Genomic DNA, 72,089 nt, shown 5'->3' with positions numbered 1-72,089 from the left:
GATCACGAGGTCAGGAGATTGAGACCATACTGACTAACACGGTGAAAACCGTCTCTACTAAAAAATACAAAAAACTCGCCAGGCGAGGTGGCGGGCGCCTGTAGTCCTAGCTACTCCGGAGGCTGAGGCAGGAGAATATTGAGTAAACCCAGGAGGCGGAGCTTGCAGTGAGCTGAGATCCGGCCACTGCACTCCAGCCTGGGCAACAGAGCGAGACTCCACCTCAAAAAAAAAAAAAAAGACTAAGGAAAAAGAACAAATTTGGTGGCATCACACTACCTGATTTCAAACTATACCATAAGGCCATAGTCACCAAAACAGCGTGGTACTGGTATAAAAATATGCACATAGATCAATGGAACAGAATAGAGAACCCAGAAATAAACCTAAATACTTACAGCCAACTGATCTTTGACAAAGCAAACAAAAACATAAAGTGAGGGAAAGGATGCAAGTTTCAACAAATGGTGCTGGGATAATTGGTTAGCCACATGTAGGAGAATGAAACTGTATCCTCACCTGTCACTGTATACAAAAATCAACTCAGGATTCATTAAGGACTTAAATCCAAGACCTGAAACTATAAAAATTCTAGAAGATAATATGGCAAAAACCCATCTGGACATTGACTTAGGCAAAGATTTCATGACCAAGAACCCAAAAGCACATGCAATAAAAACAGAGATAAATATCTAGGACTTAAACTAAAGAGCTTTTGCATGCAAAAGGAATAGTCAGCAGAGTAAATAGATAAACCACAGAGATGGAGAAAATCTTCACAATCTATATGCTGACAAAGGACTAATATACACAATCAAGCAAATCAGTAAGAAAAATACAAACTATCCCATCAAAAAGTGGGCTAAGAACGTGAATAGACAATTCTCAAAAGAAGATATACAAATGGCCAACAAACATATGAAAAAATGTTCAACATCACTGATGATCAGGGAAATGCAAGTTAAAACCACTATGTGATACCACCTTACTCCTGCAAGGATGGCCATAGTAAAAAAAAATCAAAAAACAAATGTTGGCATGGATGTCGTGATCAAGGAACACTTCTACACTGCTGGTGGGAGTGTAAGCTAGTACAACCACTTTGGAAAACAGTGTGGAGATTCGTTAAAGAACTAAAAACTACCATTTGATCCAGCAATCCCACTACTGACTATCTACCCAGAGGAAAAGAAGGCATTATATGAAAAAGATATTCTCACATGCAAGCTTATAGCAGCAAAATTTGCAGCTGCACAATCATGGAACCAACACAAATGCCCATCAATCAATAAGTGGATAAAGAAACTGTGGTATATATATGATGGAATACTACCTAGCCATAAAAAGAATAAATTAATGGCATTTGCAGTGACCTGGATGAGATTGGAGATTATTCTAAGTGAAGGAAGTCAGGAATGGAAAACCAAACATCGTATGTTCTCACTGATATGTGGGAGATAAGCTATGAGGATGCAAAGGCATAAAAATGATACAATGGACTTTGGGGACTTAGGGGGAAGAGTGTCCTGGGGGCGAGAGATAAAAGACTGCAAATAGGGTGCAGTTTATACTGCTCAGGTGATGGGTGCTCCAAAATCTCACAAATTACCACTAAAGAACTTACTCATGTAACCAAACACCACCTGTACCCCAATATCCTATGGAAAAAAATCATTTAATCAGGAGTCACAAAATCAATTAACTATGGTTGCTAGGTATTTAACATAAAGGAGGAAAGGGGGTCTCCTGTAAGAATTCTGCTAATCTAGTGTCATCATATTTTGTTCTTTGTTCTGCAACTGACACTTTGTCTCATTGTCAGGAAAACTCAAAGGATTAGGTTACTGAAACAGAATGTCTTACATCAAGGAGGTAGCAACTCTTTAGCTCTATCTGATAATGTCCACACAGAGACAGAATCTTTGTTGCTGAGCCATCTCAATTCTTACCAGAAGCTGGAAACCCAGATTTTTATTTGAATCCCCAGTTTTAAATATTTAACAATGCAGAATACAAACAAAATATATATCCAGGCAAAATATAGCCTTCTGACCAGGCCACCTCTGTACTACACAGATAAAATCTATGTTAAAAATGGTATGGAAATACCTGATTTAAGTAAGTAAAATTTCAAATATAAGCTGGTTTTCTTAATATACATGTGAAACACTGAAATTTGCATATGGTAATATAGCTGAAAGATTATCAGTCTGGGTTTGAAAAGACCTATACTTTCATCCTTATATTACTTAATAAATTTATGAACAGTATTTACTCATCATCTGTAAGAATCAAACAAGAAACAAAAGATACTTGGGAAGTCGTAGTATACTAAAATCCACGGAATTATAACTAAATTGTATTAGTAATAATGGTTAATTTAAAATCAGTAACTTCAATGTGGTTCTTTATAATTCATTTCATTGTGTATGTGGTCTATAAAGAAGTATACAGTAAAACTCATCTTCTCTCTTGACCCTTCAATTTAGTGAGCAGCCTCTCATTCTACCTCAACACTTCATGAAGATGGACAAAAACTGGGGGAAAGGGTAGTTATGACCTCATAGACAAAAATTGGTGGAAAGGGTAATTATTACCTCACTGATAACTTGTTTTAAATACTTTCTAAGAGACAGTAATTTATATTTATATGCTTAATTCTAGTTAAGTCACATATACTATTAATCAGAGAATTCAAGATGACTCATGTTTGACAATTTCTAGTATTTTAGTAGTATGATACACTCTTTGGTAGTTAGTCATCTACCAACCTTAGTCCCCAAATCATAGAAGGATGATTTCTTTATGACTTCAATGTCTGTTTAGTAAGCTAGAACTAGAGGGGAAATATTCTCAAGCTTCAGAAGAATTTTTTAAAAACTTCAAAGAGAAAATGTAATCATCTGAAAAAGTGTGATAAAGTATGCTCATTGGAATTGAAATGGTCCTTGGTTAAAAGTTTTAAAAAGTAAATTAAAATGCCAAGCACAATGGATAACCTTAGCAATAAAGAATACGCTTCATTCTCACTCACACTGTAAAAGGAAAAGAATTCAGTCCAATTAAATATTCATAAAACAAAAGATCAAGGCTTTAAGTCTTAGATCAAGTTCGAGACGGGGCATGAACTAATGATCCAATAGTTTATATGAATATTAAACATTTAGTAGAGGAATAACTCAGAATTGTACTTTAAAATGGATTCCATTTTAATTGACAGAGCTAATTTTACCAATTCTGGATTAAAAACCTGACACTGAACATAACTATATCCAAGATCACATTTTGAGAATCAATCACTTGATGAGTTTCCCTAAGTTCCAGAAATTATTGTTACCTGTTAGTTAGATGCATTGATTAATTGTTATTATACGGTAGTAATAATTGTTATTTCCCCTAAACCTTTTATTTTCTTGCATATATTAATATTAAATATAAACCAATATGCCAATATAAATATGCAAATTCAGTCATATTCTTTGCCCAAAACTTGATGCCAACTTAGATTAAAAGTGAGTCATCTAGGTACTGTTTTTAGCCTCAGATGTTAATAAAGACACGGAATATATTAATCATTTGAAATGAAAACTCTCTCCTAAAACCTCCGCGAAAACAGGTGTAAGCAATTTCACTTCAAAAGATTAGTGGAATAGAAATATATCCAAAGAAACTTTGACCAATTTGACATCTTTTTAAAAATTCAGGAAAATGTGAGGTTAACCCAGCCAAAGGCAGAATGCCTTCTCTGAGTGTATATAAACCTGTGAAATGTGCAAGAGGCCTGAGAAGCAGCTAAGAGGTCCAGCAAAAATAATCATCTGCTCTTCACGCCGAGAGGCAAAAAGCACTGTAGGTAAGGTAAAGTTCCAGACTCTCAATCCATCCTTAATGTAGCAGGCCTGCGGCCTTACTTCGCTCCAGAAGGTGCCTTGTCCATCACTACAACCAGTTCAACCAAAGCATTTTATCCATTTATTCATTTCCAAGTCATCAATGACATTTTGGAAAGCAAAGGCAGACAAAGCATCTTTTAAAAAGCCTAAGGGATTTTTTTTGTTGTTGTTTTTTGGAGAAAAATGACTTGGACACATTTTTTGCAAAACTGCTAATAAAAAAGCTCTGAGTGCCATTATGCCAGCTGAAGTACATACCAGAGTAATATGATAAAATGTGGTGAAACTCAGGAAAAAAATCTAATGAAATAGAGAGGCTAGATACAAAGTAATTTATTAGTAAATGAAGTCATTCTCATTTGATCAGCCTAGTGTTTATTCATGTTATCTGAAACATTTACAAAATTTTTTAAATGGTGTTTAAAATTAGACCACAGCTTTTACTAAAACGTTCATTTTAAAAAGTCACTGAGATAAGAATTCATATATCCTTTTAAAGATTGCATGGATCATATTTTAACATTTGCTTAGTTTATGTTTTATACTAACAGCATCTAGAGTGTGAGGTTTCCACGTGAACTTTACCCTACAGAGCATGAATTTTACAGTTATTCCCATGTAATGGTGTTTAGTAAATGTTTCTTGGATGTTTTAACAATTTTTTAAAATCAAGATGTCTTAACATTGAGTCAATAGAGGACATTGAATAGATCTATGAGCCCCTATATCATACACAAAATGTTTGTGTTGATGTACGAAATCTGTATTTCATCAGATTTCCAAAGGGCACCATGACTTCACTCTCATAAATGTTTCCTTGTTTTCTTTAAAAAATATATAAAGGCATGAATTTTTAAAGCAGTATGATATAATAGAAAACCTAGGATTTGCAAACACCCTCAAGAACCTCATACTTTGCAGTGATTTGTTAGGGGCATTTCTGTTAAATTTAAAAAGAAAGCAAGAATGTTGATTATGACCTCCTGTTTTCAAATTGTACTGAGGTTTTATCCAATACAGTTACAGAAGAAAAATTAAACAACAATAAGAGACATAGAGGTTGGAAAGAATTGTAAACAAGAGTATTATTATGTTTAGATCATATGATCATCTATATAAGAAACATGAGATAATGTACAGACAATTATTAGAAATAATGAGTTCAATAAGATTGATAACAAGATCAGTATCCTAAAATAATGAGAGTACCAATAAATTGGGGGACAGAGGGAGGAAAAAGCACATAATTTAAAAGATTATATTCCCTGAACATAAATTCTAAGAACGCTGGAATAATTCTAGCACTCAACCTGTATTTCATAGAAAAAAAATGAAAAACTTTAAGGAAGAGAAAACAAATATTAAATAAATGGAAATTTCATAAAATAAGTACGAAATAAATGGGAATACAGAAGGTTCATGTAGTTTCTTTTAACAAGGTACAAAAAAACTCTAGAAGAAAATGATAATACAATGAAAAAAAATTTTTTTTTTTTTGAGATGGAGTCTTGCTTTGTTGTCCAGCTGCAGTGCAGTGGCATGAACTCAGCTCACTGCAACCTCCACCTTTCAGGTTCAAGCGATTCTCCTGCCTCAGCCTCCCAAGTAGCTAAGATTACAGGAGCATGTCACCATGCCCAGCTAATGTTTGTATTTTTAGTAGAGAGGCGGTTTCGCCACGTTGGCCAGGCGGTCTCGCACTCCTGACCTCAGGTGATCTGCTCACCTCGGCCTCCCAAATTGCTGGGATTGCAGGCGTGAGCCACCACGCCCGGCCAATACAACTAATTATATTTAAAATTAAAGATTCATTTGGTAAATGACCCCATAAAAAAGACAGTTTAAAAACATGAAGCAGACATTTTTGATATTTATACATGATAATGATATGGTCTCTATGTTAAAAATGTTTACAAATCAATAATAATTTTTTAAAACCTTGCAGAAACTCAGTACATGGTGGTAGTGAAAACGGGCATAGGATTGAGGGTAGAGGTACGTATCATTACCAGCAGCAGCAGCAGCAATCATTTTTATATTTATTTTGCATCTCAAGTGATAGTAGTCCAGAGAGCTCTCACTCAAAATCAAACAGCTTGTCAAATCTAAAGTGCCTGTTTTTGTTAAATCCCAAATCCAGTTTTTGTCGTCATTGTTGTTTTACTTTAAATTCTGGGATACATGTGCAGAATGTGCAGGTTTGTTACATAGGTATACGTGTGCCGTGGTGGTTTGCTGTACCTATCAACCCATCACCTAGGTTTTAAGCCCCGCATTCATTATCTATTTGTCCTGATGCTCCCCCTCCCATTACTCCCCGACTGACAGGACCCCAGTGTGTGTTGCTCCCCTTCCTGTGTCCAGTTTTAATCTACTATTACAATGCTATTCCACTGACTTCAATTATTGGATAAATAAATGCCTGTATTTGAAAAAAAATAATTAATATGTGATCACATTGTGAATAAGAGGAAACAAATACTCACAGCAAATTGGAAGGGAAATCAGTATAAAAGAGCTAACTCAGCATAATTACAGCAGAGCATGATGTGGCCTGGCCAGTCATTACAGCAAGGATAAAACAAAACGCAAACTAAAAAAATCTCTAACTACTTATTATCATTTTAAGCAAAGTTTATCAGCTAATTTTGTGATTGATATGCATAAATAACAAAGATTAATAAATTAAGTGGAAAGCATTTTCATTATCTTTCCTAGCAATAAGATTAATGATATATGTAATATCATAAACCTCTGAAGGTATGAGAAAATTTTCAAAGTATAAATATGACATATAAAGAGTTCATTTTCATTTAGGTGTCATGACTTTAGAAAATATTTTACAAGTTATTGGCTCTGTCAATTAGGAATTTATTTAGACTATGTTATAATGTCCATGAAATAACAATTTTTATGTAATTCTAATAATGTGACTCCTGTGGCTTTATTATATGACCTCCTTTATGTCTAGTAATAATTTTTGCTTAAGTCTATCTTTTATCATCTTAACATAGTTATACTAGGTGGCATTGTATTATATTTTATATTTTGTTTTAATTTTTTTCATTACTGATATTTTAGATACCACCATTTAAATAGTATATAATTGGAATTTATACTTTTATGCAGGACTCTTTAACTTTCATATGAAATATTTATTCCTTTTACATTTAATTACTAATATATTTGTGTCTACATATACCATCTTACTTCACACTTTCAATGTATTTTTCCTGTTCTATGATTTGTTTTTCTTTTCTTTTTTCTTTCTTTTTGGTTGTTTTTTGTTTAAATAGATATCTTTCTCATGGTTTATTTTTTTCTCTTCAACACTGACTCTATACTTGCTATTGTTTGAATGTGTCCCCCAAAGTTCTAGTGCTGAAAACTAGAACTGAAAATCTAGTGCTGAAAATCTCCAGTGTGACAGGATGGAGAAGTATGACCTTTAAAAGGTGATTACATAATTAAGGTTCTGCCTTCATTAATAAATTAATATCATTATCACAAAAGTGGGTTTGTTATAAAAGGGAGTTAAGCACCCTCTTGTTTGCCTATGTTCTCTTGCCCTTTGTGCTTCTGCTTTCCACCATGGAATGATTCAGCAAGAAGGTCCTTGCTTGATAACAGCCCTTACTTGATCTTGGACTTCTCAGCCTCTGGAACTGTAAGAAATAAATCTCTGTTTTGTATAAATTACCTAGTCTATAGAATTCTTTTATTGCAGCACAAACCAAGCTAAGAAAATTATTTTCTCTTGGACTTAGTGTACAAATTATGACACACATGCATAGTTTGTCAATGTCAAAAATTAATCAGTTCATATATTCTTTTTTTGATAATTCAAGTATCTCAATTACTACTACTACTTACTTATATGTATTGTTGTTTGTATTAATTATATCTTGTACTGTTTAACATCAAAACATTATTAGATGTTTGTATAATGATAATTTAGATTTACTACCTATTTACCACTTTTATTATTCATTCTCTCTCACAATATCTAATGTTTCCCTTAGAATCACTTTGCTTCCCCTGGAAGTACATCTTTTAGATTTTCCTTTAATAAGGATCTGGTGATGGGAATTTATTTTTCTTTTGTTTGTTTTAAGATGTTTTTGCTTTACCTTAATTTTTGACATTTACTTTTACATAGTATAAAATTCTAGGTTGACACATTTTCATTCAGCACATTGAGGATATCATTTCACTATTCACTGATGCTATTGTTGGTACTGAAAAGGAACTTTAAGTGTAACATTTTTTCTAGTATCTGTGGACTGATGTATTCTCTATATCCAGAAAATCCTCAAGCATTATTTATTACAATATAATTTATGTCCCTTTTTCTCTTTTCTCACCTGTTGGAACTCCAATTAGACATATGCTGGACTTTCTTATGATACTACTCTGTGGATTTTTATCCTTTTATAGTTCCCTTCTCTTCCTACCTCCATATTATACTCTGGATAATTTATTTTATTCGATTTTGTAGTTCACTAATGTTCTCATTACTTCATCTAATTAGATGGTAAATGTATTCATTAACTCTTTAAGTTTTATTTTTAATTATTTTATCTTTTATTTATTGGATATTCAATGTTGTTAATTTTTCAATCTCTTTGGTCCTTTTGTAGTTTTCTGCACCATGAAGATCTTTTTAAGTACGCTTTCTTTCAAAAATAATAAGTACTATCTTTAATAATATGTTCTCGATAGTTCCCAAATTTGATGTCTTTACAGATCATTTCCTCTTTCTAGTATTTTTGTTTTGTCTTATTTTGTTTCCTTGCTTATAGTCAGCTTCTCTTTTTCGTTGGCCATTTAATTTAGGAATTCTTTGAGGTCATATTAACAGGCCTTCCTTCATGGCACATTAGCATTTGCTTCTGCAAGGCACCTGGGAATACTCCCACTTTGAATGAAACTCACATTGCAAGGTATTTTGGGTAGCCCAGGTGATGTGGTTTGTCCTACAGATCACCATGACAAGTTTGTAGTTATAATGTCTTATAGAATTGCCCCCACTTTTCTGCCCAAACTTTGCCCCACAGGGTTATTATGTTTATAATCCTGCTCTGAAGAAATTATCTGTCTCTATCATTCAAAGATGTCTGTAATTCAAACATAACCAAAACAAACAAATAAACAAACAAAAATCTGTGAGTGTCTTTTGAACAGAAAACATGCAGATATGACTAATCTCACAAAATAAGTTAATTACCAATATCTAGCTCAATATATTAATTATGCCAGAGGTTACACTTTTTTGAATTTTTGCATGAGTGAAAAATCAGAACTTGCTGATGACCTTGAGCAGTAAGATACAAATAAATCCCACATGCTTACCTTCCCCAACTCCTGGTAACTATTCTTCTAGTCTCTATATCCATGAGTTCAATTGCTTTGATTTTTAGATCCCACAAATAAGTGAAAACATGTAATGTGTGTCTTTTTGTCCCTGGCATATTTCACTTAACATAAGGATCTCTACTTCCATCCATTTTACTGTATTTCATATATACACCACATTTGCTTTATACATTCATCTGCTGATGAATACCGAGGTTGCTTTTAAATCTTAGCTTTTGTGCACAGTGCTACAACAAACGTGGAAGTGCAGATATCTCACTGATATACTGATATACTGATACATATTGATATAGTGATGTCCTTTCTATACCCAGCAGGGGATTACTGAATCGTATATAAATTCAATTTTTAGTTTTTTTGAGAAACTTGCAAACTGTTCTCCATAGTGTTTGTGCTAATTTATATTCCCACCAACAGTGTACAAGTGTTCCCTTTTCTCCACATCCACGCCAGCATTTGTTATTGCTTCTTTTGGATATAAGCCATTTTAACTGAGGTGAGGTTAAACAATTTTAACTACAAACCATTGTAGTTTTGATTTGCATTTCTCTGATGATCAGTCATGTTGAGCACCTTTTCATATGCCTGTTTGCCATTCATATGTCCTCTTTAGAGAAATGTCTATTCAAATATTTTGCCCATCCATTTTTAACTTTTTTCATGTAGAGTTGTTTGAGCTTTTTATATACTGTGGTTATTAATCCCTCAGATGGGTAGTTTGCAAATATTTTCTCCCATTCCATAGGTTGTCTCCTCACTTTATTGATTGTATCCTTTGCTGTGCAGAAGCTTTTTAACTTAATGTAATCCTATTTGTCCATTTTTGCTTTGGTTTCCTGTGCTTGTCCAGTATTTCTTAAGAATTTTTTGCTCAGACCATTGTCCTAGAGATTTTCCTGAGTGCTTTCTTATAGTAGTTTCATGGTCTGAGGTCTTAGAATTAAGTCTTTAATTCATTTTGATTTTGTTTTGGTAAATGGTAAGAGATTGGGGTCTAGTTTCATCCTTCTGCATGTGGATATCCATTTTTCCCAGTACAATTTATTGAACAGACTGTCTTTACCCCAGTGTATGTTCCTGGCATCTTTGTCAAAAAGGAGTGTGTGGATTTGCTTCCTGGTTCTCTATTTTTTTTTTATTTTTATTTTTTAATTTATTTATTATTATTATACTGTAAGTTGTAGGGTACATGTGCATAACGTGCAGGTTTGTTACATATGTATACTTGTGCCTTGTTGGTGTGCTGCACCCATCCTGGTTCTCTATTTTATTCTATTAGTCTATGATATCTGTTTTTATGCCATGCTGTTTTGGTTACTATAGCTCTGTAGTATAATTTGAAGTAAGATAATGTGATTCCCATAGTTTTGTTCTTTTTGCTTAGGATAGCGTTGGCTGTTCTGGGTCTTTTGTGGTTCCAAACAAATTTTTTTTTCTAATTCTATGAAGAATTCCATTGGTACTTTGATAGAGATTTCATTGAATCTGTTGATTGCTTTGGGTGTGGACATTTTAACAATATTGATTCTTCCAATCTATCAACATGGAATGTTGTTCCATTTTTGTTGTCCTCTTCAATTTCTTTCATCAGTGTTTTATAGTTTTCATTATAGAGCTCTTTCACTTCTTTGGATCAGTTAATTCCTAAGTATTTAATTTTAAAAATAATCCCATTTATAATAGCCACATCCTTCTATGTGTGGCTACTATAAATGGGATTACTTTTTAAATTTCTTTTTCATATTCTTCACCATTGGCGTATAGAAATACCACTGGTTTTGTATGTGTATTTTGTATCCTGAAACTTTACTGAATTTATTTATCAATTCTAATAGTTTTCTTGTGGCGTCTTTAGGTTTTGCAAATAAAACATCGTATCATCTGCAAACAAAGATAATTTGATTTCTTCCTTTCCAATTTGGATCTGCTTTATATCTTTCTCTAGTCTGATTGCTCCAGCTAGGACTTCCAGTACTATGTTGAATAACAGGGTAAGAGTGGGCATCTTTGTCATGTTCCAAATATTAGATCTTCAGTTTTTCCCCATTCAGTATGATACTAGCTGTGGATCTATTGTATATGGTTTTTATTATGTTGAGGTATGTTCCTTCTATCCTCAGTTTTTTTATGGTTTTTATCATCAAGGGATGTGGAATTTTGTCATATGCTTTCTTAGCATCAATTGAAATGATCATATGGTTTTTATCCTTCATTCTATTGATATGATGTATCACATTGATTACTTTGCATATGTTGAACCATCCTTGCATCACAGGGATAAATCCCAGTTCATCATAATGAATGATCTTGCTAATGTGTTGTTGAATTCTGTTTACTAGTATTTTGTTGAGTATTTTTGCATCAACATCTATCAGAGATATTGGCTTGTGGTTTTCTTTTTGTCTAGTTTTGGTATCAGGGTAATACTGGCTTTGTATAATGAGTTTGGAAGTATTCCTTCCTTGTCTATTTAAAAAAAAAAATAGTTTGAGCAGGATTGGTATTAGTTCTTCAAATCTTTGGTAGAATGCAACAGTGAAGCCACCAGATCTCAAGCTTTTTTTTTTTTTTTACTGGGAGATGATGTATGATGTCTTTGATCTCATTACTTGTTATTAGTCTGTTCAGGTTTTGAAGTTCTTTCTGGTTTAATCTTGGTAGGTTGTATGTATCTAGAAATTTGTTCTAGATTTTCAAATGTATTGGCATATAGTTGTTCATAATGGCTACTAATGATCCTTCGTATTTCTGAAGTATCAGTTGTAATGTCTTCTTTTTCATTTCTAATTTTATTTATTTGGATCTGCTCTCTTCTTAGGTCTGGCTAAAAGTTTGTCTATTTCGTTTAACTTTTCAAAAAAACATCTTTTGGTTTCATTGATTTTTTTTTCATTTTCATTTATTTCTGCTCTGATCTTTATTTCTTTTCTTCTACTAATTTGGGGTTTGGTTGGCTCTTGCTTTTCCAGTTATTTAAGATGCATCATTAGATTTTTTTAATAGAAGTTTTTCCTTTTTTTTTTTTCTTTAATGTATGCACTTATAGCTATAAACTTCCCTCTTAGTACTGCTTTTGCTGTATCCCATAGGTTTTGTTATGTTGTGTTTTCATTATCATTTCTTTAAAAAGATTTCAATTTCCTTCTTAATTTCATCATTGACCCACTGGTCATTCAGGAGCATATGGTTTAATTTTCATGTATTTGTATAGTTTCCAAAATTCATCTGAATACTAATTTCTAGGTTTATTCCATTGTGGTCAGGGGAGATGCTTGATATTATTTCCATTTTTGAATGTTTTAAGACTTGTTTTGTCACTTAACATATGCTCTATTCTTGAGGATGACCCATGTGCAGAGGAAAAGAATGTGTATTCTGCAGCTCTTGGATAAAATGTCTGTAAATATCTATTAGATCCATTTGGTCTACAGTGCAGATTAAGTGTAATGTTTCTTTGTTGTTTTTCTGTCTGGTAGATCTGTCCAATGCTGAAAGTGGAGTATTAAAGTCTCCAGCTCTTATTATAGTGGGGCCTATCTCTCTCTAGCTGTAATAATATTTTCTTTAAATATCCTGGCACTCCAGTGTTGGGTGTATATGTGTGTGTGTGTATGTGTGTATATATATTTATATATATATAATATATATATAAATTTATATATATAATATATATATAAAAAAAATTGTTGGCCGGGCATGGTGGCTCACACCTGCACTTTGAGAGGCCAAGACAGGCAGATCATCTGAGTTCAGGAGTTTGAGACCAGCCTGGCCAACATGGTGAAACCCCATCTCCACTAAAACTACAAAAATTAGCCAGGCCTGGTGGCAGGGGCCTGTAATCCTAGCTGCTTAGGAGGCTGAGGCAGGAGAATCGCTTCAGTCCAGGAGGCAGAGGTTGCAACGAGCCAGTATTGCACCACTGTACTCCAGCCTGGGTGACAAGAGTAAAACTCTGTCTCAAAAATAATACTAATACTAATAATAAATACAATTGTTACATTATTTGGCTGAATTGACTCCTTTATTATTACATAGTGACCTTCTTTGTCTCTTCTTACAGTTTTTGCCTTGAAATGTCTTTTGTCTAAGTGTAGTCACTCCTGTTCTTTTTTGGTTTCCATTGACAAGCGATATCTTTTTCCATCCCTTTATTTTTAGTCTGTGTGTGGTTTTACAGGTGAAACATGTTTTTTTGTAGGCAAAAGATAAACGGATTTTAGTTTTTCATTCATTCAGCTAGTTTATGTCCTTTGATTGGAGAGTAGTCCATTTACATTTAAATGTACAATACCTTACATTTACGTTGTCCATTTACATTCGCTTAAGGCCCCAAATCTCTTAAGTCAACTTGTGACCAATACTGCCTGGCCTGGGACTCACTCTTCAGTGTTATTATTGATAAGTAAAAACTTACTGCTGTCATTTTGTTATTTGCTTTCTGGTTGTTTTGTGGTTTTCTCTTCCTTCTTTCACTCCTGTCTTCCTGGAGTGAAGATTTTCTCTGGTGATATGATTTAGTATCTTGCTCTTTATTCTTTGAGTATCCATTGTATGTTTTTTGGTTTGAGATAACCAAGAAGCTTGCAAATACTATCTTATAACCCATTATTTTAACCTGATAACAACCTAACACTATTTGCATAAACAAAAAACAAACAAACAAAAGAACACTAATAAAAACTTGCCTTAACTTCATCCTTCCACCTTTTAAGTTTTTGTTGTTTTATTTATTTCTTATTTTACTGATTATATCTTGAGAAGTTGTTGTAGTTATTTTTTATTGGTTCATTGCTTAGTCTTTCTACTTAGAATAGGAGTAGTTTACGCACCACATTTACAGTGTTATAACATCCTATGGGATTTTTTGTGTACTTAACTATTTCTAGTGAGATTTGTACTTTTGGATGATTATCTTTTGCTCCGGGATGTCCTTTTCTTTCTGACTGAAGCACTGTATTTCTTGTAGAATAGGTCTGGTGTTGATGAAATCCCTCAGCTTTTTTTGTCTTTGGAAGTCTGTATTTCTCCTTCATGTTTGAAATGTATTTTTTACAGATATACTATTCTAGAGTAAACTTTTTTTTTCTCTTTCAACACTTTAAATTGTCATGCCATTCTTACCTTGCCTGTAAGGTTTCCACTGAAAAGTCTACTGCCAGACATATGGGAGCTTTGTTGTATGTTATTTGTTTCTTTTCTTTTGCTGCTTTTAGGATCCTTTCTTTATCCTTGAATTTTGGAAGATCGATTATTAAATGTTTTGAGACGGTCCCCTTTGGATTAATTCTGCTTGGTGTTCTGTAACCTTCTTGTACTTGGATATTAATATCTTTCTCTAGGTTTGGGAAGTACTCTGTGTATTATCCCTTTGAATAAGTTTACTACCCCTATCTCTTCCTCTAGTTCCACTTTAAGGTCATTAACTCTTAAATTTGCCCTTTTGAGGCTGTTTTCTAGATCCTGCAGGCATGCTTCATTGTTTTTTATTATTTTTTTTGTCTCCTCTGACTGTTTGTTTTCATATGGCCTGTTTTCAAGCTCATTAATCCTTTCTTATGCTTGATCAATTCTGTTATCAAAGGACTCTGATGCATTCTTCAGTATACCAATTGAACTTTTCAGGTCCAGAATTTCTTCTTGATTCTTTTAAAATTATTTCAATCTCTTTGCTAAATTTATTTGATAGAATTCTGAATTTCTTCTCTGTGTTATCTTGAATTTCTTTGCATTTCCTCAACACAGCTATTTTGAGTTGTCTGTCTGAAAGGTCACATATCCCTCTTTCTCCAGGATTGATCCCTGATGCTTTATTTAGTTCATTTGGTGATGTCTTGTTTTCCTGGATGGTGTTGATGTTAGTAGATGCTCTTCTGAGTCTGGGCATTGAAACAGTTAGGTATTTATTGTAGTGTTCACTGTCTGGGCTTATTTGTAGCTATCCTTCTCAGGAAGAATTTCCAGATATAAGAAAAGACTTGGGTGTTGTGATCTAAGCTGTTTCTGCTTTAGGGAGCACCCAAGTCCAGTAACACTACGGTTCTTAAAGACTTATGGAGGAGGTACCACCTTGAAGGTCTTAGACAAGATCTGGGAGAATTCTCTGGATTACCAGAGACTCTTGTTCTCTTCCCTTACTTTTTCCCAAACATACAATCTCTCTTGCTCTCTCTTTCTCTCTCTCTTTCTGTTTTGAGCCACTAAAGCTGGGGATGGAGTGACACAAGCACTACTTTTGACCTCTACCACTGTGACTGCACTGGGTGAGACCTGAAGCCAGCATAGCACTGGGTGTCACCCAAGGCCTGCTATAACCACTCCCTGGCTACTGCATAGGTGCTCTCAAGGCCCTGGGACTTTACAATCAGCAGGTGAGCAAAGCTAGCCAGACCTGTGTCCTTCCCTTCAGGGCAGCGAGATCCTCTGGGACTTGGGTGGGTCCAGAGATGTCTTCCTGGAGTTAGTGACTAGACTCAAAAACCTTAGAATTCTACCTGATATTCTATTGTATTATGGCTGAGCTGGCACTCAAATCACAAGATGCAATTCTTCTCACTCTTCTCTCCCCTTTCCAAAAACAGGGAATCTCATGCTGTAGCCACCACCACCCTAGGCCATGAAGAGCACTGCCAGATTACCACTGATGTTCCCTTAAGGCCCAAGGTCTCTTAAGTCAACTTGTGAATGCTGCCTGGCCTGGGACTCACCCTTCAAGGCAGGCTCCCCTCTGGTCCAGGACAGGTCCAGAAATGCCATTCAAGCATAAAATCCTGGAATCAGGGACCCCAAAAGCCCACTTGGTGCTCTACCCCCTGTGACAGTGCTGGTACCCGAAGCCAGCAAGTTTCAGAGGCTCACCAAGGTCTTCAGTGTAGTATCTGGATATCTGTAGTATCTCTGGTTATTTAGGGCCAAATGGTTCTTCAGTTGATGAAGGCTAGCAGGACTGGATCCTTTACTTCAAGAGCTCCCGTCTGGCCCAGGGTATGTCTAGAAATGTCATCTAAGAGTTAGGGCCTGAAACAGGGGTCTTATGGCTCTGACCAGTGCCCTATCCTGCTGTGGCTGAGCTGGCACACAAGATGCAAGACAAAATCCTCCCCACTCTTCCCTCTCCTCTCCTCAAGTGGAAGGAAGTGATCTCTGGAGCTGCGAGTTGTGCAGCCTAGGGTTAGAAGAGGGATAATGCCAGTACTTCCTCAGTTACCCCAGCTGATGTCTCAGTATGTTGCATTCCCAACCAGTTCACTGTCTTTAGGCCTAGTTCAGCCCTAGGACTCATCTAAGAGGTGCAGCCCTTATGGCCTAGACTGCCTTTCAGGTTTACTTAGAGACTAAGAGAATTTGGGCACTCAGTGGTGAGGTTTGTGAGCACTGAAGTTTGGACCACTTACCTAGGTGATTTCTCTCTGGCTACAACCAGTATAAGCACTTTCTTTGGGCAGGCATCAGCTGAGTTTGGTCTGGTTTTCCTTTCTGCTCTAACACAGCACTGAGTTCAACGACTCATAATTGCTGTGTTCTCTCTTCATTGCCTCTTTCAGCAATATGAAAGAGGTACTATGAGTGCAATATAAAACCAGGTACTATGAGTGCTCATATGATTTTTGGTTCTTATGAAGACATATTTTTCCTGTATAGTCGTTGATCTGGTGTCCTTGTAGGGGCAGGGGTGATTGATGGATCTTTCTATTTCCCCATCTTGCTCCACCTCTCTCTGACTGTCTTACATTGAACTGTATCCTTTTATAAAAATATGACATCCATATCTATAATTAATAGAAATAAGTGTTATTAACAAATAAGGTAAGAATTAACTATAAGGATTAATGTTTTCTGGATGGTAGTTTGGTTGGGTAGATTTTTAAATATAGGTATTACAGATGGAGACCTTAATTGACTTAGGTTGTATTTTTACCATTAAAAATTAAACATTAATAAAGAATGAATCTATAATGCACTAAATTAGGAAAATATTCACTGTCAGATCAATTCTAAGCCTAAGAAGATATCCTTCAATAAACATACATGTTGTAAAAAAATGCCATGAAAAGACTCTAAAAAACCGTTCCAAAATTCAGCTACTTGAAACAACAATTTACTTATTCCCATCTAAATGTGCATTGGCTAAGGGAAGACTGGTCTAGACTGAGCTTACCTGGGCAGCTCTGCTGACCCCAATTAGCCTCACAGTTGCATCTGAGAGTCTACTTGTCTAATCTAGTCTGGGATTCGCGGAACACGTGTGGCTCTGTTCCACATACCTCATCCTTCTCCTGTGTCCAGAGTACTAACCTGGGCCTGTGCCTCCCAAGTTGATAGCAGAGGCTTCAAAGCACAAAGAGAAACATGCAAAACTTCTTAAGGCCTAGGCTTGGAATTGATTCACTATCACTCTGGCCCATTCTATTCACGAAAGTCATGTGGCTGAACCCGAAAATAAAAAGAAGAAAATATGCTGGACCCACGAATATGGGATAAAAAGAGTAAATGCATTTTTAATAATAAGTAGAATACTATACAGTAAATACACAAAACACATTGCAGCAGTTTCTATTAATAGCAAATACTTGAGATGTTCATCAATAGAGAACATATTAATAGTAATATTTTCATAAATGGCAAACTAGCCATTTTAAAAAGTGTTACTTATGTGTGTTCTGATTACAAACACATTCCAAACATATCTTAATTGAATAAAAGTATGAACAGCATCACGAAATAAAGGGTTAAAGTAACAAATCTTTATACCTTTTACCTGGAGAAGGATTGTAGTGGGGACTACTCCTAGAAACAAAAGAAGGAAAGTGATACAGTGTAACCTCCTTTTAAATATGCCTATTTTATTTTATTTTACTTTATTTTATTTATTTTATTTTATTTCATTTATAGCAGATTTAATTTTTTCAGTAATGTTTTAGCAGAATGTACCTGGTTTTCAGAGATTGTTTAAGGGAGAAAAACGTCTGGAATATATAAATGTATTGATAATGACTTCTTGAAAAATGTTGCAAAAGCTGTACAACTATATGAGTACAAAATTTTGAGTTGTAAAATACTCCTGATTTCTAACTGAGATATCTTTATAACTCTTCTGCTGACTTGAACTAAAGCATGTACAGTGAGAGAAGAAAGGTGTGGGGACTCATCTTGGGGGACTTGAACATCTTGCTTCACCTGTACCTTTCAACTATTGAATAATTATTAGGAAAGTTTGACCTTCAGTAAGATTCCTGATTTGTATACCTTTGACTTAACAGTGAGATTCTTTGTGTTACTCCTCGTGTGTGTAGCATTTTAGCAATTATAAGGGAGTTTTCAAACAAAAGGGATAGGTAGTCAAATGTTTAAAGATACACACATTTGTCAATGAGTAAGTTCTCATATTACAATTAAACTTTTACTGAATGATTGTGTATAGTTAAAGGACCTATAAGACTTAATGTTATTAATCTTGAAAAAGTAAATGGATAGCTTAAAAACATACAGTCCAGCACACTAAAAATTTAAAAAATAAATAGAAATTAAAACAGACATAATGGCGAAGGAACAAAAGAAAGTAGAATAAATGAGAAAGAATAAATAATGATTATATTGATCTTTGTTTCTACATTGTACAATGAACAGCATGATATGAGCTAAAAGAATAAAAACAGGGATTGAATTGTGTTTGTTATATTTATTCTCACCTACTGTGATATATTGGCAAGTGCTAGTATCATAACCATGTGTTAATTAATAAATCATAATTCTCACTGTGGGATGCATTTCTAAGCACATATACTAATTCTGAAGAAAAACATAGAAAATATAGTCTTTTCAAATCCATAAGCTGGAACTTCTAATCAAAGGCTTCCTATATGCACCACAACTTGGAGATCTCCAAATTTCTGTCTATAGGTTACAAGAATGCAAAGTTCATCTTGATGAAAAATTCTGGTCTGTGCCACAGGTAGTGCTGATACAGGTTAATAGGTCAAACTGAGAACGGAGCTTTGTCTTTCAAACTGGCAAATGGGACGACAAGTTTTCTCCCCTCCTTAATTTTGACAGTTTGAGCATATAACCTCTTTTCAGTCCAATAACAAAGACCTTTTGCCTAAACTTTAAGTTCTGCATTCACATGGATGTTTGTAATCCAGCCCCTGTTGGGTCAGATTAGCTTACATTAATTATTATTTCTTCATTATACTCCAACTTCTATAATAAATACAAAACCAAACAAGCTTTTTTTTCTCCAGCACCTTATAGAAAGAATCTCATTGTCATTTCAAAATATTTTCTCAAATTATTTAATGTACCTAATAAAACATCCATTTGATCAATTGCTTGAGTTGACAGCTCTCTTTACACATTCTTTTTCTCATACATGTTCTTCAATAGATTCTAAATTATTTGAATCACTGGATAAATCAACCAAAAATGTGTAACTCTTTTGCCTAGATTCCCAACACTAATCAATTGTGTAATTTCAATTAGCGCCCCTTGCAAGCCTAGTAAATAACCCAGAGATCACCTCAGTTTATATTTCCCAAAGTTAGGCTACATTATTAGTACTTCAAATGTCTTTTAAAGTGAGTAGAAAATCAAGTTCATACATAATTTTGTTTTTTTTTTTCTAATTGAGAGAAAATATATTTGCACTGTTATCCAAGGAAACTGTTTGACTTGATGGACGTGAGTCTGAAATGAAATTCTGCTCTGTGATTACCAGTGAAATCAGAAAGGGGGCTGTGGAGGAAGGCTTTTAAGTTCTTACCCAGGTTTCCATTATTTTCTAACAATACAAAATAAACCGAAAAATTATTTATAAAAATGAATTAATTGATATGCAAAGATTTGTTTAAAGCAGACTAAATAATTATCCAACCAAATTTACAGTATTTTCTATTTCTGATTAGTGTAAAATAGAAGCTCTACTCCTAGGCACTAGGTCCCTCCTATATGCACATTTTGAAGACAACACTGAAGAATGGTTCCATAGAAGCTTCTCTCTGTAACCTTGGTGAAATAATTTGATCTCAGCCCCCTCTGCTGCTAGCTTCAGAGCAATAATACCCAATTTTATGACATACCTATTATTGTCCATGATCTCCTACTTTATGGGTCTGAAAATACCAGCTAGCACCTTTTCAGCCAATAACTTTCAATTTAAGAGGGCAATAAAGTGAGTTTTTCTATGTAAAAAAAAAAATTACTAGTTTATTGAAATTACAGTATTCTATCTGTTTAAGAATATAATTCAGATACTTGTCACACAGAACTTGTCAATGAAGTAGCACTATATTTTGATGCCAATCTGTGGAATCTGGGCATCAAGGAAGCTGAAGCACTTAGGATCAAATTTATTCTGAGGTAGGTAAAGTTCCAGAAGTAAAACAATACAAAACAAAAGAGAAAGCTATTATTACTTTTTTATTGAGTCATGGGCTTTCTAAAAATATGTTTATATCTTTCTTTATACTTTGTTTGAAGATGATTAGTTATGAATTCTCAGTGGAAAACAAAATTTGAACAAATTGTTTAAGAATCCTCTCTCCCTTGACTTTGGTGCTCCTATATTATCCAAGCTGCATAATGAAGAGTTTTTTAGCAGACAGGAAGAAAAGGCAGCAGGAATAAGGAAGACAGAACTGTATGAATGGAAAAAAAATTGCTTAATGAATTGGAAAGACATTTTGGATTTAAGAATGGGAAATATTAATCTACATGGTGGATTTCAATTCATTCCTTATATAAGTAAAGCATTTTTTAAAAAAATCCAAACTATTGGTTTGGATAATTTTATTTAGTGTCACCTATTTTCTGAAATTCTAGTAATATATCAAGACAAAAGAAAACAGCATCATGCGTTGGCATTATCTAGACTTAAGACAAATATTTCTTATTAGTATGTTTATAATCAACAAAAATTGCTTTTCACTGATGATGTTTCAGCAACATTACATATATCTCCAAGGAGAAAGTTGCAAAGCAATTATTACAAATGAGAAAAATAGGAGGAGAAAAATAGATCTTTACAGGACCATTTCCATGCTTGTGACTGGACCAAACCAAAACACACCTATGACCCCAACAAAGAAATACGCAAATTCCAGTTGAAAGAAATCACTTAAAATAATAAAACCCATTTTAATGCCCACAGAAAGAGTAAAAATCCAGCAGAATCATCAGATGTTTATACGTTTTTTGCATGTGGCATTTTTAAAAGCTCCATCAAAATCATTTTTAAGTTTATTATTTCAACAAGAAGGAATGCTTCCACAAGGCTTTTGTTATTAAAGAATGTGCTTATAGTATGATAATTTATGTCTAGTTCATTAAGCAGGTGTTCTGGGCAAGATAATATAGGGGAAATGGCAAATATGAAACACTGTTTTCCATTAACCCCTCTGGCACTGACAGTCTGAAGCTCCCCTTCCGAAGGCTAATCCATTTTGCTTAATGCTTAGCATTTTCAGATCCTAGCTTTTGGTGCCAGAAAGGTTTTATATTTGAAGTACAAGAAAAGCAGGTGGCGATTCAGAGCACCTAGTCAGTTATCCCTTGTGAAAATCAATTGATAAATGTCTAAGAGCATCAAAAGGGGGTAGAAAGCCTTTATCGGATTAGTATACACTAAACCAGGATACTTTATTCTTTATTATTAGAGCTGATGTTTTAAGTTTCCTTCCATTACATTAATGAAAAGATTGCCTCTGTGTGTGTATATCTGTGTGTTTGTGTGTGTGTGTGTATACCCACACACACGAACATATATATATGCTATTTTCACCCATTAGAAGGTTCCCTGAACACACACTTATATTTCTAAGACTGTTAGTTAAGAAAGGTAAGGTTTTTGTTTTTGTTTTTGTTTTTGTTTTTAAAAAAGGCAATGAATATTATTATTCATAATATTTAAACCAAAGGTTACAGGATCATAAAATGCTTTCTGCCCCTGGTCAAATTTAGCTCATAAACTTGCTATATCAGTTTAGGTTTAAATGGCTTTGAACATTACATGAGCATTTCAGTTTGCCACAGTCCCCACCAATTTTGCCATAATGACTTTTAATTGCCTTCTTCATTTATTTTATCACCCTGATCCCCCCAGTCGTTTGAATTTGTAAATCCTATCTAAACACTTATCTCCCCAAAACAGGATCAATTAACTTTCTCCTTTGGTTTAGTTTTTTCCAGGATTTAACATTGCAAAACTTAGTATTGTTCATGTTTTAAAACACTTTGGTCTCAGATGACCTAGATCAAAATCTAAATCAATTTCTTCGTAGGCTAGCAATTTAACGTCCAAAATCTCACACTTTTCATCTGTAAAATGGCAATCATAGTAACAGCTACAGTAATAGCTACCTCATGTGTCCCAGATCTGCCTGACCATCAGCATCTGCTTCATGGGCATGCAACCTGAGCAGTTACACAGGGACCCACATTCAGAAGGGCCATGTGCTTATGAAGTACTCTATTGTTTCTGTCTTTAAATTTTAACAATTTTTGAACAAGGAGCTAAGCATTTTCATGTTGCTCTAAGCCCTTGAAATTATACAGCCAGTCCTGATATCCCCAGGAATGGAATTTTTAGCCATTTAGTCAAGGATTTTCCTCATGTTGCATTTAAAAATAGATCTATATAATGTTAAAATGAAAAAACTCACAATGGTATATAAATACACAGATCTCATTTGACTCCTTTTTTATTTTTATTGGTTCCATATTGTCAGTTGTATTTTTTCAGAAATGAATACTGATTTGAAATTATTTATATTTTTTCTATTATAGTTGGAAAGACTTTTTAAAAACTACCTTAGGTTACCAGATTTAATAAATGAAAACACAGATTCTAGGTGTCTGGCCCAACATACAATGAGCTTAGAAGTCATCACACCATCCTGACAGCAAGTGAAAACCTCAACTGGAAAATCAACTGTTCTGAGATCTGTCAGAGAGGTGAGGTCAAAGGACAAATCGCTACCCCCCAAACTGGAGAGAGAGAGATGAATACAGAAATCTCTGCAGGAAACATTACCAGGGTAGGAAAATCTGGGTGGCTCAGAGTGGACCAATCTGATAGTTAAGACTCCATGGGACGCAGTCATAGGGGCCTCCAACATTATTATGAATTTTACCTCAGAGCGCCACCAGATTTTCATAGAGAACATTGGAGAGAAGTCTTTTTGGGCTTTCAGCAGCAGAAAGAGGAAAAAGAACCCAGGAGTTTCTGTTCTTTTTAACAAGACTTGCACTCCAAATAATTGTACCAGAGCCTCAAACTGTTGGGTTTTTTCAGAAGCTAACTGACTGGAAAGAAGAGAAATACCCAGCTTTAGCCCACTCTGCAATTCTCTTCCACCTGAGAGGGAAGAAAACTGAGAACTTCTAAAGTTTACAGTTAGGAGGCACAAGACCACTGAAAGACTAAGGCCTAATGACAGAACGATAAAATGCGTCCCTTTTTTCACACTTTGCCACCACATTACTAAAACCCTATCTAAGGAGTTCTTTTTACACAGTACATCATGGTCATCTATCAGGAAAAAGATTACAAGACATAGTAGAAGGCAGAAACAAAAACAAAATAAAAAACAATCTTAAGAGACAGAGCAAATATAAGAACAAGACTCAGAAATGGCAAGGATGTTGGAATTATCTGACTGGAAATTTAAAACAATTATAGTTAACATGTTAAGGGCTCTAATGAATAAAGCAGACCGTATGCAAGAAGAGATAGGCTATGTAAGCAAAGAGATTAAAATTACAAGAAAAAAGTCAAAAATAAATGCTAGAGACCAAAAACCCTAATAAAAATGAAAACTGCCTTTGATAAGCTCATTAGTAGATTAGGCCACAGCTGAGAACAATACTGCTTGGCTTGAGGATATTTTCATAGAAACTTCCAAAAATAAAAAGCTAAGATAACAGGAAAAACAAAACAGAATATCTGAGAACTCTCAAGAACTACAGGGTAACAAAAATGTGTAACAAACAGACAAAGATAATACTAGAAGAAGAAAAAAATGAGAGAGGAACAGAGAATATATTTGAAGCAATAATGACAAATAATTTCTACCAAATTAATTTCAGATGTCATACCACAGATTCGGGAAACTCATATAACCCCAAGCAGAATAAATGCCAAAAACACCACCTCTGTTAATATTATATTCCAAGTACAGAAAATCAACTATAAAGAAAAAGTCTTGAAAGAAACCACAGGGAAAAAACAAAACAAAACAAAACAAAACAAAAAAGCCTTACCTATAAAGAAGCAAAGATTAAAATCACAACCAGCTTCCCCTCAGAAATGATGGAAGCAAAAAGAGAATACAGTGAAATATTTAAAGTGTTAGAAAAAAATCAACCTAGAATGATGTGCCCAGTGAAATTAGTTTTCAAAGATGAAGAAGAAATACTTTCTCAGAAAAACAAAAACTGGGTAGTTTATTACCAGTAGACTTGCTCTTCAGGAAATTTTAAAAGAAATTCTTCAGAGAGAAGAAAAATGATATAGGTCAAAAACTCAGATCCACATGAAGAAACTAAGAACATGAGAGAAGGAATAAGTAGAGATAAAATAAAAACTTTGCATTCTTAATTGATCTAATAGATAATAGTTCAAAAGAATAAAAGTAATTTATTTAATGTGTATGTTGATGCATAAATAAAATGAGTGACAGAAACTCAGCAAGTATATAAGATATAGGAGAGATAACTTAAAATTCTTTTGTTATTATATAATACACTACCCATGAAGTGGTTTACTGTTATTTGAAAGTGTACTTGGATTAGGTGTAAAAGCATACTGCAAACTCTAGAGCAACCACTAGAAAAAGTAAAAAAAGGAAATATAACTGATATGCTAAGAATAGATCAAAAATGGAATCCTATGAAATGATTGATAAATTCACAAAAGGCAAAAAAAAAAAAAAAAAAAGAGTAGAAGGCAAAAGTAGGAACAAAGAACAAAAGGAATGAAAACAATTGATAGATACTAATCCTAACTATATATGTAATTACTTATAACATCAGTGGCCTAAGTGTAACAATTAAAAGATGGAGATTGTTGTAGTGGATCAAAAAACAACACTCAAATAATTGTTGTGTAAAAAAATACCACTTTAAATATAAAGATATGTATACATTAAGATTAAATAGTTGGAGAAAGATGTACAATTCTAAAACTAATCAAAAGAAAGCAGAAGTAGCTATATTAATTTCAGAGAAGACTTCAGGGAAAGGAAAGTTATCAAGGATAAAGAGAGGCATTAAATAATAGAAAAGCAATCAATATTACAGGAAGATATAACCATCCTTAATGTGTAAGCATGTAAAAACAGAGTGTCAAAATACAAGAGGTAAAACCTGCAGAGAGAAATATATGAATTCACTATTATTGCTAGTGATTTCAGCATCTCTCAATCAGAAATAGAGCAGCAGTTAGAAAATCTGTAAGGACACAGTTGAACTTAACAGCACCATCCATCAATTGGATGTAATTGACATCTATTGAATGCGTGAACCAAAAACAGCAGAATACACATTCTTCTTAATCTTACATGGAATATTCCCCAAGATAGACCACATTCTGAGCCATAAAATACACCTTAATAATTTTTAAGTAGAAATCATACCTTGTGTGCTCTCAAACCACGACGGAATTATACTAGAAATCAATAACAGAAAGATAACTAGAAATTGATAAAATACTTGAAAAATAAACAACACACTTCTAACTAACATACAGATCCCCCAAATACAAGAAAATTTTAAAAATATTTTAAGCTAATTGAAAACGAAAACACAAGTTATCAAAATTTGTAGGGTACATCAAAACCAGTGCTTAGAAGAAAATGTATAGCATTTCATGCATGTATTCAAAAAGATGAAAGATATAATATCAATAATCTAACTTTTCCACCTCAGGAAACTGGAAAAAGATGAGCAAATTACATCCAAATTAAGCAGAAGAAAATAAATATTAAAAATCACAGCAAACATTTAAAATTAATATTTTAAAATAAATACTAAAAATAAAATAAAGTTTATTTTATTAACAATAAATAACAAAAATTACAGATGTTTAACTACAGAATTAAAATTTTGCTGTAATTTTGGGGGTATATTTGACTGTAAGTCAATGGGGGAAAAATAAAACCAAAAGTTGGTTGGAAAAAAAATAATGTTGATAAGGATCTAGCCAGGCGAACTAAGAAAAAAAGATACATGGCACAAATTTCTCTCATCAGAAATTAAAGAAGGGAAATCACTACAGATTCCATATTTACTAAAAGGAAAATAAAGAAATACTATGAACAATGCTCTACCTACAAACTTGATAACCTGGATGAAATGAAACAATTCCTTGAAAGACACAATCTGAAAAATGTCACAAATAGAAAATAGGCAATGAATAGGTCTATGCCCATTTAAGAAAAAAATTTAATAGTAAATAAGCTTCCAGAAGAGAAAGCAATATGGGTAGTGAATTCTACCACACAAGATAATTTTTAAAGTCAAAGATTTATATAAATTTTCTGCAAGCTATTCTGCAAGAAAGAAGCATAGAAAATTGTTCCTAACTCATTACATTAAGCCAGCATTGCCTTAATATCAAAACTATGCAAAGATATTCAAGAAAAGATTACTACAACCAATGTCTCTCCAGAGCATATATGTAAAAAAATTCTCAACAAAATGTTAACAAATCAAATCTATCAATGTATAAAAATAATTATATATCATGACCAAGTGGGACTTATTCCAGTTATGCAAGAATGGTTCAACATTCTGAAATCAATTAATGTAGTTCATTACATCAACAGTCTAAAGAAGAAAAGGCATATGATTATATCAATAAATGTAGAAAAAGCATTTGATAAAATCCAACAGTCATTTGTGACAAAAAACTGTCAGAAAACAAGAAATAGGGAAAAACTTCCTCGACTTGATAAAGGATCTACAGAAGACCTACAGATAAATTATACTTAATGTTGAGAAATTAGAAGCTTTCATGCTAAGATCAGGAATGAGGCAAAGATGTTCCCTCTTATCACTGCTTTTAACATCATATTGGATGTCCAAGATAATCTATTAAAACAAGAAAAAGAAGTGAAAGTAATACAGACTGGGTTGGAAGAAATAAAACTATCTTTGTTCAGAAGTGACATGATTGATTGTAGAGAAAATCTGAAATACTCAGCCAAAAACTCCTGAAACTAATAACTGATTATAGCAAGGCTGCATGATACAAGGTGAATATACAAAACTCCATTACTTTCCTATACACTAGCAATGAATAAATGGAATTTTAGATTAAAACACAATACTATTTACATTGTCACCCCAAAGAATAAAATATTTTGGTGTAAATCTAACAAAATATATATAACATCTACTTGAGGAAGACTACAAAACTCTGATTTAAAAACAAAATCAAAAATTAATAAATAAATAAACAAATGGAGAAATATTCCATGTTCATAGACAATAAGACCCAATATTGTTAAGATGTCTCAGTTTTTCTCAACTTGATCTGTAGATCTGACCTAATCCCAATGCAAATCATATTAAATACTTTTGTAGGTATCAAAAAAAGATCCAAAATTTTATATAGAGAAGCAAAAGATTCAGAAGATCCAACACAACAGTGACGGAGATGATGGAAAACTGATACTACTTAACTTTACGACTTAATGTAAAGTGACAGTTCTTAATACGTTGTAGTATTGACAATAATAGACAAACATATCAAAGGAACAAAATAGTCCGGAAATAAACCCACATCGATACAATCAACTATTCTTGACAAGGGAGCAAAGGCAATACAATAAGATAGTCAATAGTACATGAATGGCATTTAGAGCCATAGCACCAGATGAAATGACAAAGGGGATGAATGTGCATGGATAGGAACCAGGCCCAAACAGTGCAGTGAGCTCTAGAGTATCGTGTTGGAGAAATGAGAAGGAACTAGCAAAGGACACCAAAAAAAAAAAAAAAAAAAAAAAGCCACCTCATAAATGAAAACTAGTGTTCTTGATGCAAATATAAATAATTAAAAAGAGAGTTATCATATGTGTCAAATGTTACTGATCAGTCAAATAAAATGAAGCCCAAGAACTGACTTGTAGAGGACCTTGTTAATCTATATCATTTAATTAAATATATAAAAGTACTTATGCCTACCTCATACATAGTAAGTATTCAATAAAGCTAAAAATTTTTGTACACAAGCCTTCCTATTTATGCTTGAATCCCAGATGGACTTTACACTGTGAAACAGAAACTGCTTGAACAGGCAAGAAAATGTTTTCTAAGTTTCTTACCATACAGCCCCGGATTTCAAGATGTGTCTACACATAGGAAAACAGAGCAGCTAACTTTCTAAACCCCTCAAAAGATGTTTATCATTATGAGAGAACATTCTTTGGCTGACCTTTATTCTAACAAGTCAACCTAGCATTCTGCCTCCTTAATAATTTTCACCAGCAACTTTCTCTATGTAAAACCATAAAATCCAGAAAACACCTGACAAGATATTAGGAGAATATTCTTCGTAGCGTAATACATATTGAAAGGAACTTTCTAGGAGTCAGATCTAATAGTGGTAAAAATTTGACACTCCAAAATCAACCTGCCTGTATGTGAACCTCAGTTCCATTATTTATTAGCTGGGTGAAATTTATACTTTCATTACCCTTCTTGCAAAATAGAAAGCAATAGTAATAATAGCTATACTAATAAGGTTGTGAGGATTAAATGAGTTAAAACATTTAAAGTGCTTAAAATGATGCCTGATATAGTAAATTAAGCTACTGATTTGTATAAGGGAATGAGCTTGAAAATCATTTGCAAAGACTGTTAAAAATATTTAGCTACAGGTCCATCCAGACCTACTAAGTTAGAAACAGCAAGGTAGAGTCAAGAAATATATGTTATTAAAACAAATGCACTGGTGTTGATGGCTAGTCCTCTCTGGGAATGGCTTCTTTATTTCCCACTCAAGAAATTTATTGCAAGTACTTAGTAAGATAGATAACATTTGTAGAAGTGTTTGCTGTAATCATAGGTTTTCATTTACTATTAAACATTGGTTGGAAGAAAGACACAAGCACTTAACTTCAGTAGAATAGAGAAGTACATCTGAGAAGAGTATTTGAGCACTGTATCATTGGGCAGAGAGTAGAATTTGTCCCAGAAGAACAAATGAAAATGAAATAAATATCCAAAATATAAATAAGTATAGCCTTATTCAAATTGGGCAAAAGGAAAAAGGGTAGCTTGGGAAAGAACACAGGAAAAGAGAAATTCAGAGCACCATTTGGAGTATTAAGAGAAAATTTTTCTTTTTCTCTGGGCACAGTGGCTCACACCTATAATCCCAGCACTTTGGGAGGCTAAGGCGGGTGGATCACTTGAGGTCAGGAGTTTGAGACCAGCCTGGCCAACATGGTGAAACCCCATCTCTACTAAAAATACAAAAAAAAAAATTAGCTGGGTGTGGTGACAGGTGTCTGTAATCCCAGTTTCTCAGGAAGTTGAGGCAGGAGAATTGCTTGAACCCGGGAGATGGAGGTTGCAGTGACTGAGATCGTGCCATTGCGCTCCAGCCTGGGTGACAAGAGCAAAATTTTGCATCAAAAAATAAATAAATAAATAAATAAATAAATAATAAAAGGAAATATTAACAGAAAAGCAAACTTTAAAATGAGCAGAAATCCTCAAAAAATAAGTACATGGAAAGGGTTAAATAAAATATTGTATATTCAACTAAAATAATTCTATATAATTGTCAAAAACAATATTAGATCAGTATATTTATTAGTAAAATAAAGCAGTACAAGGTGGTCTTCTATATAAAGTTTTAAGATTTTATTACACAAATATAACTATTATGACTATGATAACTAATTATCATGGGAAAACCAGAAAACAAAGATAAAGAAAAGAGAATCAATAGACTGTTGTTTTAGCACCACTCAGAAGCACTTGAAGTTAAGATACTTCATGCTTATATTTATATATGTGTGAACATACATGTATGTATGTATGTATATATGTATACACACTTGCACTGTCTCCTGCACTAGTACTATGTCAGTTTCACTGATCTCCTTATTGTCACTCTTACTTACCACCCATTTTTCCTTCACTGTGTAACTAAATGAGTTATCTACAACATATATATCTGATTATCTTATCCTGAAATTCAAAACACTTTGATATCCTCTCTTATCCCTGAGGATCAAATGTGAAACCTTAATATGTCTTCAAAGGCCATCTGTGCTGGAGTTCTGGCTACTTTCCTTTCTTCCTTCTCTCTTAATTACTCTAGTTACTCTTACTGTACTTGATTAAGTTTCTCACAAGTGGCCTGATTTCTCTTCCCGTCAGGACAGGAGACCTATGCTCCAGGAACTTTCCTATTCCCCCTCCTCTTCCTGAATAACTTTTACTTATTCAACTCTGTAATATTTTGAACCTAATGTTTCTCAGATTAGGAGCACAAAAAAAGTTATTACTTTTTTCTAAATATTAAAAATAATGCTTCCAATATTAGAAAAAAAGAAGCAAAATTTATTTTTTTCTAGAAACCAAAAATAATAGACACTTTTGTGAGATTATATGATGAAAAAAAAAATCCTAACTCCAGATAGGGAGGAAAAGGTAAACAGATGAACCATTTATAGAGTACTCAATATGTCCTATATGTATTATAAGCAAAAGTCTCACATAATTACCAAATAAATGACAAAACGTGTATTTAACCTATTTTACAATGGAGGAAACTATGAAGTGGAGAAGTTGCTAAAGATTCCTAAAGTCGAACTGGATTTCATCCTAGAGCCCTCTGAATACAAAACTTGCACATTATTTTCACTATGTCCTCCACCTCAGGAGCTCAGCAGTCCACAAATAACTCTAACACAAAGCAGAATGTGATCGGCGTAACAATAAAAGGAAACATATGGCGTGGCAGGAGTCCTCTGAAACCAGCATCTTTCAGTAGAACTCTATCTGGTTTTAAAACAATGTTAGAGAATCATAAAAGAGGATTCAGAAAGCTTTCCCAGGAGAGGTGGTATTTGAGTTGGATGGAGATCTTGAAATGACTCAAAGACTCAGAAATGAATCATAAGGAGCAAAAACCAGAAAGGATCCTATTAGAAACAGAAGCCATGAAAGTACTATATTCACAATCAGAAAGGGTTCACACATCCTGCCCAGTCCTGCTATACAATATTTCTAACTATCAGAGATAGCTTGGCAGAGGCAGTCACTCTGGTGACATTTCAAGGAAGGCAGTTGATGAAATTCTTACTGCCTAAGACGTAATGCATTCCTGAAGAACTCGTTGGTCTGCAGGAATCTAGAGAAGTGCCTTTGGGTAGATGAAGAGTGGACTATCTGTCATTCATATATACTGAGGACAGAAAGAAGCACTTAAATTAAATGGTGTCAGTAAATGATAATGTTAAGATATATAACAGGTTAAGGCCTTCTGTAATAGAATAAACTGCCATATTTTGAAGCAAATTGCAAAGGCAAGTTAAGGAATATCTTCATTTGTTATTTTGAATTAAAATTTGACATTCTCATACCAACAGTATTCCAATACACACATGCTTTATAGATTTTTTTAAAGGCATCACCAATAAGCATTCTTATTGCAAGACTCTGAAGTTAGTGTGTGGAACAAGAAGTACATTCAAGTAGATCATGAATACAAAATGCATTATATTTCTAAAATATTTTTTCAGGCACATTCAGGCATAGAAGACTATTTATAAATTCTGATTTATAAAATATATATAAAATTCACATTTTCCAGCCACTTCTTTGAATGACAAATGCAAATATTACTTGATAATTTATTAAGATAAATAACTCTATCAGAGACATACTTGAAATAAACAGATTTAAATCTTCCACATATGGTTACTTCTAGCCAATTATACTTTTACCACAAGCATAGTGCTTAAGTAAAAAATATATATATTTTTTTCATTTGTTTAATTACTACATCTCTTTATTAATCATTTTATTCAGTTGGGTTGGACAACAATGACTACTTGTTTAGCTACTTTAAATATTTCATGCATTTTAAACATTCAAAGTTAGTAGAAAAAGAGGCGTGGTCCACCCTTTAGCCTCCGCAAGCAGGAACAGAATGGCTATTATATATGTAAAGTAGCACTATCGTAAGATTAATGCATTGTCCTAAAAGAAAGTCCCATTTCTCATTCTGTAAAATATTTTAAGTCAAAACTGAAGTCATCCCAAGTGACTGAAATGTACACATACATCTTTATTTTTCTTTCATGTTAATGTTGAGACAGAGTCTTGCTCTGTTGCCCAAGCTAGAGGGCCTTGTCATGACCATTGTTCACTGTAATTTTGACCTCCTGGGCTTAAGGGATCCTTCCACTGCAGCCTCCTGAGAAGCTGGAACCACAGACACATGCCATCACAACTGGCTAGCTTTTTGTTTATTGTAGATACAGGGCTTTGCTATGTTGCCCTGGCCAGTCTCAAACTCCTGACCTTAAGCAATCCTCCTGCCTTGGCCTCCCAAAGTGCTGGGAATACACATGTGTCTTTCAATGAAGAGATTATCTAATTATCTGAGTAATTCAATAATGTAAACTTAGCCCCTCTCTGCTCAGAGCATCTGCTCCTTTTGCAGAAAATGTTCTCCATGGTGGCCATGTGGCTGGCTCTTCTTTATCATTAGCCCTTGGTTCAAAATTTACTGCCTCAGAGAAGCTTCTTCTGACTACTCTACATAAACAACACACACACAGACACACATACACACGCACACACCCCTATTACATTCCACTGTATTAGCATATTTTATTAAGTGAGGGTTTTCAAAGAGTGGTCCAAAGACTTCTGGCGAACTACCAGACTCTCAGGGGTACCGCAATTCAAAACTATGCTCATAATAATACCAAGACATAATATGATTTGTAAGTTCTCATTGTCCCATGAGTGCACAAAGTATAAAAGTTTATTGATATGGTTTTGGATTCCATATTGCAACTAACCTTTAAGTTACAAGCATCATATGAAAAACACCTCAACATCACTTATTAGAGAAATGCAAATCACAATGACAATGAGATACCACCTCATACAAGTCAGAATAACTATTATTAAAAAGTCAAAAAATAACAGATGCTAGTGAGGTCTCAGAGGAAAAGGAATGCTTATACACTGTTGGTGGGAACGTAAATCAGTTCAACCACTGTGGAAAAGAATGTGGTGATTTCTCAGAGAGATAAAAACAGAAATACCACTCAACACAGCAATCCCATTACTGAATATATACCCAGTGGAATACAGATCATTCTATCACAAAGATACATGCACATATATGTTCACTGCAGCACTATTTACATTAGCAAGGACATTGAATCAACCTTAATGCCCATCAATGCTGGGTTGGATAAAGAAAATGTGGTACATATACACCAGAGAATATGACACAGTCATTATAAAGAACATGATTGGTCACATGCAGCGGCTCACACCTTTAATCTCAGCACTTTGGGAGACTGAGGTGGGTGGATCACGAGGTCAGGAGATCAAGCTCATCCTGGCCAACATGGTGAAACTTTGTCTCTACTAAAATACAAAAAATTAGCTGGGCGTGGTGGAGGCTTCTCGTCCCAGCTACTCAGGAGACTGAGGCAAGGGAATTGCTTAAACGCGGGAGGCAGAGGTTGCAGTGAGCGGAGATTGCGTCACTGCACTCCACTCCAGCCTGGTGACAGAGAGAGGCTCCATCTCAAAAAAAAAAAAAAAAAAAAAAGAAAAAAAAGAACAAGATCATGTTCTTTGGAGGGACATAGGTGGAGCTGGAGGCCGTTATCCTTAGCAAACTAACACAGGAACAGAAAACCAAACACCAATGTTTTCACTTATATGTGGGTGCTCAATGATGAAAACACATGGATACATAGATGGGAATAATAGACACTAGGACCTTTGAAGGGTGGAGTGTGGGAGGAGGGAGAGGATCAGCAAAAATAACTAATGGATACTAGACTTCATACCTGGGTGATGAAATCATCTGCACAGGAAATCCCCATGACGCAAGTTTACCTGTATAACAAATCTTCACATGAACCTCTGAACTTAAAATAATAGTTAAAAAAAAAGTTATAAGCTTCTTTTTAAACTATAAGAAACCGTTGTTTTATATATTCACTATATGCTATGCACATGCTCTAAAAACTTTAAATGTTATGTGTACACACATTTATGTAACATATATATACTGTATATACCTTAAATATTACCTACATGTATGTAATTACAAATATCTATTTATATACACAAACATTTAAGATTTTTTAGAGTTTGTACATAGCACTTGTGAACTTTGAATGAATTCAGATAGTAACATGTGAAATTGCTGTTATTGGATTATATTTGACTTACAATTATGAGACAACAATAAGATAAAAGCTCATATGAAGTAAAAGTTAACGGAAAAATGTTGGCTTTTTATATAAAAGCCATATCCATGATAAAAAAAAATCCTGTTAGGTCTTTTTTTTTTTTTTTCCTGAGAATTTAACCTTTGACAGGTAGAATAAACAAACATCTGCCATAAGACCCTACAAAGAATGCTGATGGCAAATCAGCAATCTTTTCAATGGTGACAGGTGTATTAAGAAGATCAGGCTAGTTAGTTCCATCAGCTCAGGAAGTGGACTGATCCCAAAGGCAATGAAAGGGAGGCTTGACCATCTGCAGTTCTCAAGAAGATAAATAAAACAGATTCAGATGTCTGCTGCAACTCTGAATATGATCAGAATGTCCCCTAATTCTTTATATCATAAAATAATGACATATAAGACATTGTTGCCAACTGGCACAAACTGCTTCACCTGGAAGTCAGTCAAAGGAAAGAAATTGTTTTATTGTTGTTTTTATCCCAAAATATCTTTCACCATGCTTCTGCTTTAGCAAACATAAAAATAAAAATAAAAAGCAAATGCAGGGTATGGACTAGGTATATATAAAAGGGCACAATGTAAATATTGTTGGATAGAATAGTAAAGAATTGCTTTTAGAATCGCATATCCTAGTTTTGGATCATTTCTACAAAGTGGTAGTGTGGAAAATCCTCCATTTCTATTATTTATTTCCGTGGGAAAGAAGTTCACTGCCTATAACTGTCATGGTTTATCTCACCCCTCACTCATTTTTTATCTAATCATGAATTTGAAAAGAAGAATTACATGTGAATAGAACAGATCTTTCACCTGGCTTTCTTGAAAGTGATCTGCTTCAGGAAACCTACGTTTCAGTCAGCTCCTCCAGATCACAAATGGTGAGGAAGCCTCCCAGCGTGGACAGGGAAAGGCCTGCCCCAGTAAGCCCTGTTGTAACTCTCGGGTCCAATGCTCTCCGTAAATACAAACCGCATACCCCATCTAACCTTCGGCAGTTATAAAGGTGATGTTTTGGCTTCCATATGCTGACCTTCTCATTTTATTTCTCAACTGGTTCAAGATATCAGTAGAGAAAAATACTATTTATTAGGAACCCTCTAATGCCTCAACATTTGGCATTTCCAACTTCACTGGTAATAAATACAAACTTACAAATACAATTTTTGAGTATTTTCTCTCTCACATTTCTATAGTCTGGTAATAAATGAGGTTGCTGGCTGTCACCTCACCGTGCAGCTCAATAAGCCTGAGAAAAAGAGAGAATGAGGAAGCCATCGGCTTGCAGATTTAACACAGTGACTACAGTTGCCCCTTGGACAACACAGGTTTGAACTACACAGATCCACTTACACATGGATTTTTTTTCAATAAGTTTTCATTGAGTTTTCAGGGAGTCAAAAGTTACATGGAATATTCGACTGTGCAGGGGGTTGGTTCCTCTAACTCCCATGTCACCTAAGAGTCAACTGTAGTTTTCTTTTCTCCTTTCTAGTGGATACACGCAGGAATATACCTTCTGCCACTTGAGGGATAAAAAAAAAACTATAGAGCTCTCCTGTCTTTTAATGCCAGGTCAAATCTGATGGATTAATACAAACAAAGGTTGGCCATACCTCTGTCTGCACTTGCTGGAACCATCAAACTGCAGTGAGATAATGAAGTGCAACTAGTAAAAGCTACAGGCAAAACTATAATTACAAGAACACAAAATTTGCCTTTACTTCATTTTGCTATTGTGTGAAGACCGTTATGAAGAGTAACTTGGTCCACATTAAATAGCACTCTATTTTACATAAGATAGATGATCATAATAGTTGACAACACTTTTTAAGGAAAATGCTGCTGGAGAAATTACAAGGCAAAGCAGGCCTAAATAGCTGCATCCCTTAGAATAGGTCTTTGCAGCTGCACAAAACCCAGGATAAATGACAAGCAATTCTTCTCACTCATTCTTCTATTGCTTCTAAATCTCCAGACTCATATTTTATACTTCAATGTCATATTTTTTTCTTATTGATCTGCCAACGAAAACATAATTTTACTAAAGATGATAAAATGAAGTGGATAGACGTTTTGTCATAGGTAAGAATGAAGAGAAAAGTCATCAGATTTTAGGCTCTGGTTAATAAAAGTGTTTTCAAGTGTTTTACCCATGTCAGCATGTGACCTCCAGAAGGGTTAATAACAGAACCATGATTTCATACTCAAAAATAAATTTTGAGGCCACATTAACACTATGAAAGCAATAATGCCATACTACAAAAACAGTACTGCGCTATCTAAAGTTCCTGATTTCTAAAAGTTGGACAATGTAATTTCCTGTAGTCAAATGAGCCTGCCTACAAATCAGGAGACAATTCCACACTATAACTTAAACTCTTGGAGCTCAAGCAGCAACATCTGTAAAATAAATATATGAGAACTGCTGAAATCTAAGGTTTCTTTTAACTGTAAGATTGTATCTATTATCTATGTTTATTATAAGAGAAACAGATGGATAACAGGCACTTGTGCTGAGGGAAATGTGAAAGAAAACAAAAAGTCAGTAATAATGGTATCTAAACAATTTACAGAAGAAGGAAATCTAGTTATTTTGCTTTTCTTTGTGTGCTACTTCTTTTAAGTAATTATACTATTAGTTCCTGACTCTAAAGTTTTCATTTGCATTGTCCTCATTTGAATGTCAATTAAAGAAGATGTATTTTTAAAAAATCATATTACTGTTTTTCCCCTTATTTGAAAAGCACTACATGTTCATTGTTTTAAATTCAAAGACTCACATAAGGAAAATAAAAGTTATCTATAATCCTATGACCCAGACCTAACCATTGTTAACATTTTTGTAAAGAAGTATGTATATGAAATTTGAAATAAGCTCCCACATATTGGCTTATCAAGTGATACTGAAGGGCTTTGAAAATGGATCACTGTAAAGGATTGTTTAGCTACATATTCTCAGTGGTCAAATTGAAATCAGAACCATAAAAATAACGAAAACATTTCCAAATAAATAATTATCAAGGTCCCAGAATCTATACTGGGAAAACTGGTAGAGTGAGAGAAGAAGAAAATAAACTTTCACACTACAATTTGCTGAGCAGAATGGACTAAGAAATTGAATGTCCCAATTAAGAGAGTTCCACTTATCCATTACCCTGTTAAATGGCATGCCTGCTTAACTGCAATAATCAGCAAGGCAGAGACTTAGTTCAGTGAATTTAAATGACTCCTAATAATAGTTAATGGGCATGCCCATCTCATTTAAATGGCACACCTGGTGTTATCTCTCAGCCTTGTTTCCAGGGATTAGCTGTATGATATTTACTCACATTAATGTCTACGGGCAAGACTTTTATTGTTGCCTCACTGCTATGCCATGGGGATTGCTAAGAAAGTTTTATCAGGGTTTTAGTTTCCTTCATGGCACCTTTATCAAGTAATTGCACATTTGACACTGAAAATTCAGAGTGATAGACTGAGGTTAATGATACACTTTGAGTTGTACTGAAGAGTATATGCTTAAAGAGAGTACCTTCAATTTTATGAAGTACCTATTTTGCAGCCTTACAATTATACATTTGATGTCACATTGAGCTATTATGGCAAATTTTCATTGATAAGAATGACAACAAAACACAAAATGTCAACCTCAAATGAGTTTAGTTCAAATTATCCAATTAAATTTTAACTGCTAGAAAACAGATTCTCTACTAAACCTGCTTCTTTAGGCAAACAACCATTAAGACTACCGTTCTCATAGGAATAAACGGTGTAGAGCCTTTATTCAATGCAAATCTTACAAGCTAACATTTAAAGAATAATTTTGGATCTCATTACTGTTATTCAAAAAGTCCTTAGTATTTTAATAATTGAAATGCACAATATACAAAGGCCTCCTGCTGTCTAATGGCCATTGAAAGATATGTGGCACTCTATCAGTTTTTAATATCCCACTAGTAGTTCTTAGAAAGAAAGTGAACTAACATAGACTACTGGTACTCTTTCCTAAACCTAACCCTAGGGAAGTGACAGAATCAACAAAGAAATTTTTGGATCTAAGAAACTGATAGGAAATATTTGAGAATGTTCATATTTATGTCCCTTTGATAAAGGGAAATGGCAGTCCAGTCACAGAAAGGAAAACCCAAAAAAAAGAGCTTCTAATTATGTTATTTTCTGTCTCTGCATTGTACTGGACTGCTAATTGATGTGTGAGTTAACACTATGAGCCATGAAGAGACATGTGCAACAGGGTAATATCAAGGTAATTGTCACAGGTGGGGTTCTTCTGAGGCAAGTGCCAAGATAGAAGTTTGGGATTCGATGGGTTTATTAGAGACCAATGCCTGTGAAAGGAGAAACGTTAAGCAAGCTTTGGGCAGAGGAAAGGTCAAACAATGATACAGGCCTACCATATCTTTGACCTAAACCGCAGAGAGTTTGGAAGTGAGCATTACAACACAGTTGCAGGTATTAAGCTGAAATGGCTAGGTATTTACACCCTTCCCTCACTCGATCACCATATATGGATTTCCCTGGAAAGAGAAAAACCTTGTTGAAGCAGCTCTCTGTTTCTGATGGAGACCATACAGGAAGTCACAGTTGGAGGTCGCCCTCTGGTTGCAATCTCAATCAAGTTATTTCCTGAAGTGGGGTCTGGTGATACATCTTGTGTCTACTACAGTAGCCTAGTGGCTAGCAAAAGTAGTGAACAGACAACAATATCTGCAGATGGACCCACTAGCAAACATTAAAACACCTCGAAACCAAGGGTTTATGTTCGCTTTCTTCATTATATGCCTCTTATTCTCTCTTAAAACTTCTTCAGTTAGTCTTCATTACACTAAGTGGTGTCATAGAGTATTCAAAAAGGTGTTTATCAAAGTCACAAATGACTTTCTGGTTGCCAAAACCAATGGTCAATGTTTAGTCTTTTTCTCTCTCAACCTATTAGTGGTGTTGACTCAGTTGGCTGCTTTCTCCTTCTTGAAACATTTTATCAACTTGATCTTTAAGATATCACTCACTATTAGTTCTCCTCCTCAGTTTATTCTCAGTCTCCTTTCTCACTTCTTCTAATCTTTGACATGTCCCAGCTGTCCACACTCAGTCTCCTTTTTTGTTTCTATCTATAATTCCTCTGACAATTATTTGCAGTCTTATGCCTTTAAATACTGTCACTATAGTCATTATTCAAGTCTCACATATTTAACTGTCTGCTAAACATGTCTCTTCGCCTATTTAATATGCATCTTAACCTTAAAACATCCAAACTGAGTTTTTTATTTTTCCTCCTAAACTCCATTTAACTCTGTTTCTCTTCCTTTTCCCCATCTCAGTTCTTAATCACACCATTCACCCTATAATTCAGGGAACTTTTGGGTAGTTTTTTATTCTTTTCTTTCTAATCCAACATCAAATCTGTTTAGCTAACACAGACTAATCCATCAATAAATTTTTTCATAATCATATTCAAAATATATTTAGAATCTACCTATTTCTCACTGATTCTACTGCTATCCTCTTTTTTCAATCCAGCAACAATTCTCACTTAGGCTGTTACAACAACTGCGTGATTATTCTTTCTGCTTCTCCCTTTCTTTAACGTCCACATTTTATTATCAACACAAAGGTAGAATTTTCAGCTATTTTTAAGTGTTTAAAATAAAATACAATGTATTAGTCTGTTGCCACACAACTACAAAGAACTGCCTGAAACTGGATAATTTATAAAAGAAGCAGGTTTAATTGACTCACAGTTCAGAATGGCTGGGGAGGCATCAGGACACTTATAATCATGGCAGAAGACAAAAGGGAAGCCAGGCACCTTCTTCACAAGGTGGCAGGAAGGAGAATGAATGTTGGAGAAACTACCAAACACTTATAAAATCATCAGATCTCCTGAGAACTCACTCACTATCGTGAGAACAGCATCGGGAAGCTGCCCCCATGATCCAATTACCTCCAACTCATCACTCCCATGACATTTGGAGATTATAGGGATTATAATTCATGATGAGATTTAGGTGGGGACACAAAGCCTAATCATATCACACAGCAATCTCGTATCTCATAAATATACATTAACACACACACACACACACACACCTCACACATAGATATGTGTGTATATGTATGGAAAAGTATACGTGACACACACACATCTCACACATACATATGTGTGTACATGCATGGAAAAGTATATTTGGTGGGAGGTAATTGGGTTTGTATTTTTCAAAAGTAAAGACAAAAATAAACTGACATACAATATGAGTGCGTATATATGTATATATACACATATGTACATATATGTATGTGTGTATATATATTTTTGCAAAGAATTAACAGCAAGGCTTAAAAACAAGCAAATAAAAACCCAAATGAATAACTCTAGTAGAGACTTGGCTGCAGTAGATATGTTGCTTAGAAATTCTACCTGAGAGGATTTGAATATCTGCAACATGTCGTGACATTTGGAAAAACTTGTGGTTTTTCTGTACATGAGATTTGAAAAACATTCCTGGCAGGCAGGTAAATGAGACAAACTGCTCGCCCCAAACCACCACTTAATGGAGTTGTCATAGTAATTAAAATATTTGAAATTATATTTATTTATTCGCATAGTAAACCCTTGCAAACCTCATTTGTTTATGCAAAATGTAAAGTGGTTTCGAAATGAAACCTAACTGTGAGAGTGGTTATAGAAGTAAAAATATTTGATAAAGCCAAAGAGAGTAATGATTATAAGCTATATTATAGTAGTCCCTTGGTCAAATTACATGTTGCATTAGTGTTCACACATTTGAGTTTTTGAGAAGCCCGCAATAAATGTTCCTTAATATCAAAATCTATTCCATTACTGACCTGCCTGAAAAAGAAGGCCACAGGTTTTGAGGCACAGGTTTTTTGAGAATTTACTTCTTCTAACATTCACCAGCCACATGACCTTTATTAAATTACTTAACTTTCTTCATTTCCAACTTTCACATTTATAAAAGAGTTAAGTCATGTATTTTTAGAATTGTATTATTATTAAATGAGGTAATATATACAAAGGATGCAGCAATCAATAATGTTATCCCACCATCCCTATTCACACCACTTCCTACTAAGTCCCCCAGTCTCTTGCAAAATTGCCTTCTTTTCTTGATTGTGCTGCAATCAGAAATTTGGGCTCAGTGTATACTGCTCAGGTGATAGGTGCACCAAAAACTCCCAAATGATCACTAAGGAACTTACTCATGTAACCGAATACCACCTGTTCCCCCAAAAACCTGTGTAAATAAAAATTTTTTAAAAAGAAATTTATTTCTTCTAATTAAATTTTAAAATGTGTTCAGAACTATATTATAGTTCTTACTGTATTTGCTTAGGTGTATTGTTTCATATCATTCTAGATATGAATTAACGAAATATAAATAAGCTTTTTCAAGCAATTAGGTTATCATTTAATGGAAAAAGAAAAATAAGAGTCTCAGGTAAAAGTATTAGTATATTACATAAGAAAAAGTATTCAAGACTTGCTTCAAAGTACAATAGAGCTAAAATTATAGTCTGATAGTCTCAGAAATGAGATCTTTTTGGTGAAGGATTATTGAGAAAATTAATGTTTTTGACAACTACATTAGGGTCATAAAAGATGCATGATATTTGCATTATGTTATAGTGTTAGATTAGAAGGGTAGAATCAAATAATTTATCATAACAATTTGAAATTGACTTCCCTGTGTAAAAGAGGCACAAAGACAGAACATTGAATAGTTTTATTTACCCTGAATGACCAAGAAAATTTATCAGATGTGCCCAAGTTTAAGCAATGAATGTAAAACTAGAATAGTATTTAAATCTTTGTAAAACACATAGAAATCTAATTTTGTTTTTTCACAGAATTTTTGTTTGGGACACTAATGCAAAGAATAAACAAAAATTGTCTTTACATGTGAATGTCCGTTTATTTCTTCTTTACTTTTGAATAAGCCGTCAGCTGGAATTCTTCCAAAATAAATAGCAAATGGATCCCCAGTACTAAGATAATGAGATAACTATCAAGCTTTCTAGGCAAATATATAATGCCATTTTTCTATAATAGAATAGAGCTAAACAGCAACAGAATTAGATTTCTCTAGCAATATATGTCATTCAAATCCATTACTAATTTTGTGCCTTACCCAGCACATAGGGGTGTAGTTAAGATTAGAGCCCATTGGATAATTTAAAATTCATAAAGTTTCTTGAGCTTCTTGGAGTAAAGGTGCTATATAAATATTAAATAGCAATAATAATGATAATGATGAAATTAATATTCTAATCTTCACTTTGCACATGCTGTAAGTAATTCTCAGCCACTTTATCTCTTGCTATATGCACACACACACACAGCCAGGGAGGTATTTGGGGTATGGAATTCCCTTTGAAATCTATGGGAGCTCCACAATCAATTCAGCTCAGCAGGGGAATGAAAGGTGTAAGGAAGAAGGAGAAATTGCACCATAACACTGAAAAGAATAAAAGATATATAAAGAAAAAACACAGTTCAATGATTTCAAAGTTAAGAAATATGAGGCAAGATGGCTATTTTGAACTAAAAGTAATGCAATTCTAAATATTATTTCAAAGGAAAAAATAAGCTTCAAAAGAAGATATTAAAATTTAAAAACAAAAGCAATCGTGTACTGTCTTACATTAATTCATTATTTTAAATAAGATCCAAATGTGTTTACTTATGTTTCTTGCAAGATTCTGAATCTTATTTTGAACTTCAGAATATCTCTTCTGTATCATATTTTAAAATCCTGTCTGCTAAAATTGATTGCTGTAATAGTCTTGAAAAGAAGGTAATCGATTGTATTTAAAGCAACAGTCTTCTGCATTACTGAGAACTACAAGAGCACCTATGGCCAGGAAAATCATAGAAATGGATGCCTTCAGAAAAGATGTAAAAACGTGTCCTTCTTTATAATTAGAATAGCGAAAAACACAACATGATCACGTTTAATATTGAAAACATGTGGCAAGATGCAGGGAAAGGTATATTTAAGAACTGCTATTGATACAGTTTAAAAGCTATCTCTTCCCTAAATTTGTCCTCAGACCTGTACTTAGCCCAGAGATGGAAACCATATTTATAGAAACAATCTTCTTCAGATTCTTTAAGATAAGAAAGCACAAACCAACACCTACAATTTATAGTTTACTCAGCCAGCCTGTAACCATGGAAACAGATTGACCGTTTACACAGAGCTAACCCTTGCGAATTTAACCCTGTTTCTTTGCCTTCAAAACTGCTAACAATGTAATCTGATTACTTTGTCTACGAACGCATTATCATTCAAACAACACCCAGACAATCAGAAATGTATATTAAAAGGCTCTTGCTACATTCGTGTATAAAAAGGCTTAAGACATGTCTAACACAAAAGTTTACAAAATCCTCCTCACAATCTTCTTTGTTATTGGAATAACATAAAGATACTGCATCAATAAGGCTCTTATCTGCCACCTGCCCATATTGTTTGTCACTTATTATATTCCACACTTTATTGTCCTATGGATCCTCCAGCTTACAAACTCTGAATGTCATGCATATGTCCATTATAATATTGATATTTTAGTCTGTTTTGTGACACTATAACAGAATACCCGAGATAGGGTAATTTATAAACAACACAAATTGATTTCTCTTTTAATTTACTTCTCATTCTGGAGGCTGAGAAGTCTAGACTGAGGGACCAGGATCTTGGCAGGGCCTTCTTGCTGCACCATCTCATGGCAGAAGGCAAAAGGGCAAGAGAGGGTGAGAGAGAGAGCAAGAAGTCAAACTCATCTTTCAATAAAAAATCCACTCCCGCATTAATAAACTCATTCTCACAATAACAGTATTAATTCATTCATGGAAACAGAGCCCTCATGACCTAAACATTTCTTATATGTCTAGTCTCCTAACACATCAATATGGGATAAAGTTTCCAACACAAGAACTTTGGTGGACACATCCAAATAATAGCATTCTTCCCCTAGCTCAAGAAATGTATGTCCCTCTCACATGCAAAATGCATGTGTTTCATCCCAATAACCCTAAAGTCTTCATTCATTCCAGCTTCAGTTCGAAAGTCCAAAGCCCAAAGTCTCATTTAAATCCAATATGGGTGAAATTCAAGTCATGATTCACCCTGGGGCAAATTTCTCTCCAGCTGCAGTCTTGTAAAATTAGATAAGTTATCTACTTCCAAATACAACGGTAGAACAGACATAGAATAGACACTCACATTCCAAAAGGGTGCAATTTAAAAAAAGAAAAAAGCAATTGGTCTCGAGTAAATCCAAAACCCAACGGAGAAAACGACATCAAATACTAAAGCTGGAGAACAATCTTCCTTGACTTCATGTCCTATCTCCTGTACATACTAGGGTGTATGTTTGGTCCCCAAGGCCCCAGAGAACCCTGCTCCTATAGTTTGCTGGGCTGAGCCCATGCCACAGCTCTCATGGGTTGGAGCATTGTGCCTGCAGCTCTCCCAACCTGGTGTTGCACACCGGTATCTCTATAGTTCTAGGGCTTATGTGGCAGCTCCAACCCCACAGTTACGCTGGGCATTGCCATCGTGGGGACTCTCTACAGTTGCTCTGTTCTTAAGACAAGTTTCTGCCTGGGCCTCTAGGCTGTCGTCAGAAATCTAAGTGTAGGCTGCTATGGCCCCACAGCTCATGTACTCTGCATGTCTGCAGGGTCAGCCCTATGAGAATCCTGTCGGGGATGACTGCATTCGCCCTCTGATACAGCAACATAGGCCCTATCTCGGTCTGCCCGAACCATGCCTGTGGTGGCCAAAGATCACTGCACTGGAATGCAGCAAGCAGAATCCCAAGGCAGCCTTGACAGCAAGCTCATAGAGGGTACCCTGAGCCTGTTCCCTGAAGCCATTCTTCTCTCCTAAATCTCCGGGCCCGCGATGGGAGGAGTACCCTCGAAGATTTCCCGGATGTCTTCAGGATCATTCTCCCATTATCTTGACAAATAGTACCTGGTTTCCTTCTATCCATGCTAATCCATTTATTAAAGTATTACTTGGCAACACGCTTGCCCACTTTTTCATTCCTTACATTGTCAGGCTGCACATTTTTCATATTTTTACATTGTTTCCCTTTTAACTACAAACTCTATGTCTAAATCATTTATCTCATCTCTCATTTTATTGCATGAAGTGAAAAGAAGCCATGCACCACCTCCTTCAACAATTTGCTTAAAATATTTTATGCTAGATATCCTAGCTTACCACTCCTAAATTCTGCCTTCCATGAAGCTCCTGAGCCTGGATATCACTCAGTCAAATTATTGGCTACTTTGCGACAAGGATGGCCTTTACTCCTGTGTTCAATAAGACATTTCTCATTTTGATCTGAGACTTCATCAGAATTGTCTTTACTGTCCATATTTCTACCAACATTCTGATAGTGATCACTTTAATAATCTCTAAGAACACCCATACATTCCCTACAATTCTCTTCTTCTGAGCCTTCACCTGAATTGCTTTTAATGCTCTTTTATTGCTATAAAATTCTTTCTGTTCTGCTCCTCCAAATAATTCCAGCCTCTGCCTATTAGCCAGTTCCAAAACTGCTCCTACATTTTCAGGTACTTGTTATAGTAACACCTCACACTCCAGGACCATTTTTCTGTCTTAGTCCATTTTGTGCTGCTCTAACAGTATACCTGAGACTAGGTGATTCGTAATGAACAGAAATTTATTGGTCATGGTTCTAAAGACTGTAAAGTCTAAGATCGTTGAGGGGCCAGTATGTGATGATGGCCTTCTTCCTGCTTCATCCAATGGCAAAAGGTGGGCAGGCGCAAAAGGACAAGGAACAGCAAGAGGGGCACAAACTCATCTTTTTCTGAGGAACTCACTTCTGTGATAATGAACTCACTCCTGTGACAGTGGTATTGATTCATTAGTTAATCAGATATCTAATGATTTAATGATTAATAGTGTTAATCCAGGTGTTTAGGTCGACACCTCAACATCTCTTAAAGATCTCACCTCCCAATCCCTCCACACTGGGGGTCAACTTTGCAACATATGAGCTTTGAGAGGTGATGACTTCGCATCATTTTCAATCTCCATGGAAATAAGCAAAGAACAATGACTATAGCCAATCCTTTGAGAAATGAAATACGTCATAAGTGTTTGGTCTTAAACAGACACACTTATCCATTTTTATTTAATATTGTCATTATAAATAACCATAAGAATTACTGTTACTACTTTGGTATATCTTATAGGTTAAAATGAAATCACACATATATTATTGATACTGAAAATACTAACAGCCTCAACAGAAAGACATCAGCATTGTCATCTGAACAGAGGGAGCTGAGGCCAAGAGAGTTTAAATATCATGTTCAAAGTAAAGGTAAATAATGAAATAAGAGAAATACAAATAAAGTTATTTTTGACAGAGTTAGGATTCCAAGTGTGATATTTTGACTCTAAACCTGGTCCTTCACTCTGTACGTACAATTACTCCATTTTCAGATAACATCCTAAGACTGACTAAACTTTACTAATTAACCATATTTATCAAAAATCACAATTGCTCTGTATATCTAATTTTCATCATAAACCATTTATTCTTTTTCTATGGCTTCTTGTTGATTATGATTTTTTTAAATTATGACATAAGCTATATAATCAAGTATCAAATGTTGTAAAATAATAGTAACAAATGTTATCAAACTAACAACTTTGTCTCTTTTTGTTACAAATATTCTATTGAGAGAAAAATATATATATTTAAGAAAAATCCTTGAAATTTTCTGCCCATACAGGTATAGTTGACAGAATGGAAAAATTAATTTTGTAATATTTCTGTAAATGACAAGAGAAGTGATTTTATTTTCACTACTTTAAAAGTTACAAAACATTGAAAGATAAATGAAGAAAAATATTGTTTCAGTTTTTATTGGAAGATATTAAAAATTAAATTGTACTCCATTTCTATTTTTCTGTTTGTAATGAAGATGGAATTCAGGACAGTATTGCCTGGGGCATTTAACAAATACAGTAAAAATAAAACCTCTTTAGTATTACCTCTTCTATAAATTTCTATAGGCAGTGAATCAAAATTCTGAATTATCTTGGCATAGTTCCCATAAAATTGGTCACCTTTTATGTTTCCCATCAGTTTGTATGCTATTATTGAACGGTAGAGACCATAAATTTTTCAATATATATATACAATCTTAGCACAGGACATGGCACTTATTTGACATTCAATGAATAAATGTATGAACATTATAACTTGGTAATATATTATAGGTGTTAGCCAAGGCCAAAGATGCTCATGAGGTAGGATTTACCTTGAAGTCTATAACAGATGATATATTTACATCATATATATGCATATGTTTAATGTGAAAAAAATCCTTTGAAAAAATTCATATAAATAAAACTGTATTGGAATGCTGTTTTTCAGGCACTTTTTTTTTTATAAGGAAGAAAAGTAGAGAAATGTAAAGAATTTCAGAAACCTTAAGGCATAACATTGCAAGTTACTTACAACTCTGATTTATATGAAGCCAATGGTAAACTGATCCCACATGTGAAATGAGTCAAACTCTTTCAAACATTAGAGTGTGTTAAAGGAAAGGGAAACTTTACTAAATAGTTTATGCTGCTCTACAAGATTTAATTTTTCACACTGAGAAAAACTGATTCCCTCCAAGAAAATGACTTACTTGTCCAGGCTCAGTATATTATCAGATATATTTGGGTTGGACGTAAGCCTATAAACATGGCTTAAGAATTTAGCTTTACAGAAATTGCATCATATGTCTACTTGTATTTCCAGGCCCTCCTTATAGAAGCCATTTAAAAAAAATCAGCTTCTATTGCCTTATATGTAAAGGTAAAATACATCTTTTTAAAAATCTTAAATAATTTGAAACATTTTCATTAGTTAAGAATAGACATTTTATGAATTTTTATGTTTTAATATTGTATTTTCTATGGCTTCATAACAGATTGCCATACACTTGGCACTTTAAACCCCATTTATTATTTCACTGCTGTGTAAGTCAGAAGTTTGGATAGTCTTAACTAGGTTCCCTACTTAGAGCCTCATGAGGCCAAAATCAAGGTGTAGGCTATGCTGGAAAAGAATCCACTTCCAGGCTCATTCTAGCGTTAGCAGAATCCAATCCCATGTGGTGGAAGGACCAAGGTTCCCGTTTCTTTGCTGACTGTCAACCAGTGAACCCTCTCAGTTTTTAGAGGATGCCCTTCAACCCTTGGTCTTATCCCCTCCATCTCCAAAGTCAGTAAAGGAGCATCGATCCCTTCTCTGGGCATTGATTCACTCAGGTGGAAAAACTTCTCTGCCTTTAAAGGTTTCATGTGATTAAATTAGGCCCAACAGGAAATATTCCCTTTTGCCACATGAAATTACATAATCATGGAAGTAACACCAGAGGATAAGGTCAAGGGAGACATTTTAAAGTTCTTCTCACCACCAATATGCATTAAAATGCTAGTATTTAAAAGTATAAGCAATAAAAAAACCACTATATTCATGTTGGTTTTAAATAACAATAAATTTAGTTTAAAAATAAAGCCCCAATGAATACGAGAAGCTATTAATAACAATTTTGGTTACTTGTTATAGTTCAACCTACAGCATATGACATACAGATGGTAATGGTTTCATATTAGAAGTATTTGGGGCATTAATCAAGATAGCTAATAACCTAAACAAATGACCTAAGTTTTAAGTAGTAACATAAGGCAAAAAATATCGTGGGTAAAAGCAGAAAAAGAAAATGGTTTTACCACATGTTTTAGAATTTCTTTAAAAATATCAACCATGTTTAATGGTAATCATACTAAGGCAAATTAGTATTGAGATATAATTTAAATGTAAGAAAATCTCAATAGGTTATGTTTGAACTTTCTATAAAAGATATCAGCATCAAAGTATTTTCACCCATTTCCCTCTTACTCTCAAAAAAAAATCAATAAAATTTTAAAACAAATTTAGGCCAGGTGCAGTGGCTTATGCCTGTAATCCCAGCACTTTGGGAGGCTGAAGCGGGTGGATCACTTGAGGTCAAGAGTTCAAGACCAACCTGGGCAACATGGCGAAACAAATTCCAGCTACTCGGGAGCCTGGGGCGGCAGAATCACTTGAACCTGGGAGGTGGAGGTTGCAGTGAGCCAAGACTGCGCCACCGCACTCCAGCCTGGGCAAGACAGCAAGACTCCATCTCTAAATAAATACATACATACATACATAAATAAAATGCAAATAAAATAACTTAATTTAATTATGCAACAGATATTACCTGCAAATAAAATGTGTAATTATCTACCAAATGGAATGAAGTATGGTATAAATCAAGTAGAACACCAATTCCCGCATATTCCAGCCAAGATGTCCGCCAAGATGCGTTATTCTCACGCATTATGACTAAACATAATTTACATAAATTTAAGAAAACTCCAACAACGCCTCTTTTCTCCAAACAATGTGGCAAACACGGTTGACAGGCCAGCGACTAAATCAGGGAAAATTCCATTCGGTCCTTGGGGAAAGTGGAGCAAGGGAAGATAAAACTCCAACATGCTGTTTTTTCATTTTCTGTGACTCAACCTTCAATCATCAGAAATAGCAAGGACTTAAGGAGTAAAAGGGAGAAGAAAAGCCACAGTCACCACATAGTTGTTGACCACAGTCAGTTCAGCAGAGATAAACAAGCAGAAAATCAATAGCCCAAAATGCTGGCAACTGTGCTATAAAGTCAAGAGGAATCTCTGTTTGGATTCTAATCCTTTACATTTTCTTTATTTTCTTGATTACTTGTGTTATTTCCGTCTCTGCTGTAAAATAACCAACTCATAGCTACCCTCCCTGACCAACGTATCACAATCAATACCCCTCATACACATGCACACACATCTCATCACCTTTCATCCCTCTAATTGCTGTTTTTCATATAGCGTCAATTATACCTAAAATCATGTTTACTACCTTTTCTACTAGAAAGTAAGTTCCAATGTGAAAGAAGGAAATTTTCTTATATTTTTAATACTATATACTTAACATTTGGAATAAAGCTCAGTATTTATTGGCATCCAGTATATACTTAACCAGTGAATAAATGGATGAATGACAGAATCAGGAAGAGAAAAGAACAGAGAAACAGGCAGAGTCAAAGCCAGAGACAGAGAAACAGAGTGAGACAGAGAGAGACAGAAGTAATACATATATTCTCACAGGCTGTGCTGAACATTTGATTTTCTTATGGGGAGGAATCCAAAAGGACTATAACTTTGAGGCAAATTTACATTTCTGTTATCAAAAATTTGAGGCTAAAAATAAAAAAACTTAAAGATGTTTATTCTAAATGCAAGGTACACAGGCATTTGTAATACTAGTATGCTGTTTGGGAGTTATAAAAAAACTGTAAAGAATTAAAGCACACGAAATTTAAGGCAAGAAAAGTGAAAAATGGGTATTTTACATATTACCTTAGAAATTAATTTTAAAAAGAAGCAAATATACAATAACAGCAATAATAATAAACAGACAATATAGAAGAAAGTGATGGGATCTTTAAAATAAAAATACAACATAAAAATAAGTTATATTAATAATGATATATATTATATAATAGTTGATACATATTAAATAATTAGGAAATACATGTTATTATATAAAACTATAATATATAATATCTATATTATGAATGGGAAGAACACAGTTGTAACACTCAAACCCAATTTCAAAATTTACTACAGAGCAACAGTAATCAAGTCAGTGTGGTACTGATATAAGACTAAACATTTAGAGTAAATGTTTAGATCACTGGAATATAAATCAAAGACTGGAAATAAATTCTTATATTTAGGCTCAACTGATTTTTTTTTTTTTTTTTTTGAGACAGAGTCTCACACTGATGCTCAAGCTGGAGTGCAGTGGCACAATCTCGGCTCACTGCAACCTCCACCTCCCTGGGTTCAAGCAATTCTCCTGCCTCAGCCTCCTGAGTAGCTGGGATTACAGGCATGCAACACCACACTTGGCTAATTTTTGGTATTTTTAGTAGAAACGGGGTTTCACCATGTTGGCCAGGCTGGTCTCGAACTCCTGACCTCAAGTGATCTGCTCACCTTGGCCTCCCAACGTGCTGGGATTACAGGCGAGAGCCACTGCGCCCAGCCATCAGTTGATTTTTGACAAGGATTTTTGTCAATTGATTTTTGAAAACCTGAATGTCTATCACCTTATGGATTGATGAATAAAATTAGGTATGTTCATACAATGGACTATTATTTGGCAATAAACAGGAACTAAGTGGTGATATATACTATAAAGTAGATGAGTCACAAAACCATTACACTAAGTGAAAGAAGCCAGACATAGAAGACCAGATATTGTATGCTTTTATTTACATGAAATGTCCTAAATAGGCAAAACTAGAGAAACAGATTTATTCATTCTATTTATTGAAAGGAAAAAGGGCAGCCAGACGGGATCAAGAAACAAAATCGACTTTTTAAGTAGTATTTTAAAACTGCATCTGAAAGAAAATAGCTCAGAAACATTGTAACAGATTAGTTACAATGGTCCATTACAGAGAAACAAAAAGCAGAGCTCATGATATCAATGCCATATAGTGATGAACTCATGAAAGGAAGCATTAAGAAAACAAGACTCTCTTTCTTATATGTGAAATGTTTCAAATATATTAAGAAATCATATAGCATAGTGTGAACAGCTGTGTGCCCTCTACTCAACTTCTGAAAAATCTTAATTTTATGCCATATTGCTTCAACTTTTCCTTCATTTCTTCTCTATTTCCTTCTTTTCTCCCCTTTTTCCTTTATTCTTTCTTTTTATATTGTTTGATACAAAACTCTGTGTTCTCTCTGATTCTTGTTCTCTGTCTCTCTTGTTTACCTTTCTAGTTACCTTCACCCTAGAGAAAACTTTGTGCGCAAGATCATATTGCAACAGTGTTTGTAGCTATGTTATTTATAAAAGGAAAAAAATTATAAACAATCTACATTTCTGTCAATACAAAATTAAGTTGAGGAATAGTCTTGCAACTCAATATGTTATAGAAGTTATTAATAAAAATGAATGAACTAAGGCTACTTACGTCTATCATCTTAAGTATATATGTATATGATATAAAGTGAAAAGAAAAACAGATCACTAAATATTTAAAAAACTGCAAAATATTATATAACGTTCATAAATTCATAAAGGTATCATAAAGTATAGAAACAAATAAAATATAATATGAAGTCATGTGATATTTGTTGATATGCAGAAGATTTAAATTTTAATGTAGTCAATTCATCCATTGGTTGTTTTATGGTTTATAGTTGTTTTTTTTTAATTATCCTTATCACATATTAGATCATGAATATGATAGCTAATATTTACTTCTAAAACTTTTGAAAATTTTGCTTTTTACATTAAGATCTTTTAATGATCTAGAATTTATCTTTGTGTATGGTGTAATTGGAATCTAAATTTTTTATAGTCAATTGTCCTAAAACCACTTACTGCCTCCTTTCTCTACTGTTGTGCAATATTAAATTTGTCATATATCAGGTTTCCATATATTCACAGCCTATTTTGTCACATTGATTTATTTTTATTTCTCTCCACTCTAATGCTATCCAGTTTTAAATTCATAGATCTACAATAGGCTTATATGTGATAAGGTAAGTCCTCCAATTCTGCAAAAATGTCTTGGCTCATCTGGGCTCTTAGATCTTACGATTTCTAAAGATAGCATATCCTTAATTTTTTTCATATTTTATTTTCTATTCTTAAATATTATTCTGCAATGTTCTCGAGGTGCATATTGCCATATTTTATATTTATTCTTAGGTACCTATTCATACTTTACTTGGGAGTATGTAAAGCCATTGTAAAAGTGCCAGGCAAACACTAAGCACTCAGAAGCTGTTAGCTACTATTATTCAGGCGTTTTGTTAAAATAATATTCTCTATTAGTTTTTAATGTTGTGTCTAGATGCTCTTGAACATTTGCATGTTGATTTTATATCAGACAACTTGCTTAATTTTCTTATTTGTTCCAGTAATGTTTTGTGGATTTTTTTGGATTTACTTCTAGTTTTAATACATATTTTATCACTTGATGACTCTGTCCTTCAATTTCTAGTTTCCTAAGAGATATATTTTAATAAATGTTAATTTTTTCAAATGTTTTATCTGCATATTTGTTTTTAATATATTGATATTATTCCACCCCTAGTTGAGTTTCCCAGGATCCAGATTCTGAGATAGAAATTAGCACATAGGAAGTTGACCAAGGGTCAGCTCTTCAAATAATTAGCCATAGAAGGAAAAAAAAAAAGAAGTAAGATGAGCACAAGGAGAAATTGGGTTACAAAACAATCTCAAGGGAAGCCTCAGCCAATACCACAAGGAGTTCAAAAGCTGAAATGATACGGTCTATTAGGCATTTTCTGAGTTGGTGGGAGGCAGTCAGGCCCTTAAACTTCCATATGGAAACATTGGATGCAAGTTATGTAAAACAGGGGGCTTGAACTTGGACAAGGGGTTTCCATTCAGTCATTTCTTGAAAATGACAAATAGCCGAGGGCTATTGCTAGCAGCATTCCCAGGCACTAGGAAACTAGTTCTTGTATACAGAAAGAGTATCCATTGGCATAAGACAGTAACAATTAAATATACACCACAACAATAGACTTCGTAATGTTCCACTTCCTCACATTATTGCAGTAAAACATCTTTTATCACAATATAATTTTTACATACACTGATTAATTCAGTTTGCTAATATTTAATAATTTTTATAAACTGCTGAGTTCTGTTCGCTAATATTTTCTTTCATATGTTTACACTTAAGTCCATAAAGCACACTGGTTTATACTTTTTATTCATTTACTCACAGAAGATTGATTGAGTGCTTACTATGCAGCATATGCTGTTGGAGTGTTTAGGATACACTGCCTACAAATATAATGCCTTTATTTTGTTTCATAGATGCTAGGTATGAATTTTCCTCTTCAAACGTCCACCACATACTTATTTTAAAGTTTTTATCAGAATACAGTAGAAAATGGTCTTAATCTAGGAAAATTTTTGCTTTTGTCTCCTTTAACATGTAATTAAGTAGGCTTCAAAATTTTAACCTAAGGCTCACATTGAATAAATAATGTTGTTGGTCTTAATAATATTGCATATGCTCTGTCTATACTCTCTCCCACTGTCTCTCTATGTGTCACTCTCCTATGTCTAGCTCTTTTATGGATACTTCTAGCTAACCCTAACTCTCAATAATATGTCTTTACTCCCAATATGTCAGAAGATATGGCAGATTCAGACCCAGAACCCATAGCAGATACCTTTACTGAGCTCTTGGAGATCAACATAACTCTAAGATGAACTGGGAGGAGATTTTATTCAGTCATGTCTTATGTGCAGGGTACCACACCTTAATCTCTGTTTTCAACCAATGAAATATTTTATTTGAAAACTCAATATTTATAAACCACTTCTAATGCTTTTAACTTACAGGAGTTAAACTCCTGGCTTCCACCATGCATTTATTAACTCAGAGCTCAGCTCTGCTCACCACCATTCAAATTCTGATCTGTGAGTACATGTACCTTATATTTAAGTATTCCTATATAACTGCATTTGTTTCTATTCGTTGCTATTTTTCTGCTATTGGCATTTAGATTTAAATTTATCTAAATATTTGTTTCACCATTTTGTCCTAAAATATCTGTGAAGTGCATTAAATGATAAGTAATGTAATACTTTATTGACCATCATTGCAACAAATAATAGCATCTGTAAACAAAATTACTTAGGGAATATTTATCATTCTTATGTGTTGGGAACATTTCAAATACTCTTTTCTATCTACTTTGAAATACATACACATTCCTGCTAATCATAATCACTGTACACTGCTATTGAATATTAGAAATTATTTTCTACTTAACTGTATGTTTCTAAGCACTAAACCTCTCATCGCTCCTTCCACCTACATACCTTCTCAGCCCTTGGTATCTATCAGTCTATTATCCACCTCCATGAGATCAAATATTTTAGCTCCGACATAGGAATGAGAACATGCAGTCTTTGTCCTTTTGTGCCTAGTTTATTTCACTAACATAGTGACCTCCAGTTGCATCCACATTGCCACAAGTGATATGATTTCATTCTTGTTATGGCTGAGCGGTATTCCACTGTGTATACATACCACATTTTCTTTACTCATTGATGGACACATAGGTTGACACCATACCTTTGCTACTGTGACTATTGCTGTGATAAACATGTAAGTATAGGTATCTGTAAACTGAAAGTATCTGAGATAGGTCTCAATCAACTTAGAAAGTTTATTTTACCAAGGTTAAGAACATGCCTGAAATCCCAGCACTTTGGGAGGCTGAGGCGGGTGGATCACCTGAGGTCAGGAGCTCGAGACCAGCCTGGCCAACATGGTGAAACCTTGTCTCTACTAAAAATACAAAAAATTAGCCAGTTGTGGTGGTGCATGCCTATAGTCCCAGCTAATCGGGAGGCTGAGGCAGGAAAATCGCTTGAACCTAGAGGGCAGAAGTTGCAACGAGCTCAGATCACGCTACTGCACTTCAGCCTGGAAAACAGAGTAAGACTCTGTCTAACAACAACAAAAAAAAAAACACAGAACATGCCTGTGACACAGCCTCAAGAAGTCCTGATGGCATGTGCCCAAGTTGGTCAGGGTACAGCTGGGTTTTATACATTTTAGGGAGACATGAGACATCAGTCAACTCATGTAAGATGCATATTTGTTTGGTCCAGAAAGGTGAGGCAACTTGAAGCAGGGGCTTCCAGGTCATAGGTAGATTTAAAGATTTTCTAGTTGGCAATTGGTTGAGAGAGAGATTATCAATAGAAAGAATGTCTGGGTTAGCATAAGAGGATGTGGAGATAAAGGTTTTAACATGCAAAGGAAGCCTCCAGGTAGCAGGCTTCAGAGAGAATCGATTATAAATGTCTCTTATCAGATTTTAAACATTTGTTCTTTCAGTCATTCCAAAAGGGAGGCGAATATAATGAGACATGTCTGGGTCCCCCTTACCATCATGGCCTGAACTAGTTTTTCAGGTTAATGTTGGAATGCCCTTGCTGAGAGGAGGGGTCCATTCAGATGGTTGGGGGAGGTTTAGAATTTTATTTTTGGTTTACAGTATCCCACTGATATGCCAATTTCTTCTTTCTCTTATAAATACACAGTAGTGGGATTGCTGAATCATATTGTAGCTCTATTTTCAGTTTTTGGACAAATCTCTACACTGTTTTTCATAGTAGTTGTACTAATTTACATTCCCACCAACAGTGTGTTAAAGTTCTCTTTCTCTGCATCCTTGTCAGCATCTATTTTTTTAATTTCCTAATCATAATCAATCTAGCCACAACATCTCATTGTGGTTTGGATTTGTATTTCCCTGATGATTAGTGGTGTTGGCCTTTTTTTATATACCTGTTGGCTATGTGTATATCTTCTTTTAAGAAATGTCTATTCATGTTCTTTGACCACTTCTTAATGGGATTATTTACTTTTTTATTGTTGAATAGTTTTATTTATCTGTATATTCTGGATATTAGTCCTTTATTGGATAATTATTTGCAAGCATTTTCTCTAATTCTACAGGTTGTCTCTTCATTCTGTTGATTGTTTCATTTTCTGTATAGAAGCTTTTTAGTTTAATTAGTTTCATTTGTCTATTTTCATTTTTTTGTGCCTGTGCTTTTGAGGTATTAGCAATAAAATCTATGTCTAGATGTCCTGTAATGTTTTCCCTAAGTGTCCTTTGAATAGCTTTATAGTTTTAGGCCGTACTTTTAAATCTTCAATCCATCTTGGTTGATTTTTGTACATGTTAAGAGACAGAGATCCAATTTCATTTTCTGCATATGAATACAAAGGTTTTCAGCACCACTTATTGAAGAGGGTGTCCCTTTCCAATGTATGTTCTTGGTGCCTTTGTTGAAAACCAGTTGGCTGTAAGTATGTGGATTTATTTCTGGGTTTTCTATTCTCTTCCATTGGTCTATGTGTCTGTTTTTACATCAATTATATGCTGTTTTGGTTACTATTGTATTGTAATATATTTTGAAGTCAGGTAGTGTGATAGTTTTATTCTTCTTGCTAAGGCTTGCTTTGGCTATGTGAGTTCTTTTTTTTGGTTCCACACAAATTTTAGAATTTTTTTCTAATTCTGTAGGGAAAAGTGATGTTGATATTTTGATAGGGATTACATTAACTCTGTAGATTGTTTTGGACAATGGATGTCTTTCCATTTGTTTGTGCCCTCAATTTTTTAAACCAGTGATTTGTAGTTTTCCTTGTAGAGGTCTTTTACATCCTTGGCTAAATTTATTCCTAGGTGTTCTTATTTTCAATGTAGCTATTTAAGATGAAATTGTCTTTTCCCTTCTCCTTATTCTCCTCCTTCTCTTTCTCCTTCTCCTTTTTCTTTGTTTCCTTCTTTTTCTTCTTTTTTCAGAGATAGGGTCTTGCTCTGTCACTCAGGCTAGAATGCAGTAGTGCAGTCTGCAGCCTCAAACTTCTAGGTTCAAGCAATCCTTCCTCCTCAGCCTACTTAGTAGCTGGTACTACAGGTGCATACCACAACACCTGAATGGAATTGCCTTCTTGATTTCTTACTAGCTAGTTCATTACAGATGTATAGAAGTGCTACTAATTTATGTACGTTTATTTTTATATGACAACTTTACTGAATCTACTTCTTATCTATGAGTTTTTCATGGAATCTTTAGATTTTTCTAGATACAAATTTATATCATCTGAAATTTGACTTCCTCTTCTCCAATTTGAATATGTTTTATTTATTTCTCTTTCTTGATTGCTGTATTAGTCTGTTTTCACACTGCTGATAAAGAGATACCCAAGACTGGTCAATTTACAAAAGAAACGGATTTAATGGACTTACAGTACCACGTGGCTGGGGAGGCCTCACAATTATGGTGGAAGGCAAAGAGAAGCAAGTCATGTCTTACATGGATGGCAGCAGGCAAAGAGAGGGTTTGTACAAGGAAACTCCCCCTTATAGAACCATCAGATCTCATAAGACTTATTCACTATCACAAGAACAGCACAGGAAAGACCTGTCCCCATGATTCAATTACCTCACACTGGATCCCTCCCACAACACATGGGAATTCAAAATGAGATCTGGATGGAGACACAGTCAAACCATATCATTCCACCCCTGGTCCCTCCCATATCTCATGCCCTCATATTTCAAAACCAATCATGCCTTCCCAACAGTGCCCCCAAACTTTAACTCATTTCAGCATTAACTCAGAAGTCCACAGTCAAAAGTCTCATCTGAGACAAGGCAAGTCTCTTCTGCCTATGAGCCAGTAAAATCAAAAGCAAGTTAGTTACTTCCTAGATACAATGGGGGTACAGGTATTGGATAAATACAGCTGTTTCAGATGGGAGAAATTGGCCAAAACAAAGGGGCTACATGCCCCATGCAAGTCAAAAACCATGCAAGCAGGGCAGTAAAATATTAAGGCTTCAAAATGATCTCCTTTAACTCCATGTCTCACATCCAGGTCACATTGATGCAAAAGGTGGGTTCCCATGGTCTTGGGCAGCTCCATCCCTGTGGCTTTGCAGGGTACAGCCTCCCTCCTGGCTTCTTTCATGGGCTGGCATTGAGTTTCTGCAGCTTTTCAAGATGAACAGTACAAGCTGTTGGTGGATCTATTGGGTCTGGAGGACAATGGCCCTCTTCTCACAGATCCACTAGGGACTCTATGTGGGGGCCCCAAACCCACATTTCCCTTCTGTACCGCCTTAGCAAAGGTTCTCCATGAGGGCCTCAACCCTGCAGCAAACTTTTTCCTTGGCATGCAAGTGTTTCCATACATTTTCTGAAATCTAGGTGGAGGTTCCCAAACCCCAGTTCTTGATTTCTCTGCACTCACAGGCTCAACACCACATGGAAGCTGCCAAGGCATGGGGCTTGTATCCTCTAAAGCCACAGCCAGAGTTATACCTTAGCCCCATTTAGCCATGTCTGGAGCCACTGGGATGCAGGGCACCAAGTCCCTAGACTGCATACAGCTCAGGGACCCCAGGCTCGGTCCATGAAACCACTTTTTCCTCCTAAGCCTCTGGGGCTGTGATGGGAGGGGATGCTGTGAAGACCTCTAACATGTGCTGGAGACATTTTCCCCATTGTCTTGGGGATTAACATTCAGCTCCTTGTTACTTATGCAAATTTCTGCAGCTGGCTTGAATTTCTCCTCAGAAAATGGGATTTTATTTTCTATCACATTGTCAGGCAGCAAATTTTCCAAACTTTTATGCTCTGCTTCCCTTTTAAAACCGAATGCCTTTAACAGCACCCAAGTCACCTCTTGAATGCTTTGCTGCTTAAAAATTTCTTCCACCAGATACCTAAATCATTTAATCATTTCTCTCAAGTTCAAAGTTCCACAAATCTCTAGGGAAGGTGCAAAATGCCACCAGTCTCTTTGGTAAAAGAAGAATCACCTTTGCTCCAGCTCCCAACAAGTTCCTCATCTCCATCTGAGACCACTTGAGCCTGAATTTAATTTTCTATATTATTACCAGCATTTTTGTCAAAGCCATTCAACAAGTCTCTAGGGAGTTCCAAACTTTCCCATATTCTTCTGTCTTGTGAGCCTTCCAAACTGTTCCAACCTCTGCCTTTGACCCAGTTCATTTGCAGGTGACTAGACACTTTTCTCTTGCTATTTTTAGAATTATCTATTTGTCTTTGACTTTTGACATTTTGATTACAATGTTCTGTGCAGAAGATCTTTTTGCATTATATCTGGGGATTTTGAGTCTCTTATATATTGATGTCTAAATCTTTTGTTAGACTTCGAAAGTTTCATTTATTATTTTGTTAAATAGGTTATCCCTTTTGTTTTATCTTTGCCTTCTGAGACTCCAAAATTTCAAATATTTGGTAATTTTATGGTGTCCCCATATGTCATGTAGGTTTTGAATGTTGTTATTTATTCTGATTTTTTTAGTTTTGTCTGATTGGGTTATTTCTAAAGACCTGCCTTCAAGTTTTGAGATGATTTATTCTGCTTGATCTAGTTTATTGATGAAGCTTTCAAATGTATTTTGTATTTCATTCAATAAATTTTTCAGTTTCAGAATTTGTTTGGATGTGTTTGTTTTAATGATCTTTATATTTTTGGTAAATTCCAAAATTTACTCATATCCTAAATTGTTTTTTCTAAAGTATTCATACTGCTTATCAGTAGTCTCTTGTATCTCACTTGAGATTCTTTCAAATCAACATTTTGAATTCTTTTTCTGGACTTTCATAAATTTGTCTTTTATTGGAATTGTTGTTAGAAAATTATTATTGTCCTTTGGAAATGTCATGTTTCCTTGCTTTTTCATATTTCCTGCATCCTTACATTGCTTTTTGCATATCTGGTGTAACATGTGCTGCTTCCTGTTCTTTTAATTTGTTTTTATAAGGGAGGACTTTTCCCTGAAAATGTATCTATGGTGTTGGTTGGGTAGGGCACTTTGGTTTTGATTCTGGGTGTGTGCAATAGTGTAGTCATTACATGATTTCTTGAGCTATAAATAGCATCAGTGGTATCTGTGCTTTCCTAAGTGGGTTAGGATGTGGTTATTAGTGGAGAATGTGGTGACGTTTTCCTGAGGACTAGGGTACCAGCTGGACTAGTCTTCAGGCCCTAGTGGTAGCAGTGATGGTCTGAGGTACCTGTTCTTAGGCCCCAGGGTGATGTATGCTGAGTCCAGTGACAGCTGATCTAAGTGGGCCAATTATTGGTGGCGTTCTTATTTGCCAGTAGTAGTAATGGTGCACTGGGTGGGTGGGTTCTTGGGCCCCTGGGTAAGCAGTGTGGCAGAGGTGATGGCAGTAGCAGTGGCAGGATGAGTCTCTGGATCTCAAGCTGTATGTGCTGGTGTTTACAGTGGCTGTGATGGACTGGACACGCCAGTCTCCAGGCCAATAGGTGACATGTGCATGTAGGTGTCAGCTGTGGTAGTAGCAGCAGAGTGGGTAGGCTCAACCTCAGGATCCCAAGAGTGCTCACATGCCAGTTGTAAGTGGGCTGCCCGGGCAATCTCCAGGTTCCAGACTATGTGCTTTGGCACGGTGGGGGCAAAGCCAGGCTGGAGAGGCTTGCCTTTAAAGCATGCTGATGGTGTATGCAGGTTCCAATTTTGTTAGGCAAGGGAGGTGTGATTTCCAGACACCTGGCAGAAAGCTCAGGTGGAGGATGGCAGTGGCCCCATTGTGGCCCTGCCACTGGGTAGGGCAGGGCTGTTTTCAGTGGCACCAGCTAATTCTCCCCAAACCTGAAGTAGGCAGAACCTTGCTTGTGCCTCAGCCCTAGCACTGCTGGGCTCTTCAGCACTTTTTGTATAGTACCTCATTTAAGCCTCAAAACAACTCTATGTCATATATATATTATTATTCTATCATTTTTAAGATTAAAAAAAAAACAAGAAACAGTGCAGTTAAGTAATATCTTTAAAGGGCATATAACTAGTAATTCTTGAAGCAAGGCGTTATACCTTATTCAGAGCTTAGGCTCTTCATCATTAGATGCCCAGGAGACATTTAGCTAAAGATATCTAATCAGCAAATTTCCATGTTCTGGAAATGAAGACAGAGTTATATTACTAGTGATAATTACCCTACAGAAATGAATGATGTTACATAAGAAGATGTACAGTATAATAAGCTGAGGTTAAACTCTCAAGGATACCAGATTTAAGTAGAGGTTGGCAAAAGAGAAAACCAGCAAAGGAGATGAGTAATCAGCCCAGAGATAGGAGACCAAGCTTTTATGACTTCCAATAATACAAAGTATTCAGAATTTAATACAAAATATTTTGTTTTGCGGTTAGGGAGTACCATGGTCTGAATGTCCTCCAAAACTCATGTGTTGAAACTTAATCACCAATGTGATAATATTAAGAGTGGGGCCTTTAAGAGGGTATTAAGTGATCTTTAACAAGGGCTTGAGGAAACTAGCTAGGCTTCTTTTGCCCTTCAACCTCTTCCTCCATGTGTGAGGGTTATTTCACTTCCGGGACACAGTGTTCAAAATACTATCTTGGACGTGGAGATTGGGCCTTTTTCAGACACTGAACCTGCTGGCATCTTGATATTGAACATCCTAGTTTCTAGAACTGTGAGAAATAAAGTTTCATTGCTTATAAATGACCTAGTCTCTGATATTTTGCTGTAGCAGCACGAACATATTAAGACAAAAAGATTATATGATATGTTATTTTTTAAATTTTCTATTAGAATAAACAGATATTCTTTCTATATTCATAAAATTCTATGACAATAAAATAGTGTTGATTAAAGAGACCAGATATATCCAGTAAAGTTTAGAAAATGGTATTTTTCAAGTATCATTAGAATTAAATTGACCAAGATTTTTACGTCACATACAAAACAAATTTAAATGAACTAAATATCTTGAGATTAAAAAGCTCATCCAAAGCAAAAAAAAAAAAAAAAATCTTATACTGATTTTCCTAGTATGCTATGACCCATATATTTAGCTTCTAGCAAATTATATTAGAACAATATTTAATGACAAACTTAACTGATCTGAATCAACACTTCGTTTTGATTCTTAGTGTGACACTATTTACATTACTTCAAAAAATGTATTTAAATTAGAGTCTCAAACACTCGTCACATTAATTATTTTTTATATATTGATTATAGATGGAAGACAGAATAACTTCTTTCAGAGCACTTATCAGCATTTGTGATTAAACAGTTATACTTGGTTTTGAATTGCTTGATACCTATCCTCTATACTAATCAGTTATGTCTATGAGTGCAAAGTATGCATGTTTTTACTCATCTTTGTATCCTCAGGCATAGCACAGTGCCTGGCTCATATTAAGAACTCAATTATCATTTTCAAATAAATGAATCATTACAGACAGAGAATTTGGATTTTTGTTTTGTTTTGCTTTTTTGACACAGGGTCTCATTCTCTTGCCCAGGCTAGAGTGCAGTGGCATGATCTCAGCTCACTGCAACCTCGACCTCCTGGGTTCAAGTGATCCTCTCACTTCAGCCTCCCAAGTAGTTGAGAGTACAGCCAAACACTACCACGACAGGATAGTTTATTTTATTTTATGTTTTGTGGAGAAAAGGCCTCTCCATGTTGCTTAGACTGGTGTTGAAATCCTGGGCTCAAGCAATCTGCCTGCCTTGGCCCCCAGAAGTGCTGGGATTACAGGCATGAGCCACTGTGCTCAGCCTATATAGACAATTCTTAATGGTGATTTTCTTCAAAGCTATTTTACTGGGAAAAAAAATAGCTGCAGCTGAACAATGCACCCATTTTTCCCCTCCCAGCACAGTTAGTTCAGATAAACCCCAAAATAAAGTGTAAAGAAACAAACATCAGAAGCACATTGATGGGGGGAAATTCCTGATCTGTCTCTAAAATGTTAAAATAATCACGTAAAAATTTAAAAATGCATTTATTTGTCTGGTTGTTCAAACAGTCCAATTCCTAGCAACTGGCTTGAGCAAATCACTAAAATGGCCGAACTAGTCAGTTACTTTGACATCTCAGCCACATACAGGTGTCTTGAGCTTCTGAACTTATTGCTGGCTTCTGACTAAAACTGGTGATTTATTTTCAGAAATAAATTAAACTTCTTCCCTTCTTCCCACTCAGACCTGCTCTTTCTCCTCCTCTTCACTCAGTAAAAACTTTTTTTCCAGTCATTCAAGTCAGAATCCAAAAATATTCTCTTTTTTGTTCCACATTTAATTAGTTACTAAATCCTGTCAGTCACAACTTTTCAAAGTCCCCATCAAATGTCAACTTGCTCATATTCCCTGTACCCTAGTTTATGTCATCATCTCTTCTCACCTACACTAGTCAACAGATAACCTGTTCTGGCTACCTGTTCTCTTTAATTCTTGTTGCAGAGAATAATCTTTAGCTAAAAATTTAGAAACCTGGGTTCTGTAATTTGCTGTGCTATCAACTGGTATGAGTCTCTTTAATCTGCATTACATAGGAGAACTGAGTGCTCTCAAATGTGCCTTAAACTAATATTATTTTCTCCAGTTTAATCCTCCCTTCACATTTCCTCCAATTACATTCTCAAAACACAGATCAAATGTCAACTTCCCCCACAAATCCTTTCGCAGGACCTTGATGTTGACAGAAAAAGGGTCCAAATTACTTGGAATGGTATTTAACACTAAGCCACAGCTCCTGCATCCAACCAACTTTCCATTATTTTCTTCCATTTTTTCCTTCTAAGCACTTTCAGTCCAGGAATCTCTGATTTGTTACTTTCCCATATTTGCTCTACACTTTCCTACTTCCATAGGTAGAAGCTGTCCCGTATAATACTACCTTTCTGTATCTTACTTGTTCTCAGGAGCCATGCCATATGCCATTTCCTCTAGAATTCTTGATTCCTAGCTACAGTTAGAATCTTCCTCCCTTTTATATCCATCAAGATTTGTTTAAATTTTTAATTCTCTTTTACTTTAGTTTAGTCTTACTTTTACACATCATATCAGCTAAATCTTTATCTTAGAGCAGGGAAAATATCTAATTTATTTTTTATTTCTCACAACACATTACAATGAAAACAATAATCATGGGAAACACAGAAATAAATATTGCAACTTCTAATTTATTTACTTCCTCCTCCTTTCTCTTTTCTTTTTCCCCAAAGTCCCTATTATCATTAATTTTAATTTTTTAAATATTTTTTGAAATGAAAATTACTTGTGCAGTGCTTAAACTTATCAGCATACTATACATGCACAAAGTGCTGAAATTGTAAGTAATGAAGTCATTGATGTATTTTTACATAGTGAATCCATGCATGAAACAATCAGCCATAGCAAGAAATCAAATATTTTTGCATCCCAGAATTGTACTTTACATCACTTCCTAGGTATGATCCCCTGTTCCAAGTATCCCCTCCAACATAATTTAGAGAACTACAGGTTAATTTTCTGTTAAATTTTATATAAATGTACTTATCTTCTGTGTAAACTCTTCATCTGTCTTCTTTTATTTAAAATCATATTAGTAAGATTCCTTCATATTATTATGAATAGCAGTCATTTAATAATTTTCATGTATATACATATGAAATATATACATACACAAATGCATGTATATTTATGTGGGGGTGTGCACGTGTGCACATGTATGCGTGTATATTTTGGTGCATTCATTTCTTTTTGGAAAATACCTAGGAGTGTAATTGCTAGGTGATAAGGCAAATTGTTCAGCTTTAGTAAATACTGTCAGATAGTTTTCAAAAGTGGTTGTACCAATTTACCAGCAGTAAACCCAGCTTCCACTTGATTTACAGCCTTGCCCAAACTCTGTAGTGTCAGTCTTTTAAGTTTTAGACATTTTGCTTGATGACAAATGTTTTATATGTTTACTGGAAGTGTACTGGTTTCCCTTGTGAAGCTCCTGTTGGTGTTTTATTGAATTTTAGAGATTTTTAAAGATATTCCTGACACAAGTTCTTTGTCACTTATATGTAGTAAAAGTACTTTCTTTTATGCTATGACTTACTAAACAGAAATTATCAATTTCAGTGTAGTCTAGTTTATTAAACTTTTATTCTATGGAGAATGCTTTTAATAGCCTGTTTCAGAAATCTTTGCAAACTTCCAGTATCATGAAGATATTCACTTATCATCTAGACTTCGTTGTTTTACATTTCATGTCTAGATATACAATTCACCTTTAACGATATTTTGAGTGAGATAAAAGTCAAGGTTTGTTTCTTATCTATACAGATAGTCAACAAACCCAACATTATGTCTTGAAAAGAACAAATTTAATTTTTCCACTGATATTCTGCTGCATTGTCTTTGTCAGTATGATTCCATATTCTATAGTTTATTCCATTAGTTAGTACTGGGAATGATACCATATTGTGTATATTTTACTGTGGTGTTACAAAATATTTTGATACCTTGTTTTTGATCTTTAAGAGTTTTTATTATACTTAGTCTAAAAGTCTTTGGTCCATACAAAATTTAAAAATCAGCTTTCAGTTTTCATGCATGCACATAAAAATGCTCCAGTATTTATTGATATTGCATTGTATCTATAGACCTATCAGAGAATAATGGGCAGCTTTATAATATTAAGTCTTTACAAAATAGGTACAACTTTTAAATATCTGAATTAAAGGTAATAACATAAATGAACACAGCAGAAAGAAACAATAACGAAGAATGAATTTGAGACCCAAATAAAGAGAAATAGTGTCGAGAAAAAATCAAAATGTTATTATCAAAAGAACAAGAAGTTGCATCCTGTGTATTTTCCATATATCATCAGATACAATTCAGCATTCAGTTGGCTCTTTATTATGATAAACAGATAATTTAACAGAAGAAATTTGAAGATTAAAAACTGGTAAAAGGCAACAAAATTATTCATAAAAATAAAGTACAATAATGTACACTAATTATAATCTAAAATGCTGTCTATTTAAAGACAAGGCATCTAAAATGCTTACATATTAAAATGTGTTAGAAATTTTATTAAGGAAGATTTGTTTCAGGATTGTTGACTGACTGGCCAAGAAGATAATTTGAAATTATATAATATGTGGTCCATATTTTTTATATTTGCTGATAATATAAAAAAAATTTTGCTTTAAGTTATCTTCCCAAGCAAAATGGCAGAAGTCCAACACCTAAACCAGCTAAAATTAAAAAGGTTTAATGCAACAAAGATTTTATGGGTACATTCTTATTGTCACTATTTATATTTTTTCTGCATCCTTTTCTCACGTAAAGCCTTCCAACTGGAACAATTGTGATAAAAGGTAGAAATTAATAATATTTGTAATAGCTCCATTTGTACTGAAGCATAAGGCATAATTAAAATACATCTCAACCCCAAGCTCTATGAAGTGAATTATCACATTAATGAAATGACTAAGTAGTCCAAAAAGAGAACAAAGCATTCCAACAGAGCATTAATGTGTATAGAATAAATATTACTGAGGATATATTTTCTTCTAATGAAGTAGCTTTTTGGTATCATCAATATGTCAAGGAAGAAGACATTTTGCTTTCAATAGATAATCAGTCATAATATTTTGCAGCTATTCCTTATGTTAGAGTAATGCTTATAAAAACTAAAAATATTCCAAAACTGTAAGGAGAGTTATATTTTCTACTTACACACATATCTTTAAAATATATATATGGCAAGAATAAATATGAATAAATACAGCAAGAGAACACAGAAATTCACATTAGTTTTTAGTGGAAGAGAGCTCTTAAAAGTCTCTTATGGACCTTACCATATGGGAACCTGAGGAAAGAAAAAACTCTATCTGAATATTCACTCACTATTAAGCAATCATTGTTTATTCTCTGACTTCTTATTTCTTAGTTCACTGCTTTTCCAGAAAGTAGCCTTATATTGAAGCTTTGTGAAATACTATAAGATATACAATATATATGTCATGCATATATTTAGGAGTACCTAGAAGTAAAACTTAGACAAAAGCAGTTACGTATATACATATACACATGAAAGTGTTTCTTGTTAAAAATGCAAAATATATACCAATTCAAAAACAAATAAAGATATACATGCAAATTTATGACAAACACATTAAGAAAGAAGGAGCTGAACAAGAGACCAGTAATTCATTTTCTTTCATTTCTGGATGAATGTCCCCAGGATGGAGAGGAGGTGACTTGATCAATTTCTAGGATGTAGAATAGCTGGAAAGAGTAGAAAAAGTATAGCTCCCATCCTTACAATGAAAAATAGCCAAACAACCTGAAAATTCATTATTTTTCAAGCCCAATGAAGAACTGAAGGCATAGACCAATAAACTGGTGCAAAAATTAGTGGAATGACTTATACCCTTCAGGGAGACAGAAGACATGGGCATTTGCTTTTCTGAAGTAGATGCAGCTAGACACCAGTAAGGCTTCAATGGTTGACAAATTGGTGAAGGTCAAGTGTGGACTGACAGAAGATTATGAATAAACTGAGGAAGCCCACACACTCTTGCATATTTTTTCTCTCAGAACCCACCTTAGTCATTCATACAAAAGGAGAGAGGCAGCACTAAGAAAGTGAAAGTTCTGGAAGAGACCTGAGAAGAGAAATAGCAGCTGCTGTGGATAAGGCACACAACTTGCATGGACCCTGACATGGTTAGACTTTGTGTCCACACCCAAATCTCATCTTGAATTGTAATCTCCACGTGTTTACGAAGAGACCTGGTAGGAGGTGATTGGATTATGGCAGTGGTTTCCCCCCATGCTGTTCTTGTGATAGTGAGTTGTCACAAGATCTGATGGTTTTATAAATGGTAGTTTTTCCTGTGCTGACACACACTCTCTATATGACTTTGCTTCTCCTTCACCTTCTGCCCTGATTGTAAGTTTCCTGAGGCTTCCCCAGGAATGCAGAACTGAGTCCATAAACCTCTTTTCTTTATAAATTACACAGTCTCGAGCAGTTATTTATAGCAGCTTGAGAAGGAAAGAATACAGACCTTTTCCCCCCAATTCTATCATGGTAAAAACATCTTAATTTTGGGGGGAAGGGAGAGAGGCATAAACACTGTCATCTTAAGACACTAATTAAGATTCATTGCAGCTGAGAAAAAAGATCAAAGAAAAGAAAATCTCTTGATTTCACTTTCTTAGGTACAGACTTTCTTTAAAATCTCCTTTCTTGAAAAGTTCATTACTTGCACTCTATGTGTCACAACATACATCTTGATAATGTTTTCAGTGATACTTATCAAATGCTATATTGGTATAATAATTGACTGCCAAAGAAATATTCATGTATGAATTGCTCTTGCTTAGCATTTATTGAGGAAAAGGCAACACCCTAGGACACTGCCACTTCCTTTAATTAGCTAGAGAGTGGTTAAGAAAGCATTTGGATAGATTTTTGAGAATAGGGCATCTAAAGGAAGATCTTACAGTTCATTAAATAGACCTTACATTTGCCTGAAAATTATTTTCAAGAATTTTAATAAAGGCTCTGAAAAAGTAAATATTATTTTTTTAGGAAAACTATGTATTTCAACCACTTTTAAAATTCAATTTCTAATGATTGCAGATAATATATATGTTCGGGGGTTAACTGTCTTCTGAAAATATGTATATTTTTATTCATTCACTTCACTATTTCATCTTGACAATGCATATATAATTCTAGCACATATCCTACAGTACATTATTCATTATTCTACATGCACTCTGGATCCTGCTTCTACGATGCTTTCTTACATCTCATATCCTGGTGGCCCTTCATAAGAAACATTTTTTGTCTACCCAACATATCTACAAAAGTCAATCTTCTTTCCTCAACATTTCACGTATCAGTGCAGGCCAATCTGCACCTCGTCAACATCCTCCAGTGAAAGTAATTTTGCTGAAGTCATTAAGCACTTTAATGATGAAAAATCTTGTATGGCATCTTAACAATCTTCATTGTATTAAAGTACATTATTAACAGCATTCCAAAGAATTTACTGAAGATGGCCGAATAGGAATAGCTCCAGCCTCCAGCTCCCAGTGTGAGTGACACAGAAGACGGGTGATTTCTGCATTTCCAACTGAGGTACCGGGTTCATCTCAATGGAAAGTGTTGGACAGTGGGAACAGGACAGTGGGTGCAGCCCAACGAGGGAGAGCCAAAGCAGGGTGAAGCATCACCTCACCTGGGAAGCACAAGGGGGAAGGGAATTCCCTTTCCTAGCCAAGGGAAACCATGACACACAACACCTGGAAAATCCGGTCACTCCCACCCTAATACTGTGCTTTACCAAGGGTCTTAGCAAATGACACACCAGGAGATTATACCCCATGCCTGGCTTGGAGGGCCCCACGACCACAGAGCCTCCCTCATTACTGGCACAGCAGTCTGAGATCTAACTGCAAGGCGGCAGCAAGCCTGAGGGAGGGGCGCCCACCATTGCTTAGGCTTAAGTAGGAAAACAAAGCCACCAGGAAGCTCGAACTGGGTGAAGCCCACCGCAGCTCAAGGAGGCCTGCCTGCCTCTGTAGACTCCACCTCTGGGGACAGGGCATAGCCAAACAAAAGGCAGCAGAAACCTCTGCAGATGTAAATGTACCTGTCTGACAGCTTTGAAGAGAGTAGTGGTTCTCCCAGCAGGGAGTTTGAGATCTCAGAGCAGACAGACTGTCTGCTCAAGTGAGTAGCCTAACTGGGAGACATCCCCCACTAGGGGCAGACTGATACCTCACACAGCCTGGTACACCTCTGAGACAAAGCTTCCAGAGGAACAATCAGACAGCAACATTTGCTGCTCAGCAATATTCACTCTTCGACAGCCTCCACTGCTTATATCCAGGCAAATAGGGTCTGGAGGGGACCTCCAGGAAACTCCAACAGACCTGCAGCTGAGGGTCCTGACTGTTAGAAGGAAAACTAACAAACAGAAAGGACATCCGCACCAAAATCCCATCTGTATGTCACCATCATCAAAGACCAAAGGTAGTTAAAACCACAAAGATGGGGAAAAAGCAGTGCAGAAAAGCAGAAAATTCTAAAAATCACAGTGCTTCTCCCACTCCAAAGGAATGCAGTTCCTCGCCAGCAACGGAACAAATGTGGACGGAGAATGACTTTGACGAGTTGAGAGAAGAAGGCTTCAGACGATCAAATTTCTCCAAACTAAAGGAGGAAGTATGAACCCAGCACAAAGAAACTAAAAACCTTGAAAAAATATTTGATGAATGGCTAACTAGAATAACCAATGTAGACAAGTCCTTAAATGACCTGATAGAGATGAAAACCATGACATGAGAACTACGTGACAAATGCACAAGCTTCAGTAACCGACTCGATCAACTGGAAGAAAGGTTATCAGTGATTAAAGATCAAATGAATGAAATGAAGTGAGAAGAGAAGTTTAGAGAAAAAAGAGTAAAAAGAAATGAACAAAGCCTCCAAAATATGGGACTATGTGAAAAGACCAAATCTACGCCTCATTGGTGTACCTGAAAGTCACGGGGAGAATGGAACCAATTTGGAAAATACTCTGCAGGAAATTATCCAGGAGAACTTCCCCAACCTAGCAAGGCAGGCCAACATTCAAATTCAGGAAATACAGAGAATGCCACAAAGATACTCCTCGAGAAGAGCAACTCCAAGACACATAATTGTCACATGCACCAAAGTTGAAATGAAGGAAAAAATGTTAAGGGCAGCCAGAGAGAAAGGTCGGGTTACT

The sequence above is a fragment of the Theropithecus gelada genome, chromosome 8 (genome assembly GCF_003255815.1).
Source record: "Theropithecus gelada isolate Dixy chromosome 8, Tgel_1.0, whole genome shotgun sequence".
NCBI classification, from domain to species: Eukaryota; Metazoa; Chordata; class Mammalia; order Primates; family Cercopithecidae; genus Theropithecus; species Theropithecus gelada.
This window is presented reverse-complemented; position numbering follows the sequence as displayed.